The 69,737-nt window shown below is 50.2% G+C and overlaps 3 protein-coding genes across 6 annotated transcripts; 1 reads left to right on the top strand and 2 right to left on the bottom strand.

Annotated features, from left to right (window-relative positions):
• Positions 1-2,707: 2,707 nt before the first annotated feature.
• Positions 2,708-8,670, bottom strand: Mrgpre (MAS related GPR family member E). Its single transcript, XM_021166001.3, has 2 exons — positions 8,410-8,670; positions 2,708-6,051 (listed from the first exon to the last, which is right to left on the bottom strand). The coding sequence occupies exon 2, from the start codon at positions 6,000-6,002 to the stop codon at positions 5,070-5,072; it is 933 nt and encodes a 310-aa protein (XP_021021660.1). The 5' UTR covers positions 6,003-6,051; positions 8,410-8,670; the 3' UTR covers positions 2,708-5,069.
• Positions 8,671-18,202: 9,532 nt separating this feature from the next.
• On the bottom strand, positions 18,203-44,858 carry Nadsyn1 (NAD synthetase 1). Of its 2 annotated transcripts, XM_021166825.3 has the most exons (21): positions 44,669-44,858; positions 43,187-43,247; positions 40,942-41,058; positions 38,284-38,337; positions 37,689-37,778; positions 35,510-35,561; positions 34,879-34,967; positions 34,615-34,732; positions 33,282-33,413; positions 30,974-31,048; positions 30,166-30,290; positions 29,595-29,643; positions 29,082-29,184; positions 28,104-28,272; positions 26,264-26,399; positions 25,448-25,554; positions 22,149-22,280; positions 21,397-21,466; positions 20,811-20,939; positions 20,180-20,356; positions 18,203-18,424 (listed from the first exon to the last, which is right to left on the bottom strand). In XM_021166825.3, exons 1-21 carry the CDS (start codon positions 44,751-44,753, stop codon positions 18,317-18,319), a joined length of 2,178 nt encoding a protein of 725 aa, XP_021022484.1. In that variant the 5' UTR covers positions 44,754-44,858; the 3' UTR covers positions 18,203-18,316. The 2 variants fall into 2 exon arrangements, with proteins under 2 accessions (XP_021022484.1, XP_029335849.1); XM_029479989.2 differs by lacking the exon at positions 43,187-43,247.
• Positions 44,859-49,992: 5,134 nt separating this feature from the next.
• On the top strand, positions 49,993-67,614 carry Dhcr7 (7-dehydrocholesterol reductase). Of its 3 annotated transcripts, XM_021168127.3 has the most exons (9): positions 50,090-50,106; positions 53,590-53,717; positions 55,947-56,038; positions 57,041-57,263; positions 59,672-59,762; positions 60,403-60,616; positions 62,346-62,550; positions 64,695-64,826; positions 66,283-67,614. In XM_021168127.3, the coding sequence occupies exons 3-9, from the start codon at positions 55,953-55,955 to the stop codon at positions 66,745-66,747; spliced, it is 1,416 nt and encodes a 471-aa protein (XP_021023786.1). In that variant the 5' UTR covers positions 50,090-50,106; positions 53,590-53,717; positions 55,947-55,952; the 3' UTR covers positions 66,748-67,614. The 3 variants fall into 3 exon arrangements, with proteins under 3 accessions (XP_085697258.1, XP_021023786.1, XP_021023787.1); XM_085841132.1 differs by lacking the exon at positions 53,590-53,717 and having other exon boundaries at positions 49,993-50,106; XM_021168128.3 differs by lacking the exons at positions 50,090-50,106; positions 53,590-53,717 and adding an exon at positions 50,130-50,153.
• Positions 67,615-69,737: the final 2,123 nt, after the last annotated feature.

Below are 69,737 nucleotides of genomic sequence, written 5' to 3'. Positions count from 1 at the left end.
AGCATATTCAAACTACCACAACCTCCTTGCTGGTTCTCTAATTTATTTCTGGTCTGAGGACCTGCCTGAGATGCCATGAGACAGATAGGCAGATAGACCAAGTACCACATGGCACAGTCTGTTGTAGAGCTGTTAGAAGTGAGGATCTGCAGACATCACAGTCAGACCAGTTGGATCCCATACTCTTGGTCAGCCTGGAGATGCTCTGTGTCCAGCAAGAGCTGGACCATACCTCCAGGATGCTGTATGGGTGTGAACTCTGGAGCTCTTCGGGTACACATGAATCTGGAGTTTCTCTGCACAGACCAGGAAGTGGCTGGTAGCCTAACCTTTCTGGCTGTGTGATCTTGAGAGAGCGGCCTAACCTCTCTGCCTCTGCTTTCCCAACTCAGTGGACTGATCTCACATGAACAGCTCTGTCCTCAGTATATTTGGCTTTCTTTCTTTAAAAAAAAAAAAAAACTTTATTTTATATATGTTTTGCTTGCATGTATGTCTGTTACCACATGTGTACCTGGTGCCCCCATGGCCCAGAAGAAAGTATATTCCCTGGAACTGGAGTTACAGGTGGTTTTAAGCTTCCATGTAGATTCTAGACATCAAACCTGGGTCCTCTGGAAGAACAATCCGAGATCTTAACCACTGAGTATCTCTCTAGACCCTTGTACTTGACTTTCAAATGCAAAGTGTGGGGGCGGGGCTTGGATCAAAGGCAGCCCTGTGAAACCCTATTCCATTCCAGTAGCTGGTACTTCCAGATTTTATTCCATCAGCCTGTGTGGGATGTCATCTCTGGGCCACTTCTCCTGCCTCTAGCTAATATTCATAACACACAAGGATTCTGATGCCTCCGTGCTATTTTGGGACCCTAGAAACAGCAGTTTCCGCTCCAACCTTAATAGACCACAATGAGTCAGGGGGCAGAAGATGTATAGGCAAGAGATAGAACTTTGACAGGCCAGGTAGGGAATGTCAGAGCTTTGGGTGCAAGGCTGTCCCTGGCTGGTTGGCTCCTGCCTTAGAAGCTCAGGGCAGAGGTGACACAGGAGGATAAGAATCCTATAAAGAGGGAGAGGTGTGGGCTCTGCATCCAGGCCTGTAGTTGGAACCATGAACCAGTTCATAATAGTCTCTAGGAGTTAGCTTGCACTGGAAGGGGTGTCTTTCAGTGTCAGAGAGATGCCAGATACCAGTGCAGCCTGAAAACAGAACAGGACCTGGAATTCAGGGATGCTAAGTTCCTAAGGAGGGGTGGCTGAGGCCAAGGTCTTCCTGTTCTCCTTTCCCTGGGCTGAGGGCCAGCCTGGCATACTGAGAGGGATCTGCTTCTTCTCACCACCAGGCGCACAATCCCCTGGACTGTAGCTCCTGTTTGGTCCTCTCCATCTCTGGAACCCCATGAAGGTTATGTGACATCACACCTGCCACCATGTGATCCTTAGCTTTGTGTAGAGTAGACTCCACACCTGAGAATGTCATCAATGGACCCCAAATTTTAACACAGTCTCATTAAACGAACTAGGTCTGATGTGTCTTAGTGACCACCTGTTAAGTGGTATGGAAGCATAAAAGATAATGAGACCTCACCAACTCAGGTGCTCATGTGGCCCTACAGGCACCAAATGGCTGGACCGTGGGTCAGAGCAGTAAGGAACTGTGAAATACACAGCCCTGGAAACAGCAGGAGATGGAGATCAGAGGAAGGCTGGGCTTTAAAGCACTTTCTGACCTTTTAAAACAAAGATATAGGTGAGACATGAGCAAGCAAGGCCCTTGCAGGTCTTGGGAGAAACATTTTTATTAGCCTGCCACAGGGTGGGGTGGGCAGTCGGGTGTTATTTCAGGCTATGTCTCTGCTCAGTCTATGTTCTTGTCAACATAGGCTGGGCTCCTTTGTGTCCCTGTGGGCCGTGGGAGGGACCAGGCTTACAGTGGCTCCTAAGAATGTCTGGCTGACCCAGTGGTGACACCACAAAAACAATGTCCTATTTCCTGAGAAATCTGTACTCCAGAGCAGCTCCTGTGTTCCCAGATTCTGAGGTGGGTGGGACATGATGGATGCTAGCCCTACTAGTTCTCCTAGCCCCTGGGCTTCTCAAGGCCTGGCTTTGCCAGGAAGGGTTAGTTGCAGAACCTGGCTTTGAGGTCACACTAGGTGGAAGTGGTGTTTGAGATGGCTGGGGGTCCTTTGTGGGACCTTTGTTGCTCTGAGAGCAGAAGGCAAGATATGGTCAGGATGGGGGCTGGCTGCAAAGACAGGAGGGTCTCTTGGACAACAGGAAGAAGACTGAGCAGGCAGACCTGAGCCTAGAGAATAACCAACAAGTCCAGGTTATTGGAACAATACACACACACACCATAGAGGTGATAGAGGTGGTGGAGTGGGCTGTTTCCATGACGATTTCAGAGAAGGATGCATATCTTGGAGATCTTTGGGAAGAGTTTTCTATGCATGGAGTCCAGTGGAGAAGAAGTTTGAAGTGTCCCAAACCCATTTGGGAAATAAAGTATATTCTGAGGGCCCATGATCTAGCTGTACCTCAGAGCGGCTAAGGGGCCTGAGTAGGTGAGAGACATGGACACCCAGGGTAGGCTACAGCATTCTAGACAGTCTTGGCCCACCAAGGCAGATGGATGGTATATGCACTAGTTTGCTTTCTGTTGCTGTGATAAATGCCATGACAAAAAACAACTTGAGGAGGAAAAGCTTTATTTGGCTTACACTTCCAGGTCACTGTCCATTACTGAGGGCAGTCAGGGCTTACTCTTCCAGGTCACCGTCCATCACTGCGAGCAGTCAGGGCAGAAACTCAAGCAGGAGTAGAGGCAGGAAGCAAGGAGGAAAGCCACCTACTGACTTGCCCCTGGGCTGATGCTTAGCAAGCTTTTTATATAGCTCAAGTCCACTTGCCTACGGGTGGTTCTGCTCACAGTGGAGTGAGCTCTCCCACATGTATTAGCAGTCAAGACAGTGCACACAGGCCAACCTGACCCAAACAGTTCCCTAGCTGAGACTCTCTCAGATAACTCTGGACTATGCTGTGTCAACAGCTGAAGCTAGCTAGGAGAGGAGTAGAAGGTCTGTGCCATGTTCCAAGTTGTCTCGAGCAGACACGGGCTTCTCTGAGTCTCAAAGACTCTGGGCTAGTGCCCAGATGAAGAGACACCTGTAAGGCTGGCATGGACTTTCCCCCATGAAGAAGTGGGTGTTCAGAGGCCAAAATTGGACTTGTGGACAGGCTACTTCCCTTCATGCTTTCAGTTCCCCAAGCTGAGGAACTGAAGTTGGGAATCCTGTCCTGGAGGCAGACAGATAGCCACATTGGCTTCTAAGCTCCAGTGTGAAGGAGGGAAGGCCTTTGTGGGGGATACAAAGAACTCCTTTGGAAGAGGAAGACCAGCACCCCCAAGTTCTTAGCTTCCTGGGGTCCCTGCATGTAGACTTGCCAGAGAATTTGAGATGAAGGCACCATACCACAGGATGCATCCCAACACAACCTGTGTGGGGTGGGGGCAGTGAGTTGCCAATTCTGGGATGCCAGGCAGGGTTCTACTGTCCGTGTCCAGACTTAGAAACAAGTTTAGACATGACAGAGACCAAATGTCCCTCCATCTATGGGCCTGGTCCAAGTCAGTATTACACCCACACAGATGTCAAAGGAGACCAGCATGTCACGAATGTGGGTCTGGAGGGTTGATGGTGTAATAAAATCCTCTTGGGACTTGCTGGACACAACAACACTGTGTATGTGTAGTCAATTGACTATTCAGTGAGGAAGTAGAAAGGTAAGGGCTGAGTTAGGGCTATGATACATGGATGATGGAAAGTCCTTTCAGGACTGGTGGGCTCTCAAGCCCTGGTTCTCGGCCACCTGTGACTGGATTGGAGTGTGGTCCCATTCATCTCTGTGCTCCTGGCTAGGCAGGAGCTCAGGCACCTGTGGTGGCCTGCAACCAGGCTACTTCCTCAGAGAACCCCTGCTAGGTGGGTAGGTCCTGTCCCGAAGAGAGGATAAGGTAGGAACTGTCCAAGTGCTGAAGCCCTGGGCTCTCTCCTGCTAAGTAGAGGTGCTTTGGATATGGACAGCGAGAGGAGGGGGCTTGCTGCCTATGCAGAGGACCTCACTTTGAAATTCAGACTCAGGAGCCACCAGTTTTTCTGAAGCATTGGGTGAGGTTTATATCCTCCAGTGGTCTCTCTCCTCAACACAGTTCCCTCTGGGCTTGGTTTCCTGAGATGATGGGTCCTCTAAAGCTTAAGCTGACCTTGAATTCTATTTTCTGTGTGTGTGCGTGCGTGCGTGTGCGCACGCATTTGGAGTCACACACATGTATGTATGTATGTATGTATGTATGTATGTATGTATGTATGTATGTAGTATGTATATATGTATGTGTACCACATGCATGCAGTGTCTGCAGAAGCCAAAAGAGGGAGTCAGATTCCCTGGAACTAAAGTTACAGATAAATCCCAGTCAGGGGCTACAATCCTGCCCTAGTCTCTCAAGTAGCTGGGATGACAGGCCTGTGCCAGCATTGCCTTCTGGCAGTGATGTGGGGTCAGGAGGATGCCCTCTGCCACTTAGGACTTCCAAGTTCAGCCACTGAGGACTTCCAAGCCACTTATTTCCCCATACCTAACTGAATGTCCAGTTTCAGTGTCATTTATCCCTCACTAAAGGAAGGAGCATGGGACACCAAGAAAAGTCACTGCACACTCTAGCTAGGAGGATGCTAGTGGTAGAGGGACAGTTGCCCACCACCAGGACTAGCCTGTCTCACACCTGCTCTGTCCCCTCACTGTAGCAATGGGGGAAGAGAGGGTGGCCATGGAAGCAGCAGCTATGAGGTGGTCCAGGAGCTCTGCCTAACACATACAACCCCAGGCCCTCCTCAGAAGCATCACTCTCTGCCCCTTCCCAGAATCCTCCCAAGGGACACAGCACTGGGTCATCAGCAAAGATGTCCCTCCAGAGTCTTACTGATGGAGCTCTGATCCCAGCTTTACCTACATCAGGCAGCTCCCTGGGCCCCCATGGGCTGAGGCTGCAGTTGTGACCCACTGTGCTTAGACAGTCATGTCCACAAGTCCCCCTTGGGAAGCCTCTCTCACAGCTCCCAGCTCAGCCTCATCTCCAAGTGCCCGCTGGAGCACCAGCCGGAGGGGTTCCCGAAACCTCTGGCCAGGTGTGCTGCCCAAGAAAAAGTAGATGGCAGGCTTGGCTGCGCTGTGCACACTGGCCATGAAGAAGCTGAAATGATAGAAGTAGAGGGGTGTGTGCCAGGACAGGTTCTTGGACAGCCAGAAGATGCCAAAGGGCAGGCCGCAGAAGAGGAAGAGCAGGACGGCCAGCAGGACCAGGGTGGGGAAGCCCCGAGGCTGGTGCCTCTCTGGACCACGCTCCACCCGCAGCAGCAGGAGCAGGCTGGTCACACACATGGTGCAGCACAGGGCAGCCAGGAGAACTGCCACCACCAGCCACAGCATGTCACACAGGTGATAGCTGGGTGCTCCGAAGAACTGGGTGCAGGCGCCGCTCAGCAGCAGGTCCAGTAGCAGGCAGAGCACCCAGATGAGCGCACACACGCAGGTGGTCAGGTAGCGTGGGCGGCGGCACAGGTACCAGGCAGGGAAGAGAGTGGCCAGGCACTGCTCCGTGCTGATGGCCGCCAGGAGGCTCAGGCCCACAATGTAGCAGAAGAACCGCAGCATGGTCAGGCTGATATGTACAAATTCAGGGAAGTTCAGCTGGTCCTGCAGCAGCTCAGGGATGATGGCCACCATGTGGCAGCAGAGGAAGATGAGGTCGGCGCAGGCCACATCCAAGAGATAGATGGAGAAGGGGTTCCTGTAGACATTTTGGTTGAGCAGCCAGAGGGCCACTCCATTGCCCAGCAGCCCGCCCAGGCTGAGGAGCTCTGTGAGGGACAGGATGGTCAGGTTGAACGCCATTTCTCCCTGGGTGCTGGGAGAATCTGTGTGCATGCTCAGGGACGTCATGGCTGATGTCTGCGGAAGTCTGTGTTACGTTTTCTCTCTCCGGACACCCCTGAAAAAATAATGACAACAGCTCAGGGGCCTGACCCTGCTCCTGCCCACTTCTGAGGTAGCCAGGTAGCTAGGGAATAGTAGGTGACAGAAATGGTGACAGCCCCTGGAGGAAGTACACACCTTTCATTCTGTCTCATCACCTTACCTAACCTGCCTCTCCAAGGTAGAAAGGTTTCTGTCAGTTGTTCAAAGAGCCCCGTTCCAGGAGCTCATACTGTGTGCTCTGTGCTTTCCCTAGAGGGTCTGGATGATCTGGAACATGGGGAGAGAAAGAGGAACCCAGACCTGTGGCTCCCTTTGTACAGGGTACATAGGAGCTGGAGGGATAACTCTAAAGGCCCCCTTGTGTTTGCCATCAGCATAAAACTCTCTCAACTCTTCTAGGCCTTTCTGGAACATTCCATGAGGGTGTATTGCCAGTAGGCTCTGGACCCTCTAGCTGGCCACCATATGTCATAGGCAATGTAGGCCCAGCAATCTCTCTCTCCTTTGCTGTGGGTCCACAGCCAGACAGAACTCCAACCCTTTAGGGACTAGGGAGGCCTCTCATTTGTCCCTTTCCTTCCTTGAGGGGAAAGAGGCAGTTGTTTGAAGGTGATGCTGAGCAGAGTCCTCACCTCCTGCCTTCTTTGCCTGAGGAAGTGGCTCACTGATGCTAGAGGGTGGGGCTGAAGAGTCAGTACAAACCTGACTTAACATAGCTGGGCAGCACCATTGAGGCAGCTAAACTCCATACATACCTCACTAGAGACCCAGACCTCAGAAGGGCATCCACATCCTACCAGCATAGTTCCCTGTCCCACGCATTAGCTGGGGTCCCCTGTCTTATCCCAGCACCTGTGGCCATCTGTCCCCATCACTGTCTTCCGCTTTTCTTTGTGCTTTGGAGAGATAGGACAGGACCTTTTTCTCCCTCAGAGACTGGCTAGAGCCTTCTTCCTGACTTGGTGTGGCTGGTCCTCTGGTCTCCTTTGGGTAGTGGGAATGTCAAGTCCTAGGTGAAGATTAAGGACTCCACTTCTGGCTTTGTGTTCTATCTTAGCTGGCCAGGCCCTGAGGGGCAGTGGGTGAGAGTATAGAGAGCAGTAGAGTGATTGGAGTCTAGCTGGTGGAGCTGGCTTCTCTGAAGTACTACTATCCCATGTTATCCAGCCAGGTGCCCCCTGAGCCCACACTCCACAGGGAAAACGCTGACCATGGCTCCTGGCATTCCAGCTCTTACTGGTGGGGTGAGCCAGTGTTCCCACACCCTGGAAGCCTTGGAGGGGTTGCCATGGTCAGGGGGCAACACTCAGAAGTGAGACCCCTGACACAACCACTCAATTTCATACACCCATGCGCTGAGCTGCTTCCAGGACCCCAGGGAGACTGGCTCTAAAGGAGTGGGTGGTCTTCTCAGCCTTGGGGTGCTGCAACCTCCCTCCCTCTCCTTTTCCGGCCTGGCTTCCTCACTTCCCTCTCTATCCGAGAGGCCTGTATGTATACCAAGGGCCTCAGTGCCAGTTAGAAACGAGGACTAGGGAGAACACAGTTCTGTACACCCCAGTACAGAAAAGTCTGGAAAGGAGGGAAGAGGAGAGAGCACAAGGAAAGTGAGGTGGGCAGAGAGAGGAAAAGGAGAGGGAGGGGAGGGAGGAGGCGAGCAGAGCATGGGTTTTAGCAGAGCTATAGCCATACTGGGGAATGATAACAAGAGCAGCAATATAGGGGTGACAGGCAGGACAAGGCTTAGCCAGGCCTGGCCAGTGTCCCTTTCCCATTAGAGCCCTGTGTGTGGGCTGTGTAAGGGTCACCTGCCCAGATGGAGGTTGGGGTCTCAGGGCTGAGTAGCAGGAAGGCACTCTGTGGGTGGAAGCAGAAGAAAGAGGACAATGGAGGAGAAATGTTGATCTTTCCTTGGAAACACAGGAGGTTGGAGTAGGACATAGGCGTGGCTCTGCCTTCTATAGATTGGCATCAGGCACACCCTGCCCTGGCTCTGCTCTTGTTGGGGACAGTGAGGACTGAGGACCAGTGTTCCGGCAGCTGTCTCCTGGTTCTTCTGCACTCTCCAGGGAGTAAGACCCATCCTTTTCTCCCTCAGGGGACACGATAGTCTTGGGGGGGGGGGAGGGGAACTGCTGGGACAGGAGCCTCACCACAGGTGGGGGGAAAGTGCTGCTTAACTCAGCTTCCCTTCTGGAGTGGCCCAGAGCTGCCTGCAAGCCAGATGGCACAGCCCAAGTCAGAGGATGGAGGGCAGGTCAGCTGCTCCTCCCCCATTCACCCAGCCGCCGCCGCCGCCGCCCCCGCATCTCCCAGAAGACATCCCGCTCCTGGGCTGCCCAGCTCTGACCAGCATCCCGTGACTGCTCACCGTTCTGCTTCTCCCTGCTCCACCCCGGGTCTTGGAGGAACTGGCCAGGAAATTCCTGGCCAGGCGGAGGCTCCAGCTGCTGCCGGAGCTGCCGGGCTGCAGGCAGGCGCTCAGACTCCGCGTCAGCCGGCTGGCTCCTCAGTGTCACATGGTGTCGGAGGGGATAGGGCTGGTCAGGAAATAGCCTCTCTAGGGACTTTGTTTGCAAGCTGGGTTCAGCTTCTGCTCAGGTGTGGATAGCAGGAGGTAGCCAGCTCCTTCCTGCAGTCTTCCTGGCAAGCCTGGTACTCAGAGAAAACCAGGATAGCTCAGGGAAGTTCAGGCACGCCCTGCAATGACCTCACAGGCTCTCCTGTCTAGGCTCAGATACCCAGGGGCCCTTTAGAGACCACATTTGTCTACTGATGACACAGAGGGGCCATCATGTGCCAGGCCTCAGAGACCCTCTGTCTCTAATGAGCAGCGTGTAGAACATAGAGGCTGCTGGCCCTAGCAATTTCAGGCAGCAGTGCAGTGGGAGGCAGGTTGTGGCTGAGGCAGAGGACCATAGCTGGTGTGTGTGCAGTCTCCTGCAGAGAGGGGGACGAGAGGCAGCTTCATACCGGGGGAACCCTAAGAATTCAGGGCTCTCCGATTATCTTAAAACCATGGGTCACTGGTCATAGCTGGTGTTCAGTGAGAAAGAGCATGCACGTGTTTTAGCTCAGGATCTCCAGAAGTGCAGGCCCTAGTAACTCTCTTTCTCACCTCTCACTGTAGTGTTGGAGGAAAACTTTAGATGTATGGGAGAGTCCCAAGAAGAACCCCAAATTCACCAAGGGTAAACGGTTCCCATGGCAATGATGCCTGTGTTCCTATCACTTGTGGAGCCAAGCTGGAAAAAGTTCCTGACAGTGACAGTGTCCCTTAAGAAGTCTGGGCTGCAAACCTGAAGCTCTGGCATCTCCCCTCATGACCACAGGGTGACAGCCACATTCAGGAAATCATGGTGTCTGATGACTGTTGGCAGCTGAGTCCGGAGGGCGCCACCTGTTGGGATGTCTTCAGGCTCCGTTCCCAGCCTTATCTGGGGCTGGGATTCTGTACAATCTCTGCAAGCTGCTGCTAGCTTGGCTGGCCACTCCCTGAACAGCTGTGCCAGCAGGGGGTGCTAGAGAGGTGCAGGGCAGAAGAGAAGGGTCCTATCCAGTCTTGTGTGTGGACATCTTCTGTTCTGTTCATTTGAAAGTCTCTTTTAGCCCAGCTTGGCCTTGAACTCTTTATGTGGCCAAGGAATCTCTGATCCTTCTTACTCCTTCTCCCAAGTGCTGAAATTACAAACCAAGGTTAAAGTTGCGTGCCCCCACACCTTGCTCATGTGGTTCTGGGGGTAGAACCAGGGCTTTGGTTATGCTAGGCAAACACTCTGCCACCTGAGCTCCATCGTAGTCCCACCTCACATTTTGAACCCTCTTTTTCTTTTGCTTTGGCTTGTGATACCATCCAAACTGCTCAGCAATTCTCCCAGCCTGGTGGTAGCAGTTGGTTTCAGTTTGTGGTCTTTGTAAAACTTGAAAAAAAAACCACTCCTTATCTGATGTTTGAGAGATACCAGCTACCAGCTGGCTGGCTGCCCTCCTCAAAAGCCTGAGGTGTGACTATGTGGCCTCAAGGCTTGGAATGAATGCTAACAATGGCAGCTCCTTTGAGTCCCAGGCTGGGGGTGGGGGGGTGGGGTAAGTGGGTAGAAGATTCTAGAAGCTGCTGCCTCCTGCAGTGAGAAGGTAACTACCTGCAGGTCCTACTTCTGCATGGTCTTAGGGTTCCCTTTCCAGTTTGTGTTTTCAGAGACACGAAGCTCTTGCCTCTTGACTATCCTCCCTGCTAGTGTTGGAATTGTCCCAGGAGTTCCACACACACATGCCATTTGTCTGGGTCTGGCAGTGCTGTTGTCTTTGACCAGGGTGACAGGGTTCTTGGCAACTGTGACAGAAATGCTACTGTCCTTGGTATGTGTGGCCTCAGGGCGAGTCAGAAGAGCAGTCATGGTGAACTGTGGGTGAAGGGAAAGGCATTGAGTGTGGGAGTGTCCAAAACAACAGTGAGTCCTACAGAGAGCACAGAGTGACGTCCTCTGGGGCCTGGAACCCACAGTGGCTTATGCTAGCTCTCAGTTGTAAGGGAGGAGTACCAGCAGGAATCACTGCCCCATCACAGAAACCAGAGACTGCACCTGGGTGGGGCATGCCCCCCAGGTGGCTCCAGAAGGAGTATCCAGCTAGACAGAAAGGTAACTCAAGAACCCCAGAAAATGGACCAGAAATTTTTTAAAAATTTAATAAAATAAAAATAGTATAATTAGAAGATTGATGGACTTAAAGAACTTTGTATAGATTAACTTAGAAAACAAAAATACATATTACTAAGATGGGATGCCTCTCCCATGTCTCTTTGAAATAGACTTGTTATCCAGCCCTGGCACTTGCTATGTCCTTAAAGTGGGCATTGAACGTATAGTGATGCCCCTGCCTCTGCCACCCAGGCCTGCTTTCCTGAAATGCTTCACCATGTCTCCCTCCAAGAGATGTTCTCTTGTAGCAGTGCTGGGGCTGGACCTGGGCCTTGTACATGCTAGGCAAGTGTGATACCACTCAACTATGTGCCCTTCTACTGTGTGTAATGGCCACGAGGCAGCGTCCATGGAGGCCAGGAACCCAGAGGCTGTGGCAAACACCCAACACAAGCTGTGTGCAGACACGTGACAAGGTTGAGGACATGGTCTGACTGCTTCAAAGCTGCAAATGACAATGTGAAGAACTCTTAACCAAAGAAATTGTGATTTCTTTTCTTTTCTTTTCTTTTCTTTTCTTTTTTTCTTTCTTTCTTTCTTTTTATTTATCAAGACAGGGTTTCTCTGTGTAGCCCTCCATCCTGGAACTCACTGTAGACCATGCTGGCCTTGAACTCAGAGATCCGCCTGCCTCTGCCTCCTGAATGCTGAGATTAAAGGTGTGTACCACCACCACCCAGCTAGAAATTGGGATTCTAACTGAACACAAATAATTCTCCATCCACAATGGTGAAGCTAGTAAGTTCACTGGTCCATAAGGCAGTTAGGAAATGAATCGTCTGGACTAGGGAGATGTCTCCGTCTGTAGATGCTTGCTGTGCAGGCCTGAGCCCCATTTGTTGACTGTAACCCCAGCACTGGGGAAGGAGAAGTGCTCAGAGGCAGAGGCAGGTTCTAGGATTTGATAGCTGGCCAGTCCAGTCAATCATTGAGCTCAAAGTTCAGTGAGAGACTATCTCAAAAAATAAGATGGAAAGCAACTGTGGGAGACATTTAATGTTGGCTTTCATTCTTCATACACTTGCACCACACACCCTGTACATATGTGCACAGACATGTGTACACTCAGGAACTTGAGCACATGTACACAGAAGGAGAAAGAGGAGAGTGATTTTAATTTTGCAACTCTTTCTTTTTTCTTCCTTCCTTTTTCTCTTTCTCTCTCTCTCTCTCTCTCTCTCTCTCTCTCTCTCTCTCTCTCTCTCTTTTCTTTCTTTCTTTCTTTCTTCCTTCCTTCCTTCCTTTCTTTTTTTTTTTTTTTTTATTTTGGGTTTTCAAGACAGGGTTTCTCTATGTAGTCCTGGCTGTCCTGGAGCTCACTCTGTAGACCAGGCTGGCTGGCCTCAAACTCAGAAATTTGCCTGCCTTTGCCTCCCAAGTGCTGGGATTAAAGGCGTGCACCATCACCACTTGGTTCTCTCTCTCTCTCTCTCTCTCTCTCTCTCTCTCTCTCTCTCTCTCTCTCTCTTTCATGTATATAGTACACTGTAGCTGTCCTCAAGACCCACCAAAAGAGGGTATCAGATACCACTACAGATGGTTGTGAGCCACCATGTGGTTGCTGGGAATTGAACTCAGAACCCCCTGAAGAGCAGTCAGTGCCCTTAACTACTGAGCCATCTCTCCAGCCCCAACTTTGCAACTCTTTAGAAAATAGTTTCCATCCATTTTTAAAGGCAGTGTTCTGATGTCTAAGCTGGTCGCATACATTATGAACACAGAAAACTTCGGACCCACATCCTCTAATGACCTCCAATTACTTCTGCTTACTGGCCTCTCTGAGGCTGGCTCTGCAGGTACTGAGAGAGGTTGGACACTGAGACCAGGGTCAGATTGGTAGGGAGTAAGGCTGTAAAAGATACAACCCTGAAAACCAGAGCTGGGGGTTGGCTGTACTTTTCCAACCTGTGAGCTAAGGAGGCAGCTGAGGAACATTCGAGGCCTCCGCAAGTCTCAGGAACAGCACAGTTATTCACACAGGCACGGAGCTGGGTGGAGTAGGCAGTGAAGAGTGTCATCCAGCCAACACAGGCTGGGCTCTCCAGTGCTGTCTGCAGGCCTTGGGCTGGACCAAGCTTACAAAGCTTCCTGGGAATGCTGGCTGTTCCAGCTGTGATGTTATGGTGACATCTTGTTCCTGAGAAGTCTGTGTTGCTGGAACAGCCCCCACGATCCCAGGACATAAGTGGGCAGACCAGGGTGGATACATCTCCTGGGATCTGACTGCACAGGTCTGGCTTTGCCTGAAGAAAACTGAGAAAGGGCAGTTAGCCTCAGGGAAACACAGGGGAAGGGCTACCACCAAGGCTGGCTGGTGGGGAGAAGGGGATCCTTGGGTGGGGGTCTAGTAGTTCTGGAGCCAGAAGATGAGGTCCAGCTGGACTAGTGAGAGAGGAGATGTGGCTGGTGTGGGGAAGATTAGGGCATCAAGGCCAGACTTCTCTGGAATTAAAAACCAGTAACTATTAGCTTCCACCTAGGACTCAGTGTTCTGAGCCCCAAGTTAGAGGCTATTATAAGATTCGAGCTTAGCCTGAACAACAGGGATTTGGAGCTGTAAGAGCACTAGCTGCTAGTTTAAGAGGATCTGACTTCCTCTTCTGGCCTGTGAGGGCACCAAGAATATGTAACACACACACACACACACACACCTCCAGTGACATACTTCCAGCAAGGCTCTACCTCCTAAAGGTCCCACAACTTCCCCCAAACAGCAGTGCCAACAGGGGACCAAGTGTTCGAATTCAGGAATCTACAGAGGAAGACATTTCTCATTCCAACTACTACTACCATGAACATTTTTTGTCAGGTCAGGGACAGTGTTTTACCAAGGTAACCTTGTTCTGTGAGGTGGCAGGTGGCACTGAGATGTCATCTATTTCCATGATCCAAGGGTTGTGAGCTTCTTGTGGGGATGCTGAGAATTGAACTCAGCTCCTCTGTAAGAGCATCGCTTGGTCACCATCACTGAGCCATCTCCAGTTCATGAATGTGAGTTTATACACAGACTACAAGCGTCTCTTTCATCAATGGGTTTCTTGACTCCACTGCTGAGTCGATGAACAGAGATGGATTTGGGCTCCCCGGAGACTGTGCAAACACTCCATGTTGGTCCAGCCCAAGGTGCACTGTGGGAAGGCAGAGGCACCAGCTAGTCATTAACTAACCTGGCATAGTAAAGAGGTCAGTGCACCTCTGGGCCCCAAAGCAATGGCTGACTAGGCCAATTAGTAAAGAGTTCTCATTATCTATTCATGGATGGTTCACAGCTTCACAGAAGGTTCTGGGTAGACTCGGGTTCAATTTCCCAGCCGTGTGAATGACTGGGCAATTCTCCCTTGAGTGGCCAACTTCGTTTGATCCTTTTGGTCCCTCAGTTCTGCATCCTAGGATTGTCTTTTAGGCAACCATTCTCATTCAAATCCTTGTTTCAGCTTGCTCTCAGCAGGTGCCTGGCCTGAGATGGCATTCCCTCCATGGTGGTTTCTGAGGTTGGTAGTGTAGACCCCAGAGGCTCAGTGGGGCAGCTTTCCTGGTCTTGAGGACCCTTGTTCCCTGTGGATTCAGGGATGTAGCATTTGTGATATTCTGTGTGTGGGTGTGGATATGTTGTGACAGATACCAGCAAGTTCCTGATACAAACAAGTGCCTTGTGAAGTACTTGGCTGTGTTCCTCGTAATGTGGGGGAAATCCCAAGCGACCCATGACCCCAGGGATGGCTGCTTCCAGAGTTCAGAAGGTAGCACAAAACCTCAGTGTGAAGCTGGAGCTGTGGCTGGCTTCCCAAAGTGAAAAGGTCCCAAGTGTTTGTGCAGAGTGTGGCAATGAGATGCGTCATCCTTAGGGCACTGTCACACAGGAGGAGGGTTTTGTTCTTGTTGTTTGTTTATGTGTATAGATTTCTCACTTGCATGTATGTCTATGCACCCTGTGTCTGCCTGCATACAATTCCCTTGGAGGCTAGAACAGGACATCAGATTCCCCGGGACTAAAGCTACAGATGGTTCCACCCACGGTGTATGTGCTGTGAATTGTACTCTGACCTTTGGAAGAGCAGCCAGCTCTTTTACAAGTGGCTAAATACAATCTTAACCATTGAACCATCTAACTCTGTATCCCTGATCTTCCATCTCTTCCACTACTGTCCCTTCAGAAGCACATGCATGAGACTTAAGATGAGGATTCAGGCCAATGGCCAGTGCACACAGCCAGTGTCTGATAAGACTATGAACCTACCAAGAAATCAGAGGAAAGCACAGCCTACTACACAAGTCTCCATAGAAGTCCATTATAAATGGGAATCGCCGGGAGACAGAGGGAGGAAAATATCAGAAACGATCGGTGGGCCACAGAAGAAGTTGCAGGACCGCAAGCAGAATGGACACAGATAAACTGACCCAACCTACATGTGATCCCATGTACAATTTCCCAAGACCTGCCACAAGAGGGCACTGCCCCTACACAGTCGGGCAAGACTCAGTTCAGGGACTAGTGGTTGCAGGCCAGTGACAATGGCGCCTGGGTCTGGGCACCATGCCAAGGTGAAGCAGAGCACAGGCCAGGAATAGACTAAGACTCCCTTCACCTCTGTACTGGAGGTGGACATAGATGGGTTTGCAGTCTTACCCTCAGCTTCCTGTCTCACTCCATAAACCTCCCCTAAGGACCTCCAGGTCTCACCTGCTCTCTTCTGCTTCTGCCAGAGGGATAGTGTTTGTCTAGGCTGAGCATTTCAGCCTCTATCCTAGCAGGAAATCTAGGCCAGGTTCCTGGATGCCTCCACCATCCTGGTTAGTGGGGTCTGCCTGAGAAATACAGGAAAGGCCCGAGACCAGAAAAGGGCTCAGTTCCTCCCTAGCTCTCTCTTCTTCCATCCTCCATGTCCCCACAGCTGAGGACCTGTTTTCTCTGAAGCAAGCTCCCCCCAACTTCAGCCCATTTGCAAGGAGAGACTGTGACAGACTCCCCAGGGTCCTGCCACCTGAGTAACGGGGGAGCACAGCTTCCCCCGTTGGACGCGGGACACTGGTTATTGGTTTGTTTGTTTAGACACTGGCTATTGGTGATTAAAAAGTCCCAGCAGGAAAGTGGGAAGGTGAATCGGTAATTAAGTGTTCGCTGTTCTTACAGAGGACCTGAGTTCAATTCCTAGTACCCACATCAGGCTGCTTACAATTGCATGCTTGCTTCCCTGGTTCCAACATCCTCTTCTGATCTTGGCAGCCACCTGTGCACAGAGTGCAGTGCATACATCTCTCTCTCTCTCTCTCTCTCTCTCTCTCTCTCTCTCTCACACACACACACACACACACACACACACACACACACACACACACACACAAATCTTAATTTAAAAAGTCACACTAAGGACCTCTGGGGTAAGTGCTTCCATTCTTCCATTGTAAGCAATGGCCTCTGTATCCTACCCTCCTGGTTCTGTGGTGCTTTCTTCTCAAACTGTGGAACCGGGAGAAAGAAGCACATTAGAACCCCAACTCCACCAGCCTTCAAAATTCCAACGGCTGTTATGGCAATAGCCCTTTCTGACAGCTAGTGTGTGCCCATCAGGGACTGACAGGCAGAGAACTCCTGACTCACCAGGGGCTTCAGTTTGGCTTGGTTCCCCACTGCATGCACCCTACTTGAATTGCTGTCTGTCCATCTCTGCCGGTTCTTTTGCCTAGATCCAATCCTGCTGTCTTAGTCAGGGTTTCTATTCCTGCACAAACATCATGACCAAGAAGCAAGTTGGGGAGGAAAGGGTTTATTCGGCTTACACTTCCATGCTGCTGTTCATCACCAAAGGAAGTCAGGACTGGAACTCAAACAGGTCAGGGAGCAGGAGCTGATGCAGAGGCCATGGAGGGATGTTCTTTACTGGCTTGCCTCCCCTGGCTTGCTCAGCCTACTCTCTTATAGAATCCAAGACTACCAGCCCAGGGATGGTCCCACCCACAAGGGGCCTTTCCCCCTTGATCACTAATTGAGAAAATGCCTTACAGTTGGATCTCATGGAGGCATTTCCTCAACTGAAGCTCCTTTCTCTGTGATAACTCCAGCTGTGTCAAGTTGACACAAAAATAGCCAGTACACCTGCCTTTTCACTGTAGTAGTGGTTGCCACAGCATCCCTGGCTTCCATTTTTTTATCAATAGAGACTCCTGCACCTTCTGTTTTTTTGTTTTTTTTTTTTTTTTTTTCAGTTTTGACATCTTTGACCTCTTGGGAACTCCCTGTCAACTCTTTGTGGTTACTCGATAACCTACACACACACACACACACACACACACACACGCTATATGATGTTATGTATATTCTGATAGTTAATATTAGTAATTAAGATTGGAGTGAAAGAAACTTTTTGCCTCAGCCGGGTTATCAAGGAAAGCCAGGTTGTCTGGCACATTATTGCCACCAAAACAGCTATCTATACCTTGTGAACATATTGTTATTCAATGAACTCTAACACTGTGGAAAAGACACAAATGTGTTCATCTTTGTTTCTGATATAGCGAGTAGCCCCTACTCTACACTTGGATAGCCAGCCTAGCAAGAAGGAGCTAAGCCCGTGAGCCAGGCAGAGGATGTGGCTGCATGTGGACAGAGGGACAGATGAGGGGTAGAGGAGAGCCCTGGAAGGCCCTCTGGGCAGAGAAAGGGACTAGATGCCATCCCACATGAGCACTGCATTCAGACCTGGAAGGTTCCCACAGGATAAGGTAAGGGTAAGGATAGCTGGTTCCCTGACACCACACGAGCAAACTCAGCAGAACCATCCAGGTTCCCACTGGAACCCAGGGCAGGGAGGCAGGTGTGGGTGGAGGGGAGTGGCTTCTCAGGTTTTTCAGGTTTAAGATGCCCCTCTTTGGTCAGAAAGCATGTTACGTCACAGTTCTGTTACCCAGGCCCATCCCCACATGGGGCATCCTAGCCCATGATGGCCATACTCACACTGGAAAGCACTGTGACTGAGCAGCGTGACAGCACACTTGATGCTCAGTGGTTAACAATGCTTGTTACTTTCAGAGGACTGGGGTTCAGTTCCCAGTACCCATACCAGGTGGCTCACACCTGCCTGCACCTGCAGCTCCTGTGATTGATGTCCTCTTTTGGCCTTTGTGGGCATCCATACACACGCATATACATGTATGTACACATCAATAAGCTTATTTTGTGTTTAGAATTTTATGAGTTTTATTTTTACGTGCATGGCTATTTTGCCTACCTGCATGCCTGTGAAGCCACACTGGCTGCTCTCACAGAGGACCTGCATGCCTGTGAAGCCACACTGGCTGCTCTCACAGAGGACCCAAGTCTGATCCCCAGTACCCACAATCATCTTTAGCTCTAGTCCCAGAGGACCTAATGCCCTCTTCTGGCTTCTGTGGGTACCAGGCATGCATGTAGTACACAGACATATATGTAAAGCAAGAGACTATATATATAAAATAATAAAATACACCTTAAAAAGAACATTTTTGTTTATATTTTTTATGTCATTAGAATAAATCTCTCTTCCTTGAAAGGTAACTAAGATCTGGTCGGGCTGTGCCGGCCACCGCTGATCTGGATTCACATCAGAGGTCCTTGGGGAGGAGCTGTTTCCATATAGGTGATGGCTCTTTGAGGTGCTCCAGGACCTGTTCTTCCTGGGTCTGTGATTCTTTCCTCTCAAGCTGTAGAACCTGGAGAGAGAAGCCCATCAGAACCGTCTCTATCACCATTCAAAGAACCAGCGGCTGGAACTACCCACCAGGCCTGTGAAGGTTATGAAACGTCCAGGTATAGTGTACAGACGGTGCTGGGGAATGGATTGGCACAGGGGAGTGATTGGTGGCCACTGTGGATGGTGAGATTCCAGGTGCCTCTATTTCTGCCCACCGTGAGGCCACACAGCATCAAAATCCCTCGCTGATCTGTAGAAACTGCCGCCAAGTGGGTCTTTCTGGGAGGTAGAGTGGCCAAGCCTTTATTGCTACTAAAGAAGCCAGAGCTTGGTGCTAGAGAGATAACTTAGATGAGAGCACTTGCTGCTCTTCCAGGGGACCTGAGTTCAATTCCCAGTACTGATATCAAGCTTTCTATAAGCCCAGCTCCAGGAAATCCAGCCTCCATGGGCACTTTACTCACAGGCACATATCCATATGCATAGATACACACAATAGTTACAAAGAACAGCAGTAAATTAAACAGAGCTGATGGAGCTCCCACCCCCTGCCCTTGGCAGCTAAACTGTTCCGTTCCTGTGACTCAGTGACAACAGGATGCAGGGACAAAGCATGCTACATAGGCTACATCATCTACACAGGGTGCAGACCTGCCCATCCAGTGGGGACATAGGACCTAACATCCCGACTCATGTCTCTCAGCTTCCCAGTGGCCATTCTTCCTCCCACTGACTTCTACTGAGCCTTCTGAGTTACTAGGGGTGGCGTGGGGGGTGGTTCCCAAAGTCAGCTGGATACAAAGTCAGTTCTTTACAGGGAGAAGCCCAGAGGGTTTCCAGTACCATGCCAGCCTTCTTTGGCTGGGGTATTACTGATCAAAGGGACCGGATGAGTCTCTAAGGGGCACAGGACCATCTGGCAACATCCCTACCTTTTTCCTGATGTCAGAAGCACTGACCCCAGCCCAGTCGTGATGACTCTCATGATAACTAGACCATGATGACTTCCACCCATCAACAAGGAGGTAGGAAGTCCACCTTGCACCCTCAAAGTGCATGCCAGCCACATGGGGATCCTTGCCACAGCCAAGTCCCTGCCAGTTCCTTGTGGTCCCTTGGGTTCTGCAGCTCAGCACACTACTGTCCAAGGTTAGCCCTCTCTAATTGTGTCTCTGTGCTGAGCAGCTATCTCTTTTCAGCCGAGCAGAGCCTGGCTGGGAAGGAGCTGTGTCTAACTTGTCATCTGTGGGTGTTTCCACTGTGGTCTTAAGAAAAAAAAGGGAGGGAAGGAGCTAAGTCTGCTTTAACAAAGTTGTGTCACTTTTCACCCCAGTACTCCAGAGACAGAGGCGGGAGGGTCTCTACAAGTTTGAGCCCTGCAGGCTCTACATAGCAAGTTCTACAGGGCTACATAGAGAGAACCTGTCTCAAAAATATATATATATATATATCTGTGGCTGTGTATTCCTTTAATCCCAGCACTCAGGAGGCAAACATAGGCAGAACTCTATGAGTTCAAGACCCTTCTGGTCTACAAAACGAGTTCCAGTACAGCCAAGACTGTTACACAGAGAAACCCTGTCACAAAAACCAAACCAAATCAAACCAAAACTATTTATGTATATCTATGTGTATATACATACATACATATGTACATATAAAATAAAAAGAATCCATGGCATGCCATTTTGCATTTAAAAAAGTTTTTCTCCTCAAAGGAAGTCCCTGTATGTCCTCCCAGGCATGACACACAAAGCTCTCTGGCCGTGCCTACCTGGTTGTCAATGCAGAGGAACTGCCAGGGCCATCTCGTGTTGTACAGAAAGGGTCTCAGGTCAAACCTGTTGTCGTCAGGACTGTAGTTTTCAGCATGATATGCTGGTGTGAGGGTTGTCATCTTGTGTCTGTTCATGGAGTACTTTGAGAAAAATAGCTTCACCTTCTCAGCTACCTGGTGGGCAAGGGACACACGGGTTTCAGGTTAGAAAGGCAGGAAAGACACAGGGCTGAGAGTCAGGCTTTTGGGGAAAATAAGCAGCCAGCAGGTGTCAGGCCTGCCCACAGCTTCTCCTGACAGCAGTGTGGAGATGTATCAGCTGGGCTGGCGCTAGCTGAGCTGCAGGACTCTAGAGTCCTGGTTCTGATAGCCCAGAGCTGTGCTCCAGGAGGCCTCCAGGTGGGTTTATGTGCCCAGAAAGTCCTCTGGCCCGCAGAGCCCTACTGTATTCTGAGGCCTCTGTAATGCGCCAGCATACCTGCATGGCTGGCTCATACCTAGTTAACTTAGAGCAGCCAGGAATCCCCAAGCAGCTAAGGATGAAAGCCAAAAAATGTTATTGTGTGTAAAATGAGCTCATCTTGGGGTCATGCCCAGGTGGCTCAGCCTGATGTCACACATGCTTCACCTGTGTCGGTGTATAGTTGTCTCTCCACATGTTGAGCAGTTTGCAGAACATGCTGTAGGGGCCTGCCTTGGCGACCTTCCGGAGCCTGCCGAAGATGGAGAGTTCTGCGTACGTCATCCCCATGTCTTCCTATGAGGACAGAAATATGTTCAGAACGCAGTGGGGTGGTGCTGGGAGGGTCCTCACAGCCTCTGCATTTGGGGACCAAAGGTCCAGGGAGGTGAGGCTCCATGGGGCCGGAAATCGGTGCACAGCCAGGGATCTCAGAACCCACTGGGTGACAGGAAATATAGGTTTGGAAGATGAACAAAACCCTGCCAGGCATGGGAGGTGGCTGACTCTACTCCAAGGTTGCTGAGGTAGAGAACCTACTGTGGCGAACCTGCTTGTTTGCCCTCCTCACATTCCTTCTGATCCACATTATCTCCCCTTTCCTCAGCCCTAACCACAATGAGCAAGCTAAGTCAGAATGTCTGAGGTCAGTGATTCTGTCAGCCTGACTTAGCCAGGGGCCTGGGGCAGCAAGGTCTGGCTCCTTTTGGCAGAAGGATCCAGTGAGAAGGGGAGACACATCCACCATCATTACCTCATCCATCTGAGACACCTGCCCATCAGCTAAGGGCTCCAGCTCTGCAGTGGCCGGTGCTGACAGGATGCTGCAGGGAGACACACAGAGCCAGTCACCAGGGCTGCTAATGTGCTCAGGAGCTTTGGCAGGACATCCCTAGACAAACTGCAGTTGGGTTGGCCATGCCTGGCAGGGCCATGTCTGGGCTCATTCATGACCCAAAGGACAATGAATTAAGGGCAGAAGGATCTGACAAGCGCAGGACAGGGACCTTTCACTGCAGGGCTGTTAGGGTCAGAAGACTTAGCAGGGCAGGTATGGTGGGCTAGTCTGACACACTGCAGGACTCTTGGGAGGATCCCCAGTCTGTGGCTACGAGCTGCCAGGAACAAACTCTCTGTGACAAGCAAAGGGATCTCCACATATTGCTGAGGTCCCCTGTGGGCAAAACTGACTCTATGAGGGGAGCAAGGACACAGACATTTCCTGGTACTAGGAGCAATGCTGCAGTGGCCCGACAGGCTGATAGGCTGTGATGTCCTCAACAGATACCCAGAAATCAGCCTGTCAGGTGCCAGCACAGCCTCCCTGCCTTGAGACAGCTGCAGAAGAGCCAGTCTTGGAAGAACTGTCACTTAAGACACTTAGAACTGTGAGTGCAGGAACAGAAGCTGAAGGGCAGGGCACAGGGAGCTAAGAAGGGTGGCTGAGTAGGGCAAGTGTGACCCTGGTGGCCCAGGAGCCACAGGAACACTGGCAGGAACACTCACGTCTGCAGAACAGGAAGCTGGAAGCGCTCTGTGCAGAACTGGACAAAGGCTCTCAGGTCCGTCTTGCTGATGCCGCCTATGGGGTTGATGTCCGCACTGGAGCAGTCATACTTGGTCAGGTAGCCGAGGAGACTGTCAGGGAGAAAGGACAGTGTCCTCATGGTTCCTGGGGTATTGAGGGTTATAGGGTATACCAGTGCTGGCCAAGGGCTCCCTTCTTCCAGGGACCCTAGAAGTCAGAAGCCCAGCCCAGCCCTGGCCCTGGAGGAAGCCATCAAAGTTACACTGAGCACACTGGGTAGACACCTGTTTGGGCTCAGAATGCTTGGGCACTGCAATCAGCCACTTGGAACAGCTTGTCTAGAAGGCCAGGGTCAGCTAGGTGGAGCCAAAGGACAGAGGCCTTGGAAGGGAAGACAGGACCTGGCACAAGTACACACTCAGTCTGCTATCCACAGCTTTAGATCCAGGACCTCACATGGCACAAAGGTCCCTAAAGGTAAACTGACTCCAGACAGAGACAGACATGGATAACAGGGTGGGGTTGAGAGGCAACCACAGGCCTCCTCAGGGGGAGTAAGAATTAGAGAGCCAAGGCCACAGGGAGCCATCAAGGTGCTGATGGTTGGGAGAGTCCAGGGAGGGTGGGGTTGGTGGTGAGCATGGGGAGAGCTTCCAGGGGTCTGGAGGAGGTCCAGCAGTCTCAGCACTTCGAGGGCTTGGAGCAGCTACCCTGCAGTGACCGTGAGAACAACTCAGGGCTTACACACCTCCCAACCCACCCACTGCCACAGCTCTGTCCCAGGACACTGGGTTACTTGGTAAGATGACCTATCTCCCGGCTACATAGGAGTTTTTGCTGACCCAATGGCTCCAGGCTAAACTGGCAAATAGTGATGAATCTACTAGCCTCAGGTAAGCGTCTTCAGATAGGACAGAGGGATAGCACAACTGAGGTGGGACTCAGACTGCCACCAGCAGAGACACATCAGGGCCCATAACACATGCTAACTATACTTTCCATTGCTTCAGGGGCCCTGGTGGGATCTGGCTTCATCCCTTTACCTCCTGCTCAGGTGACACTAGTCATCAGCCATGGCTGCCTACAGTATACACCTGGCCATTGTTCTGGCCTCGCCCTAGCCTTCTGTTAGCAAGAACACACTCACCTATGAATCACCCACAGGCTTGGAACAACAGTCCTCTTTCAGAAGGCAGCCACCAAGTAGCTTGGCTAATGTTAGAAATCCAGGCTCGTAGGCTTTCCTGTCCCTCCCTGAGGGACGCTCCTGGGCCCAAGTTAATGTGTACAAATTACATGGACTGTACTGCAGCCCTGCATTTCTCCAGGAAAGTGAGATTTCTGGCAGGAATCAGAAGGTACCTGACAGACTGGGTTTACCTGTACCCCAAATACTGAGTGACCCAAAGCCCAGGAGGTGGCCCTTTACACCACCTGCCAGCAACATGTGGAACAAGATATATCCCTTGTAACATCACTGGGAGTAGGCCTGGCAAGCCGTGCCAGGCTGCTCTGTCCTGACCTGAACCCACTGCCAGTCTGTTTGCAGTAGAGGCCACAGCTGCAGGATAACTCTAAACCAAGTCCTAAGTCCTCTAGTAAGTCATCAAAAACACTCATGGAACTTATTGGGCCCAAGATGCCACAGGCACTATCTATCATCCTTGCGGCTGTGCCTCATCATCTCTCTTCCTCTTCAAGCTCCTGACTCACTGCTTCTCCTGGCACCATCTCTTGGAAAAAGAAAAAAAACCTTGGCAAAACAAAACAAACAAACAAACAAAAAACCCAAAGCTGGTTGCCACTGCAAAGGGGTGGCAACCCCATCATGCTCCTGTTTCCTCCTCTCAACCTACCCTCACTGGGGATTCTTACCTGCTCCTTAACAGCTCTGGGGAATGGCCCTGTAGGTAAAGCATTCTCTACACAATCATGAGGATCCAAGTTCAGATCCTCAGCACCCACATAAAGCTGGGCACAGTGGTAGCCATCTCTCCTATGAGTGATCCCAGCACTCCTATGGAGATAGAATTTCCAGAACCTTGGAGGGCAGCCAGCCTGGAGTACACAGTAGTGAACCACGACAGCCTGCCTCACACAAGATAGATGAGGACTGATACCGGAAGTTGTCCTCTGACCTCCACATGCATGCACACACACACACACACACACACACACACACTCACACAAAACTTGCTAGGTGTGGTGACACAATCCTATAATCCCAGTTCTCAGAAGGCAGGGGGATTGCTTCCAGTTTGAAGGCAGTCTGGGTTACATAGTAAGTTTGAAGCCACCAGTGCTTCATGGTAAAAAGCTGTCTCAAAGTCAAACCAAACCAAACTGTGAATGTCGGGGCTTGGGGTGGTGGTGGTGTATGTATAGTGGGTGGATGGATAGATGATTGAGGGCAAATGTAGATATATGTATGTATGTATGGATGGATGGATGGATGGATGAATGAATGTGTGTATGGATGTATGTATGAATGGATGGATGAGTAGGTGGATGGATATATGGATGTGAGGGTGAATGGACAGGTAGACAGATGTATGTATGGGTGGGTGGGATGTATGTATGTATGGGTGGAGTGTTTGTATGTATGTATGGGTGGATGGATGGATAAGCGGGTGGGGTGTATGTATGTATGCATGTATATATTGGTGGGTGGGCAGATGGATGGGGGATTGGCTGGTGAATGGGTGGTCAGACAGATGGGTGACTCAGTTCATAACTAGACAGGTGAAAAAGACTAATCAATGAATACATGATGTCTTAAAATTCCTCAGCTAATGAGGAGCACGTGGGAAAGCGTGGGAGCACGTTAGGAGGTGTGGCGGCTCACCCAAGGAAAGTGGGAAAACCGAGCCTGGGAAGGGGAGCTACCAGTCTCCACTGCTGGGTCAGAGGTTGGGTGGATTGTACTTGAAAACAAGAGAACCACTGGATGTTGTTAAAGCAAAGAACAAAGGGATCTGTCTTCAGTTCACATAGAAAAATAGCCATCTTGTTTGGAAACCTTTGCAATGACATGGCCTTTGATGCACAGGGCAGGAAAGAGAGAGAAGGCGGGGGTCCTAGCATGGCTGACAGGAGCTGGAGGTGACCAGGGACAAAGCAACCTGAGCTGCATGAGTGTGTGCGGAGCTGGGGAAAGACAGAAGGATCTTGGTCTGCACTCTCTGGATATCCTGATATTACAAGGAGACTGTCTTGAAAGGACCAAACTTCCTTTCGAGAGACTTGGGGTGCCCGAGTCCATCCCAGCCACACGCACCTCTCATCCACGTTGGCAGATCCAAGCACAAGAAGGCTTCCTCGAGCACCCCGAGACCAGAGGCTCAGCTGAGCAAACAGGTAGGCAAGGACCATCCTAATCCGAGCCTAGGTGAGGGAAAAAGGAAGTTATACTGTGCTAGGACCCAGGAAACAGCTGCACTACAATGCAATCCCAGCACAGGAGCAACCGAGTTAGAACACAAACAGGCTGAATTGAGCTGTGCCATGCCGTGCCATGCCGTGCCGTGCCGTGCCATGCTGGGAGAAGCCTCCCAGGTTCCTCCTACACCAGTCCACAGCAGGGGGATAGCACCAAGTATGACAGGAGGCCAGCACTGAGTAATGGCGGCCAGGAAGATATTCAGCAATGCCCTCCACACCATTTACCATTGGAGAGGCAGCCATGCACTCAAGGGACAAAGATGGCAATGCTGACACCCCAACAGACAAACCCTGGAACCTATTCTCTCCCTGCTGACATGTGGCATGTAGGCTAATCAAGGCAGCCCAGGGATGGGGCAGGGCCAGCCATGCCAGGCCTCGACGAAATTGCACAGGTCCCCACATACACCCGTGTGTGGTTATGCTCTGGCACACAGCCTCTCCAAGGCTCAGATGGGCACACACTCCCACAAGCACTTTCCCACACTCGCACACTCAAGAGACCTGCAAACCAAAGCATGGCTGTGTGGCCAGTGTCTCTAGTAGACTTGCAGGTTAATCCAGCACTGCCCATCTCATCCCCAGGCTCCTGTCTTCTGTTACCTTCCCCTTCACGTCTTTGTGAAGACCACAGCCAGGCTCAAACACACACCTGCACATTCTGCAAGGCCAGGTTCTCCCTGCTGCTCCCTCCGTGGGCTGAGAACTGAGGCAACTTCCCGGTCACCAGGCTGAAGATGCCCAAGACAACCTTCACAGCAGTGTCAATGCTCAGACTGATGTGGTAGCTGGAAGAGCAGGGGGAGGGGGCAGTACAGGCATGCTAAGACATTCTTTTTAAGTATCTTTTTGTTTTGTTTTGTTTTCCGAGACAGGGTTTCTCTGTATAGCCCTGGCTGTCCTGGGACTCACTTTGTAGACCAGGCTGGCCTGGAACTCAGAAATCTGGGAGTCTGCCTCCCAAGTGCTGGGACTAAAGGCGTGCGCCACCACCGCCCTGGGCTAAGACATTCTTAACTGCCATTTAAAAACATTTCTTGGGCCTGGGTGTAGGGGTGCATGCCTTTAATCCCAGCACTGGGGAGAAAGAGGCAGGTGGATTTCTGAGAGCTCCAGGTCAGCCAGAGCTCCAGAGCAAGACCTGTCTCCAAAGGGGAGAAATACACACACACACACATACACACACACACACACACACACACACACACATCCATCCCTTGGGGGCTGGAGAGATGGCTCATTAATTAAGAGCACTGACTACTTCTCCAAAGGACCTGAATTTGATTCCCAGCACCCACATGGGGGCTCATAATCGCCTGTAACTCCAGTTTCAGGGATTCAACACACTGTCACACATGCACACACCTATACTACATATATAATTAAAAAATAAATTAAAAACATTTTCCTATCACATGTATTGGAGGGGACACACATTCCCTGGCATGTGTGTGGAGTTCAGAGAACAACCTTTGGGAGTCAGTTCTCTCGTTACAGGATGTGTGTCCCAGGGATTGAATTCAGGCATCAGGCTCGGCGGCGAGCACCTTTACCCACTAGTTCTCTTTCTGGTCCTCTATTACCACACCTCAGCATGGGACTGAACCATGGTCAGCACAGTCACTACACTGTAAAACTGTTACTGCTCGCCACCCCAGAAAGAAATCCTGCTCAGCGGTCATCACTCTCCATTCCCACCTGCCCTGGCTTGACAATCGCCAGTCCACTGTCCGGACTAACAGATCTGCTAGGGAGATGCCGGACTGGGTAACTCACAGATACGGGAGTTGTGCATGCCATGGCCTTTGACACCTGCTGTGTTTCACCCAGTATGACAGTTCCAAGGGTCACTTATGCTGCAAAGGCACTCCACACCCTTTTACTTCAGAGTACTACTCTATAGTGTGCACAGACTGCATTTTGTTTAGCCATTCATCAGCCAATAGGCATTTGGGTCATTTCCTCTTCTCATTACCGTGACAAGCTGACAACCAGGGGCATCCTGTAGAGGGAACTGTTTGGACTTGTAACTCCTTTGGGCATAAGCCCAAGAACAGAACTGCTGGTGGGAGGCTTTTGGCTGTGTGACAGGCAGTTTCTTGTTCTTCCAAAGAGCCAGAATAAAAGAACATTCTGGGTGAGGCAGTCACACCTCTTGGAATGGTCTCCTTTGATCTTCCCTACACAGCCTGCAAGCTATGTCTAAAGCCTGATGGACCCGCTCTAAGGTATTCTGCAGATAGGAATATATTACTTGCATCTGCACCTCGTGGCAAGGCTGGGTGATGCATGTTTATGCATGCACGTGTGCGCACACGTGTGAACTGTATAGTGTACGTGTGAACTGTACGTGTGGCTTGGCTGTGCTGTTTCCTGACTCAGTCCCCAGCAAGCACTGCACTCAGCTGCCAGACGCACATGAAGACACCGCAGCCACAGCTCTGACCTTTGCCATGGTGCCAGTCTGAGCTCAGCAGAGGATAGAGTCCTACCTTCCAATCAGTTGAGCCAGTTTTGTGGCCCTGCTGTGGGTCTCCTGGGAGGAGTTCTCACTGGCCATGTAACAAGTAGTGAGCAGCCGTCCGCAGAGCTCCCGGGGATCCCGAGGGGTGTAGCTGCTTTCGTCCACCAGGTTCTGGACGTCTGTCAGCACTTGCTGATCTGGGGCCACCATAGCAGGATGAGAATCTCTATCTGCACAAAGTCTTGGCTTCCCTCCCAAGTGCCCATGCAGCCAGGTACCATCTTCCAAGTGCCAGCCTCTGTCTATCTCCCTGGGGCCTGTATAGGTCCTAGGTACCCTGGTCTGATCCTAAGCTCCTACACGTTAACTCCAGTCCATCTCTAGAGCTCACCCAGATACCCCTGGTTTGAGGTTAAGGTCACCAATCCATCTCCCACAGTTTATCTCCCAAGTTCCCTTACATCTAGCTCCCACTGATCATTCTAGAGAGCACAAATCTAGCCTGGTCTATTGCCCATAGTCCTAAAAAAAAAAAAAAAAAAAAGGGCAAGTCCCTCTCGCTAGTGCCTGCACACTGGCCCCTGTTCCCACGAGTTAGCTGTGTTAACTCACTGCTCTGTGTTGGGCTAACTGTGGTCTGTGCTGGGCTAACCTGTGTTTTGTGCTAGGCTAACCTTCTGCTCTTGTGTTGCTCAGGCTATTCTCAGTACCACTGCACCTATGGAGGAATAAGGTTCTAGGTTGCCAGGCCCCAAAACCCATGTCTGCCACCCCTCAGGGCTGCACTGTTGGCAGACAGTGGCAGGCAGACAAGGCCACATCTCTAACTGCCCAGGAATGGCTGTTACTGGCCTGGGTTTGGGGACTTGAGTAGGACAGGTGACATCTGTCCCCAGCAATGAAGCCCCCCTCACCCATCGTGCCCATGACCTGGGTTTCTCTTCTGCTCCCTGCCTGGTTCTGAACCTGACACCCTCCTCAGATTAATGGACGCCATGTCACCTACTTCCGCTCTTCACAGCATCGCAGACCAGGCAGCACATGGAGTAGACGATGCAGGCGCTGGCTGCACTGTCCACACCGCCACTCAGGGGTAGGAAAAATCCGGCCTGGAAGGGGCAACCAAGTACTGTGTGAACCAAGCTGCAAACAGGCTATGCCCCACTCGGTCTGCAGCCTAGCATAGCCCTGTGAGTCCCAGAGCCCTAAAGGAACGCAGGGCTCAGCACCATCCCCGAGGTGGACAAATGACACGTGACTGACTGAGGTTTCCTAAAGGACAGGAGACACTGTCCTGGGTCCCAGGCTATCTCTCCAGTCCTACAGTGAGCACACATCAGGAGATATGGGAGTTTCTACATCTTCAGACAGCTCCACAGACCACCAGTTTCAAAGCAGGTTTCACCCATCTGGCCTCTGGCCAGTTCACTCACATATACTCCCCCAAAGAAAAATATCATTAACCTACCCTGGATTCACACACCCAACTAGGAGAGCACATGAAGAAAAAACAGCCTACCTGTTTGCTCCGTCGAAGGAAGTCCCAGAGCCAGCAGGCAGGTCCGAGGCTGCAGAGGGGAGATGACAGTGTTGAGTCTGGAGCCTCAAGCCTGGCTCACTGCACCTATGCAGTAGCCTTGCATGGAGCCCCCAGAAGGCAGAGCAGAGATACAACTGGGCTATCTGCTATAAGCACACTTCATGTCAATTTAGGCATTTTTAGCTCTGAAACAAGTCTGGTGGAAATCCCCAGAGATACCTCATATAAAATGGGGACACTGAGATCTGGGGCAGTGCCTCAGAGGTTAAGATCACAGTACAAGGAGACTACCAAGAAGGACCAGGCAGCCTGGCCTGTTCAGTTATAGCATCTTTTTTTCCCCCTTAGACAAGTCTCACTATGTAGTTCTGGCTGTCCTTGAATTCACTATGTAGCAGCCACTGAATCTTTAACTTCGATGAAGCATAACACCTACCCTGGGCAGACTTTGGGAATCCTTGCAGGCCCTACACCTGACAAACATTGATGGCCACCAAGACGGTGGTGTCCACAAAGCAACAGGACCTAGGCCCAGGGGATGGGCACCCACCTTATCTCCTCCTCAGGCGTGTGGTATGTCCATTCCATAGGCTCTGACACTGGTTCCAACAAGTCTTCACTGACCGAAAGGGCAAAGTCCACCGTCACCCGGGGATATGGGTTCACCCTGGTTGCCTGTTGAGGGAGATGTCAGGACATAGCAACAGCTGCAGTTTGGAGCCTTCACGGGTGAGGCTCAGGACTCCAGCAGCCATCGGAGACACAGACAAGCCCATGGGGAAGTGGGAAGGACTGATCAAAGTTGAAAGGTGCTGACCAGTGCTTGCAAAGGCAGAGAGATTACAGAGCTTTCCTTGAACTGTGGGAAGGGAAGGGAGAACAGCCACTCAAGAGAGCAGTCCTCTTCAATAGCCTGAATGTGAGGGCCACTTGTGTGGGCCAGAGGATTTACTCCTGGGCAGACACACTCAGGAAAAAGAAACGTATGCTCACTCACAACTCTGGAGGAGTGGGTAGGCACCCAGTGCTATAGTACACTGGGTAGAATACCACTGTACCATGAAAAAGAGCAGAGCCCCATTATGCTTCCACATGGTGGACTCCAGGGATGCTAAACTTAATGAGAAGAGCCAGGCATACAACAGTTGATGTGGTGCAGTGCTATCTCTGAAAGTGTTCCCATGGTTACAGGCAGAAAGCAGACCAGTGGTGGCTAGGGATCAGGGGAAGGGAACAAGCTGGCATATCTCTGCTTGGCTCCACATGCTGGCCTCATGGCCTTGGCCAAGCCCACAGCATACTGGGGCACCTGCAAGGCCTGCCTGAGCACTCAGGCTGGCATCTCCTAGGGCACTTACCTCCAGGTTCCGAGATGAGATCTCTGCCCTGTAGCTCCTGACGTCCTCCAGGTCCAGGGTAGCAGTGAGAACCTCCTGGGTGGGGAAGCAGAGAGAAAGCACAGGATTGCTGTCTCATGTACAAGGGTTAAACCTTTCCCAGCAGGGGCTATGCACCCAGCATTGATCTCCTGAACCTTTTCCTCTTTAAAAAGGAAGTATTTTATTTTTATTCATGTGTGTGCCTGTGTGCATGTGCATGTGAATGCAGTTCCTGCAGAGGCCAGAAGAGGGCAGTGGAGTCCTGGTGCTAGAGTTACAGGTGATGGTGAGAGCTGTCTGACACAGATGCTGCTGTGACCTGAACTCTCTCCAGCTGCATCTGTCAGTAGACACCAGCACCTGGACTACATTTCCCAGCAACCCACCAGTTATAGCAGGAGACACAACTCTGTCAGAAACTTGGGGTAGGGGTGTTTTTTACTTGAAAGACACACAGAAAGCAACGGCTCCTTCTCCAACTCTGAATATAGCCATTTATAGATGGGATGGCTGGAACCACTGCAGCCATCCTATGAGCAGAGGAAGATGGGGGAGGAGACAGCATGGAGAGCAACATGGCAGCCAACACCCACATCTTCCAGGTGTTGGGCATGCAGTTCACCAGCCCCTCTGAGGATCGTGTGGTCCCCTGAGGTGGATTAGTGGGGTTTACACATGGCTGCCTTCCAACCCATCTGCTGAAGAACTGTGGTGGTACTTCCACTCTGTCCCTTGCCCGGCCGGCCTCATATGCTTAGAAAACCCCTTCCCACAGGAGGTAAGAGGCCCCCTCTGAGCTTCCCAACACCCGGGGCCCAAGTGGGATGTGATGGTTAATGCTGCTTGTCAGCTCAATACAATTTAGAATCACCAGGGAGCCAAATCGTTGGTCCTGCCTCAGAGGGAGTCTCTAGATTGGGTTTCCTGAGGTAGAAAGATGATCTCCGAGTATGGGTAGCACCAGCCATGGGCTGGAGTCCCAAACTGAATCAAAAGGAGAGAGGAAGCCGAGCACCTGTGCCCATCTCTGTGCTGGCTGACTGTGGATACGATGCGACCAGCCGCCTCACTCTCCTGCCTCCAGGCCTTCCCACCATGACTGACTGCACCCTCAAACTGTGAGACAAGGTAAACCCTCCCTCCCTAAAGAGCATCTGTCTGGCTTCTGTAACACTAATTACAAAAGTTACTATTGCAGGAGGAAGGCCTCCCTTTAAAGCAGGCTGTCCAGACCATGGAGAAACTGATAGGTCTTAGACCAAATTCCCCTAAGAATAATGTCCCCAGTTAAGCCTAATGATCACCATTCCTTATGACAGGACCAGGCCTAGTGTTTGCTAATCCTAGATTGGGGGCTTCATCCTGTCAGCTTCTAAAACAGGTCAAACAAGCCCCCACACACACCCCACATGGAACCAGGTGTCCCTGTGTCCCAGACACAGGGTATCTGCCCCAGTGTGTTCACAGCCTGGGGTCCTCCTCCCTAGCTCATTGTTGTAGGTATTTGATCACACAGTGAAACCCAAGATTGTGTTATTTACTGGGAAAAAAAAAACCAAAAAACTTGTTTCTAGTTTTGGTATGGCTCAGGACTTAGTATACACCTTTAATCTCAAATAATGAAGGTTAAGTTAATTTATAGAAGGAAGCACCCAAGTCTAGAAGTGATGTCTAACTGACAAATCAGAGAAAGATATGAGAGAGAGAGAGAGAGAGAGAGAGAGAGAGAGAGAGAGAGAGAGAGAGAGAGAAACAAGCTAGACATGCTAGACATGAGTGAAAACAGAATGAGCCAGAGAATGAGAAGTCAGATCAGAAGAGATGGCCAGTTAGTCTGAGGTCAAGTAGAACAATTCAGGAGAAGCCCAGAGAAGCCAAAGTGAATCAGTCAGCTTGGAGAGGAGTTTAAGTCAGAACAGCTGAGTTGAATCAGCCAGCCAGAGATCAGAAAGAGCTAGGAAGGGTGAGCTTATTCAGCAGGAAGTCTCAGAGGCTGAAAACATTCTAGGTCCTGATGAGATTATACAGGGGCTAAAATCTTCCAGGACTAGGCTGAGGTTAGCAGATGCAGGCACTAAGCCTCCAAGATGACATTTACATCAGGAGACTAAAAGCAGCGTTTACAGCCCATATTCAGCATAGACATTTTCCATTGCTCTATGTTCAGCCAAAACATGTCCTAGGGGAATCTCTCCTCACACTCAGGTGAGAGGGAGCTATACAGACGGGCAGTCAACTGACTTGGCAGTGTGAAGGTTGCTCCCCATTCCCTTGCTCAGCTCATTACCACATCATCCAATGAGAACTGAGTGCCCTGGGCAAAGATGCTCCCATTCATAGCAATCATGGCACACCCATCGTAGTAGAGACGGTCACCGTCGCAGCCCTTCTGGTTGGCCAGCAGGTAGATGCCACCATTCTAGAAGAAACACGGGTGACAGTATGGCTGTCAATGATGGAAATAACCTATGACTACCACTAGCATTGTACAGGATACCTAGATGCACCAGACTGCCATTCTCCACCTGGTCTCAAGATGCTATTGGCGTCCAGACTCTGACAGAAATGGTAGATGCAAGAAGGGACACAAAGCCCTATAGCTCCAATTCATGAGGCCTTACCAGATGTATTACAATTTCCTTCAAATTAAAACATCAGGAAGTCAATAATTTACAAGTCTCAGGAAGTTCCTGAAACTTACCAGATGCCCAAGGCCGCCCCCTCTCCATGATCACACAAACATTAAGGACTGCTGAGAGGCTCTCAGACCAGCCAAGCTGCCTGGAAGAGATTTTCTGACCTGTCAAACTGCCTGCAAGTTGTGAGGAGAGCTCCAGGACTCCAGCTTTTATGAGCTGTTGATGGACTTTGGTGATGTAGCTGCCTTTGATTCATCCCTGTTCATGTCTGTAACCCTAGAGTAACACCTACAATGCTGGGTAATTCCAATGGACCCATTGGTTTACCATGCTGAACATTGGTGGCATTGTTACTTTGGTCTCCTGTTGGTTCCCTATCTGGGGTGAGTAGACCTGTGTTGCATCTTCCTAAGAATCCTGTCACATGACACCAAGTATCAGGCATCCCATAGAATATTCACTTTTACTTTCCCTCAGCTCTCACTGCAGTGCTGCTGACTCTCTCTGACAGGACCACTACAGTGAGAGCAGTGTGATGGGGTAGTATTAAGCTTTGGGGCCACCAGAAGCACTGGTGACTTTGGGTGACCTCTGTAAGGGCTGGATGTTATCGCCCACTTGTGTCATGTCTATCTGCATCAAGAACTAACAGTTGTGTTCCACTGTGTTCAAGGTCAGTGGCAGGTACATGAAAGTTGATATGTATCTTTATGAGAACCACAGACAGGAGCAAACTTCTGGTTCCCTGTTGCAGCAGTGTCAACAGAATGTCAACAGGCTTTGAATGATGGCAGTTAGGGCTGGGTATCAGGAAGAGGAGTCTGGGAGGGACCAGGCATGGCAACGGAATACAGCTTGCAACCATAGCCTTAAGCATGTACCAGAAGTGGCTGAGCCCTGTCCAGGTGCCATTGCTCCTGGGGGCTCCCTGATAAACCCCTAACTTAGGACCGTGCTCTACCCTCCCTGCCCAATGCCCACCTTGGAGGTGGCCATGGTTACCAGATCCACTCTGGTATGGGCTTTGCGGAGCACGTGGTGGCTGCCCGAGGCATTGGTAATGATCTCCACACCATCCAGGCCCATGTCGACGTGGGGGCTGTGGAGAGAGTCAAGTGGAGTGACTGACGGCTCCTGTAGCCCTTTAGCTATCTATCTGGAGGGACATGACCTTAACTACAAAGCTTGGGTCCTCCCACTGGCTGGCCCAGGATGGGGAACGGATGACACAGAAAGCCGGCTGACCTGCGTGGTGTCCAGAGCTCCTCACAGATCTCACTCCCGACACAGGTGTCCTGGGTGGCCAGTACCACATCTCCAAAGGGCACAGTTTTCTGCAGTTGAGGACGGGGGGGGGGGGGGGGGGGGAGACCGCTTTAGATCCCAGGGCCACATACTGTGCTACACCGTGGTCTGATTTCCTGAAGGCTGACATACTGTTCTAGGCCTAAGGCTTTCGTTCCTCACCATAGGTGTACCCTGCCCCAGCATATACCACTACTCCTATTTCCCCACACAGCTTTACTATGGCTGCAACAGGCCTCTCCTCCACTCCATCTCCTGCCACCAAGGACGTCACCATTCACCAAGGCTGCAAAAAGAGCCAGAATCCCAGGTCCACAATATAGAAGAGGGACAAAGCTCAGAGATATGCCCACCACCAGCTGATTGTCTGTGGTTTCCTAGAACTGTCCCTGAATCGGAGTCTACCCTCTCAGGGCTGACTCCTGCAGCCTGGCTTGTAATCTTCGACACTCACCATGGAAGTTCCACTCTGTGCTTCCCACCTACCCAGCTATGATCTGTCTCTACCCAAGAGCTCCTCCTGCGTCCCACCCTCAGCCTGCACTGGCAGGAAGCCCTGGGGAGGATGCACCTGCTTTGTCAGGTCCTGTAACATCCGAGGGAGGACGTATTCCTCAGTTTGTCTGAAAGGAAAGAATCAAAACATGGAAAAGCTGAGACGAGTGGGTCCAAGTTCCACCCCATGCTGAGGCACTGCCGCTGGGGAGGTGAAACACATGAAGTGCTTGACTGCACTTATTCCACGCAGCAGCCAACAAGGTGCTCAGGGGTTGGGAAAACGCACTCCACTGAGTCTGAGATGTGGGAAAGCCAAAGGTGCCCAGGCACCCAGTTGTCCATAGGGTGCTGCACAGAGGGGTCAGAACGAAGTGTCGCAGGTCCCTGGGCCTGTGACAAGGCTGGGCCCGAGGTGGTTCTCAGACACTGCTGGAAGTTGCCGAAGAGCCAAGAACAAAAAAGGCCCGAAAGCTGAGGATGGGGTGGGGGTCTGCCTTAGCTCAGCAGTGACTGATTGTCCTTAGCTTAGTGGCAGTTATGGCTGGGAGGGCAGAGAGGCCTTCTATGGGAGACTTAGGCAGTGGCTCTGTAGGCAAAGGCCTTCTCTACACGTCCCACGGCAGTGGTAGATGAAAAAGACAGTCCTTGGTTCCAAACTGTTCATTTGTTGTTCATCATGGAAAATGGATGCATACCGACTTCTCAGGGTGGACCGGAGGTTAAATACCTTTTGTAGGAAGAAATGTCTAGGTAGGGAAGCTTATTGGTTAAATCCTTGGGGGCTCTAGATACCTCATTAGCATGGAGAACTCTTTACTGGGCCAGAACTCAGAGATCTGCATGCTCTGTTTCCTGAATGCTGAAATTAAAGGCATGTTCCATCTTGCCTGGGCCTAAGCTTTTCATGGCCACTATTCCTCAAGATTTGGACCAAAGCCAGGAGTGGTGACGTATGCCTTTAATCCCAGCACTCGGGAGGCAGAGGCAGGCGGATTTCTGAGTTCGAAGCTAGCCTGGTCTACAAAGTGAGTTCCAGGACAGCCAGGGCTATACAGAGAAACCCTGTCTTGAAAAACCAAATAATAATAATAATAATAAGATTTGGACCAAGAGCCTAACTATGACATTTTGGAATGGTAATGTATATCCTGTGACATTGGAGGTATGTACTTGGCTTTTCTGGTTTTTTATTTTATAAGGGATTACAGTTAAGTGATTGGATGACTCTCAGGAGAAACTTTGAACTTTGGACTTATAACACTGTTGAGACTGTTATAGACTATGGGACTAAATGTATTTTGCATTATGCTATGGCTTGGTATGGTCCCCATAGACTCATGTGTTTGTATAAGCCTACAGGGTTCAGGGAATGGAATGTGGGGGTTTGAATACGTTTGACCTTGGGAATGGCTATTAGGAGGTATGGCCTAGTAGGTTCATATATTTGAGATTACAAAAGCCCAAGCTAGGCCCAAGGGGCTCTCTCTTCCTGATGCCTGTGGATCCGAATGTAGAACTATCAACTAGTTCTCCAGCACCATGTCTACCTGTGTGGCGCCATGCTCCCAGCTAAGATGAAGCTGCACTAACTTTCTGAATCTGTAAACAAGCTCCAATTAAATGCTTACTTTTAAACAAATTATCATGGTGATGGTGTCTCTTCAGAGTAACTCTTCAGAGCAGGACTTCCCAAATGGGGGCATCTTGCCCCCTAGGAAACATTTGGTAAAGTGTGGAGTTCCATGTTCCCCAGGCTAACCTGGAGCTTGCTATGCAGTCAAGGTTGACATCAAGCACCAGGAAGAAAGGTGTGCACAACCATGCCTACCTAGCTCAGGATAATTTTGGTTAATAAACTCTACTCAGAGGTTGAGGTACCTCTGACCACCATATACTGCATAGGACAGTTCCCCCAACCCAAATGAAAAATGACCTGTTCCCAAAGGTCAAATGGACCATGCTGAGAGTTTTGCTATAAAGAACAATTTGAGACACAATGTCCGTCCACTTAAGAGTGACCAGTGACCAGTGACCACTGACTGGTGGCTGAGGTTTTATGGTTTCTTCTGGTTCAGATTTGAACTGACAGCATGGAATTTGACCATGTCTGAATGGCAGGAACAGTCCTCCCAGCCTCGCCACCCCCTTAGTGTCCTGTGGCTCACCTCCCAGCCGAGGCTGCATGTGCAGAGGACATTTAGTGAACAGTGTGTGGCTGGGACTACACTGCAGTTAAAGAACCTGCCACTCACCGGCTCCTGGCCCAGGGGGTGAACCAGCGCAGTTCCCGGTAGTTGCCTTCGTTGGCCAAGGCCATCTTGGGTCTGATGAGCAGGATCTTCCTACAGCAGGTGAAAAAACTGTTCACACCACACTCCTGGGACAAGCAGGCCTCTGCCACAAAATCTGTCCATAGGATAAGATAAGGCTACTGAGCTGGCTCAAGACCAGGGCCCTGAGCAAACCTACCTACCTCCCTTCCTCCCCCCTCCCTCCCTTCCTTCTTTCTCTAGGCTTAAGGTTTCTGTTTGGGGTGGGGGAAGAAATACTCCATGGCTCTATCCACCCAACATGTGCACTTTGCTGTAGCCTGGTGTGTGGAGGGTGGTTTGGAGGGGCATGGCAAGGAGACTTCCCCCACCTTATCTATTGTCAAGGTGGCAAGGATAAAAAACCCAAACAAACCCAACCTTGAGTCTCCTCCTCTAGCCTGAGTGAGCGTGGCTGAGCCCCAGAGAAGGAGAGTCATAGGAATTGCTGGGCCAGTATGCTGTGCTCAATAAGGGGCACCTCTCAAGGTATCCCCAACAAGAGCCAGGCACAGGTATGCCAGCTGCCCTCACCTACCTGTTGAGAAAGATGACTCTGCAGTTGTAGCGAACATTCCGGTGCATTATAGGCCTGCAGAAAGGAAGGAGGATGGATGCCTGTCTATCTTGTCACATGAGCACAGCAAGCAGAGGCAGTGGCACTAACTACAGAGTCAAGTGTTCTTATGTTGTGTATACACAGGTGTACACCCACGCATACACACGTGGATGGCAGAGGTCAACATCAGGCATCCTCCTATTCAGCTCCATCTTATGTTTGTCAAGATTAACCTTTACTTTTAATTTTGTGCCTGTATGGTCATGTGTGCATGGACATATGTGCACAAATACTTGTATGCACATTTATGTGCACGCATCTGTGTGCATGTGTATACGTAAGTGCACACACACTTGGGCATATGCATGAAGCAAGAGGTGTCAGATGCCCTGGAGCTGAAGTTGTCAGGTGGTGGTGATGTGGGCACTGGGAACTGAATGCAGAGAGTTTTCTCTAACCACTAAACCATCTCTCAAGCCGCTCCACTTTATTTTTTGAGGCAGGGTCTCTCACTGAGCCTGGGACTCACAGACCCAGACTCAGCGATTCCTCTACCCCACCTCTCAGCACTGGGGTTTCAAAAGCATCCCAATGTACGTGGGGCTTTTACATAGGTTCTGGAGATCTAACTGGGATCCTCAGACTTGCACAGCAAGCCCTTCATTAAGGCTCAGAGTTCGCACGTGTGTGTGTGTGTGTGTGTGTGTGTGTGTGTGTGTGTGTGTGTGTGTTTGTGTATGTGTGATGGAGAGCGTCAGGCACCTTCCACCTTGCTTGCCACAGGGTTTCCTGCTGTCTGGTTCAGATGCTTTGCATTGGTATGAGGCTTCCTCAGATCTTGTAGAAACTATTAAATCACTGCTTGCTCTGTTACCTCCTCATCTAGCCAGAGGCCCCCCTGCCCTTCATCTGTCAACATCCCCAGGCCTAGTCATGCCTCATGCATGGCCACTGTGAGCAACTCACGTCACGAGGCTTCCAGTCCTCTCTCAAGCCAAGTGACGCACATTGGGATGGGACTGGTGTGGTTTGGATTAGACAACAGTGTGCAGGGCATTGGATGCACAGATGCCATACAGAGAGCAGGGCTTCACCCCAGCACTCTGGAAGTGGAGGCAGGCGGATTAGATGCTTGGTGTCATACTCAGCTACATCAAGGCTAACCTGGGTTATATAAGACCGTCTCAGAGACACCAAACCAGGTTGGTGGTGAAATGGCTCAGAAGTTCTATCTTGAGGACTCAACATGGTGGAAGGAGAGAACTGACTCCCAACGGATTATTCTGATTTTCACAAGCATGCTGTGGCATGCAAATATACACAACACACAAAATAAAGACATTTAACAAAGTATTAGGAAAAAAACAAAAACAAAACAAAAATCCTGAATCAAACAAAACCAACCAACAACAAAAACAACAATCAAAAAAAATAACAAAGATCTCTTACTCTCTTCTCTAGCCCTCTTCCTCTCTCTCTCCCTTCCCTCCCTCTCTCCACATGGACATGGCAGGTCTCTCTCTCTTTCTACCTTCTCTCTTCCTCCCTGCCTTTCTACAATAAAGCTCTAAAACCATAAAAACAAAACAAAACAAAAAACAAAGGTCTTCTAACTAAAAGAAATCCTTCCAACAAAAACAGACACCACCAGATAATGAACAGAGGGGGACATTTTCAAGTTTAACCAGGAAGCAAAATTAAATAGCAGGCAATACACAAAGAAATGTTTTTCTTCATGTGGGAACAGGTTTTGACCTTTCATATATAAAGAACTCACCAACCAAATAAAAAATGAATACAGAGGCAATTTCATAACAGAACACAATAGCCACTGATAGGAAAACGTAATGAGAAAAATCAGGGGCTGGAGAAGAGATGCAGAGGCCCATCAACAGGGGATCCCTACACAAAGCACGGTCAGACACTCACGAGAAGGTTCTAGGCCAGTGTGCTGGGTGGCGCCATGCTTGAGGAACCCATGACACTTGAGGCTTCATGGCTTGCATGTTCCCATGCAGGGCTGTGAGGAACCTGCTGCCAAGCCAGCCCACCTGAGTTTCATCCTGAGGACACATGGTAGAAGGAGAGCTGACTCTAACAGGTTATTCTCTGATTTCCACATGCACGCTGTGGTTTGCAAGTATGCACAACAACACACAAAATAAGGAAATTTAACAAAACTCCTGAACCATACCAAACAATAACCAGCCCTGGCTAAGGCTAGAGTCATTGACAGATGAAGGGCAGAGTGCACACATCCTACCTCTGATCTTGTTTGGAAGGGCGTATTAGGGCAAGGAAGCCTTTGGGCAGGTGCGGAGGCAGCAGATGCATGCAGCTGTCCTAAGACTCACCATGAAGAAAACCATGCGGCAGGGCGTACATATAGCTTGCTTTTGTCAGTGAGCTCATGGGTACCCTGAAGCTCCTGGAAGAACTCAAAAACTGCTTCTAAGAGCTACTACCTTGGGGAGGGTAAGTTGGCCACAGGGCCAAACAAAACTCACATTCAACAAAAGGGCTTTGGTGTCTCACTAGGACTCCACACCCAGAATGAAGTGTTGGATGCAGGACCCCCTTGTACTCGCCTTTCTTCTGAGCTTCCCCTTCCTTCTGTACCCTCACGCTGGCACTTACATCCCCACATCACAGATGATGTCCTGAGTGACCGGAGAGTCCAGAAGAGCAGCCAGAATTTGGAGCGAATGCAGGAGAGTGTCTGATTCGTGATAATGATCCCAGCATCCATAGCCGCTGAAGAGAGAAGGAACAGGCCAGTGAGGGGCGAGGAGGGGCCCAAGGATACCATGACAAGTTGGGTCAGGTTTTTCTGAAGCCTCCCAGTTGAGGGAGCTATTAAGAATAATTCCAGGGTGGGCTGGTGAGATGGCTCAGTGGGTAAGAGCACCCGACTGCTCTTCCGAAGGTCCAGAGTTCAAATCCCAGCAACCACATGGTGGCTCACAACCACCCGAAGTGAGATCTGACGCCCTCTTCTGGTGTGTCTGAAGACAGCTACAGTGTACTTACATATAATAAATAAATCTTTAAAAAAAAAAAAAAGAAGAATTCCAGGGCTGGAGAGATGGCTTAGCAGTTAAGAACACTGACTGCTCTTCTGAAGGTCCTTAGGTCAAATACCAGCAACCACATGGTGGCTCACAACCACCTGTAATGACTCCCTCTTCTGGTGCGTCTGAAGACAGCTACAGTGTATTTATATATAATAATAAATAAATCTTTAAAAAAAAAAAAGAATAATTCCAATGAGGGACACAGACACTCTTGGATGGTGTGGGAGACCAAGCGTTTGTTTGAGTTGGGATTCTATGGGAAGACATTAGACTGGTGAAGCAGGTGAATCCAGGAGGATAAAGAAGGTGCCTGCGGTCTAATATGAAAGTGGGGGAGAGAAGGGCATGTCTGCTTCCCTTATGCCCACACAACGGATCAGTGGCTCTCAACCTTCTCAATGCTGTCACCCTTAATACAGTTCCTCATGACATGGCGACCCCCAACCACAAAATTATTCTGTTGCTACTTCTTAACTGCAATTTTGCTATTGCTATGAATCCTAATGTAAATACCTGATACAGACCCCCAAAGGGGTCGTGGCCCACATATTGAGAACCACTGCATTAGAGCACAGTAGGGAGGGAGACAAAGAAAGGAGAGGACATTCTGGAACCCAGGGCTGGCCAGGAGCCTCAAAGACAGACAGGAAACTAGCAGAGTTTAGCAGACAGCTGGTAGCTATCCCCAAACCAGAGAGGAGCTGCAGCTGGTAAGAGGCATACAAGGTGGTGGCCCACCAAGACAGCAGACGGTATCAAGGCATCGGTTTCTACCCTCACAAAAAGGGCACCAGGGAGAGACCATTAAAGATGCTGAGATTACAGAAGGAAACCTCTCCATGGCCAAATAGGAAAACAAAAACATGGGCTTAGCAAGATGGCTCAGTGGGTCAAGGCACTTGCCACCAATCTGACCCCGCCACACACACACCATACACACGCACACAAAGAGAGAATGTACACGTCCACAAATAAATACAATATTAAAAAAATTTAAAGGGATTGGAGAGATAGCTCAGTTGCTCTTGCAGAGGTCCTGGGTCCAACTGTAGCACCCACATGGTGGCTCACAACCATCTGTCTCATAGCTGTCCATAATACCAGTTCTCAGAGGATCCAACATGTTCTTCTTCTGGGCCTTTGTGGGCACCAGTCATGAAAAGAGATGTGCAAGCAAAATACCCATACATAAATCTAAAATATTTTTTAATTAAAAAAATAAACTGAAAAGCTGGAAAGGTGTCTCAGAACACAGACCACCCACCATGTTAAATACCACAGGACGCCACTGCATACAGCTCTGCAGCTGGAGCTATAAAATCAAGGTGTCTATCGAACTAATGTCTGCTACAGGTTGCTCCCTCCTTCAAATACGGTACCTCTAATAACTCCTCCAAATTCTGGCTCCGATCAGTTTGCAAAGAAGGCACCTGGCAGGTGGCAAGCAGGCTTCCTGGGTACTTTATATAATAAGATACCACTCACAGTGATTTAATGCCCTCCCCCAAGTCTGCCTCTAAACACCATCACCCTGGGATAGAGGAATGTTGGCAGGACATTGAAACCTTAGCATCAGGGAAGGTGAGGCAGGCTGGCTTTACGTTCAACCTCACTCCCCTATTGGACCATGAGGAAGCCTGAAGCTATCCAGCTTCCCCCACCTGCCCTGAACAAGGCCCACTCTCAAGCTGCTGCCATCCTAAATGCATCCTCTTGCTCTCAGTTCTGCCCCATTTCTTCCCATCTTTTGTTCCACTACCTGCCCTCCAAAGGGTGGGGATTGGGGCTGCCGGTGTGCTTAGCCATACCATATTTCTAGTTCTGGTCCAAGCCTGTATCTTGCACCTTTGCCTTTGGCAATTTGAATACCTATATGGAGAGAGAGGGAGGGAGAAGGATTCAGCAGCTAGGATACATTAAAAGGTAGAAAAAGCAGGCTGCTGCAGTAGATACAGCCAAAGCCAGGCTCCAACCCACTACAGCCCTTTCTGTTAACAGCAGAGGACAACAGGCACCTATACCCACGTGTAGGTACTCAGAAACAGGGAGGGTAGGGTGACCTTAGTACTGAGGAGGGTAAGCCACACCTTAATGGATAATCGTTAAGCAGACACCCAAATTGGCTATAAGGAAAAGCTGTAGACAGGATGTGAAGGCTTCCATCCCTAGGTTGGTGTCAGCATCCAGCACCCAGGTTGAGAGCTGCTGCCAACATGCAGGCAAGGCAGCCCATCTTCACCCCAAAGACATAGACTCTGACCACAAAAGCAGGTCAAAAAATACTTTAAAAATTAAAAACGCCTGGGCTAGCCAGATGTCTCCGTAGGTAAAGTCACTCGTTGGTAAGCCTGACAGTCTGAGTTCACTTAGACCAGTGGTTCTCAACCATCCTAATACCGTGACCCTTCAATAGAGGTCCTCATGTTGTGGTGACCGTCTGCCCCCCAACTAATTTTGCTGTTATAAACCATAATGTAAATATCTGAGAGGTTTGATATCTGATATTTGACCCTTGCCAAAGAGTCATTTGGCCCTCACAGGGGTTGTGGCTCACAGGCTGAGAACTGCTCACTCAGACCCACAAGGCGGAAGAGGACAGCTGACTCCTGCACGTTGTCCCCTGACCTCCACATGCACATCATGGCGTGCATATGTACATGCAATAAATAATACATTTGGGTTTTTGTTGTTGTTTTGCTTGTTTCTTGTTTTTACTATTTAGCCTTCCTGCAGAGGCTTCCAGCACAGATAACCTGAGGTGAGCAGTCTGCAGCTGGGCACAGAGTATTCCCAGTTCTATCTTCTGGGGGCAATGATGAGCTGACCTGAATGTCAACAATACAGGTATATGGAACGCCAACACCCTTCTCTGACCTGAGACCTCTTCTGGCTTCAGTATGCCTTCTCCCAATGCCCATCCATGAGGAATGTCCTCAGGAGCCCTAGAACACGGATCTCTAGTCTTTGCAAACGCCTAGATCTCACTGAAACAGTTCCAAGAATGCGCAGCCCTGCCCCAGGTAACCTTAGAGAGACCCACCAGATCCTAGAGGATGGCTGAGGGCAGTGTCTGCCTGGCTGGCAGGACACTCCTATCTCCACTCTTGCCTTGCTTCCTCATATGTCCCCCAAATTAGGAAGTCGCCCTGAAAGCTCACCAGGCATTCCCCTTCTATCTGTTCCCACGCCCAGCGCTGTGAGTCTCTCCTGGGCAAAGCTGGCCTGGACTGCCATGTCCTACTCATTGTGGACTTTGACTTCTTCCTGTCTCCTGCCACCCCAAAACTCACTCTTTAAAATCCTCTGGAAATTGCCCTCAAAGTCCAGGGCCCACTGATTGAGTGCACAGGTGGCCACGGTCACTTTCCGGCCCATGCTGGTTGCAGGTTCCAGGCTGGGACGGTGTAATAACGGAGACCACAGGGAAGATACTAGCTGGACTGTCCGGTCCACGCCTGCGTAGCGCGGTTTCCTAGAGGCCCCTCCCCTCGGCTCGCCATAGCCCCGCCCCTCTGCCGTCATAGCCCAGCTTCTGCACCGCCTCCAGAACTGCGCCGGCGCAGGCCATGTCTTACCCGGAAGCCCCGTCCTTTCGTCCTCCACAGCCACACCCCTTCTCACTTTCGCACTGCGCGCCCTTCGGTGAGACCCCGCCCCCGCGCAGATCCTACGCAAAGCGCACCCTTTAAAGTAGGGCCCTAAGGAGCGCCTGCGCAGTAAGATTGTCTCAGCGTCCGGCTGTTGCCCAAGGTCAGAGCGCAGGGCCACGTCCACGCTGGTTCGACCTGGATCATTTCCTTTGCCGTCTGAGCGACTTTTGATAGGTCATGAAAGGCTTGTTTTCTGCCACCAAAAGTAGTGTCAGGTTTGCTTTCTGTCGCTGTGATGAACACGTGGCCAAAAGCAGCTGGGGAGGAAAAGGGCTCACTTCACCTTATAGCTCATAGTCTGTTATGAAGGGAAGTTGAGGCAGGAACTGAAGCAGAGACCAAAGAGGACCTCTGCCCACTGGCTTGCTTCAAGGCTTGCTCAGCCTGCTTTTTTTTTTTTTTTTTTTTTTTTTTTTTTTTTCACCACTGAGGACCACCAGCCAGGGGCAGCACCACCCATAGTGGGCCATCAATCATCAGTTATGAAAATGCTCCACAGACAAGCACAGGCCAGTCTGATGGAAGGGATCCCTCAAAGTTTCCACTTCGCGGGTGTGTTCAGTTAGTTTGTGTCAGTTTTGTCAGTAGGAGCTCACAGAGGGAATGGGTGTATCCTGCTTCTTTGGCTCACAGCAGCCTGGATTCCGTGTGCATCAACCTGAGCTCTTTCTCATTCCTGTCCCTTTTGCGTTTGGGTAACGCCAATCAAGGTAGATACAACTTCGCTAGGTCTGGTTCCTCCTCAGCCATTTTTCCTCAGACCCAGGGATTCAGCCCTCACTTCCTCCCTCAGAGGAAAGCTAATCTAGACCTTTCAGGCTGCGTCAAGAATGAAGTTCTTAGAATGTGTCTTGATAGATGGGCTACAGCGTCTGCTGGACACCTGTGAAAAGAAGGGCCAGTGTGTGAGTGACACAGCTCTGAGGGGAAAGTTTTCCCCAGTGTAAGTATTGCAGCTCTGTGGGAGTTTTCCTGGCAGTAGGAAGCCAAGGAATACTACAATTGACAGTGCATAGCAAATTTCACACAAGAAATTTATTAGGAAAGACACAAGAGCCTCTGCTCAGCCTAAAGGCAGCAGAAACCTGAGTGGGAGGCAGGCTTTATGTAGAGTTTCTTGGGGAAGGTGTATTTTTCAGGGAGATTTCCAGGGTGAGGGATTGGTGGGATTTCAAGTCTTAAATTTGGGGAAAGATCAAAGATTGGTGGGACTTTAAGCTCAGGGATTAGTGGGTTTTTTGAGCTTAGGGACTGGAGGGTTTTCAAAACCTACAAGTGAACTTGGGACTTTTTACTGTGGCTGCACACATCAACCTTTGGCAGCTCAGAAGCAACTCTCAGGGGCCTGGGAAACATTCTTATGAAATACCAGTCTCTGTGGGAGGACAGCCTTCCACTCTGAAAACCAACAGACAGCAAATGCTACTGGCCTGGTCTCAGGCAAAGTGAATCTGTAGGGGAAAAGTTCTGAGCCCTCTTCAGGATTTGAAGACCTATCAAACCCCACCAATCCCTAGGGTGGCGGGGATCAATCTTTGACAGGAAATCCTACCAATCACTGAGCACAGAATCCCACCAATCCTTGGACTTAGCTTGAAGTCCCCACCCTAGAAATCTCTTTCCCGGAAAACTCCTCTCCCAAGAGGAGTTATAGGCCTGTCTCCTGCTCAATTCCCTGCTGCCTTTTGCCCTAGCAGAGACATTGAATCTGTAGTATTTTTCCCAAATAATCTCGTGTGAGATTATGGTGCGGTATGACTTTGCGGTATTCCTTGACAGGATACCTTCCCCCCTCAGAACTGGAACACCTCCACTGGGGAAGAGTTCAGAGCTATAATGCCCCTTCCGGGGAAATTCTCCCCCTCAGAGCTGCAACACTTCCTTTGAGGAAGGGTTCCAAGCTTACACTTAACAGAGCCTTTGTTCTTTTCACTTCTCTAACCCTCCCCCCTCATGCCCCCAGCCCCCTTGATCCCTCTGCCCGACTTGCTAGGAGACTTTAACTCTGGCTGATTCTGGAGGTCCACTAGCTCTGCCACAGAGGGCCCCTCTGATGGGAGGTCTGAGGATAGTGGCTGCCACATTACAGTTCAGGGACTTCAAGGCAGTTTTTCGTTGTTTGTTTTTATCAAAACCACCTTGCTCTTGCACTAGGAAGGCAGCTCAGTTGGTTGAGTGCTTGTCTTGCAAGCAGGCAGACATGAGTTTGATGCCTAGAACAAGTTTTTTAAAAAGCTGGCCTGGTGACAACTGCTCATAATCTCAGCAGTGGGGAGACAGAGACCACAGATCCCTGGATTCTTCTAGCCTGCAAACCTAGCCTACTTGGCACAAGGTCCACGCTGGCAAGAGTTCATCACAAAATAAAACTCCACAGGTGCTGAGGAATGACACCTAAGGTCTCATTCTAGCCTACATGCACAGGTATCCCACCCCCTTACACACACACACACACACACACCACCTCTTGACTGGCTTATCTGGGCCATCAATAGGGAACCTTTTGCCTTTAGGAGCCTGAAAACTCCAACCTCAGCTCAAGCTAACAGCCTTCCTGAACATATGCCTTTATAAGACCGTGCTTCATTAATGCACACACAGACCACAAGCCACTTTGCCTCTGCCCTTTTCCCCATGCCACTCATTGCCATGTGCCCTACTCCATACATATCTCTAAATCCTACCCTCCAAGGGTGGATTGAAGATTCGGTTACTCATCTCCACCCCACCCCCCACCCCCAGCTATCTTGCAAAACTCCTTTCAGTGATTGGTACATTGTGTGGCAGACAATGAAGACCTAGTTTGGAACTGTTCTCAAAGAAGGCTAAGACATATTACTCAAAAAAAAAAAAAAGTCTAGCCAATTGATGAGCTTCGGGTTCAATGAGAGACCCTATCTCAAAGGACAAGATAGAGAGAGAGGAAGACACTTGATAGAGACCTCTGGTCTCCACATATAAGGACGCACAGGCATAAAGTCACACATACTCATACACATCCACGTCCATCCCTCACACACACACATCCACAAACACCCCAACCAATCCCCACATACACACACACTTACATGATCTAATTTGAAAGGACTTCACTGCTCACATAAGGGACCCGAGAACACAGGGTCAGTAAGGAAAAATAAAACCCATTTGTCCATCCTAATAAAAGTAAGTTGCTGGTTTGGATTGGCAAGATGGTGCAGTAGGTAAAGTACTTGCAGTGTAAACCTGGCTACCTGGGTTCGATCCCTGAAACTTACATAAAGATAGAAAAGAGAAAACCAACTACACAAAGTTGTTCTCTGACATCCACACATGGCTCATAGCAGCTGTTCTCAACCTGTGGGCTGCAACCCCTTGGAGGTTGCATTTTACATACCTTGCCTCTCAGATATTTACATTATGGCTCATAGCAATAGCAAAGTTACAGTTATGAAATAGCAACAAGGTAATTTTATGGTTGGGGGGTCACTGCAACATGAAGAACTGTATTGAAGGCTCGCAGCATGAGGAAGGCTGAGAACCACAGCACTCTAGTAATAAATGTTTTTTCCTGGTTTTTCGAGACAGAGTTTCTCTGTGTAGCTTTGTCTGTTCTGTAACTTGCTCTGTAGATCAGGCTGGCCTCAAATTCACAGAGGTCTGCCTGCCTTTGCCTCCTGAGTGCTGGGATTGAAGGCATGTGCCACCACTGCCCAGCAGATTTTTTTTTTTAATTTGTCAAAAGTTAAAGAGCTGAATTTTTGATAGAAGACTATCGGCTGATAGGTAATAGTTTAATGAGTTTGAAAGAATGCTTAAATCAAGTCAGCTCTTCCTGCCAAGAAGTATGCTATGTCCTGAGTGTCCTCAATGAATGCTAGGTTATCAGGGTTGAAGGTTGTTTGGAAACATTGCATTTACCAGTCTCAAAATAACACTCTGCTCATTTTACTTATTAATCAGGAGAAAGATGGGGGCAAAAGAGATGGCTCAGGGGTTCAGAGCACCGACTTATCTCGATGAAGAGCCAGGTTTGATTCCTAGTACCCATGTGCCAGTTCATAGCTCCAGTTCCAGGGGTGACCATGTATGTATGTATGTATGTATGTATGTATGTATGTACATACATATGCATGCATGCATGCCAAGAGCGTTAGATGCCTTGGAAGTGGAAATACTGATGGTTGAAGAACCATGTGGGTGCTGGGGCTTGAACCCTGCTATCTGAAGAGCAGCCACTACTCTTTACTGCTGAGCCATCTTTCCAGTCCCGACCGTATATTCTGTTCAACCTATTATTCTATCCAAATGTGTACCCTGACTAGATCCCGGGGTCTGGGGGGGGGGTGGGGGAAGAGCAATAAAGGACATTGTTGGACAGTTGAGGCACCAGCATATGGACAGTAGTTAACAGTGTTGAAGTCACTTCTGTTACCAGTTTGATTCATTGTGGCTGCAGAAGAGACTCTCGCCAGGAGAGGGCGACTGTAACTAACGAATATCAGGTGGCAGTGAGGAACAAGATGAAAAGAGTGAAACTTCATAGCTGCTTTGTTAAGGCTCCCCAATACCCTTAGGGGCACGGAGGTATGACTGAGTCCTGCCCACGGAGGTTTGGCTGTCCTGCTGGGGCCTCAACTGCATTCACAGTCTGCTAGCTGCTTCTTCCTTGCTGATCTGGTCTGGTCTTGTCTCGCGGTCTCCGCAGTATATGTTGTTCCGTGCACAAGATGCTCTCCTTCAGGTAGGAGCTAAGCAGCAGGGCAAACTGAAGAAGCACGGTAGGGGCAGGTTCAGAGCCTGCGCCGCAGAATCCACACTTGCATCCTTCCTCCCACCAAGCGGAGTCAGACCGCCGACCCCAGGGGCGGGGGCGGGGCGGGGCCCGTTCTGCTGTCAATCTCAAGACTGCCGCCGCCGACTGGCGGGCCTGGTAGGCTCCGAGTCAGCTCACTGCCTTCACCAATCACAGGGCGCGGCTCGCGAAATCCACTTCCGATTGGTCGTCTGTGACCTCACATCATCTGGGGCGGAGCTTCAGGCAGGCACTTAGAATACTGCTGGAGAGCGTGGATCAGCCGTCTGGATCCCGCACTCAGGTGAGAATTCGTGTGCGCGGACCAGGCCAGAATGCAGGAGAAGGACGGTGCGCACAGACGGGGGGGTGGGGGGGGGGAGCGTCGAGAGTGCAGAAGAGTGGACCGTATGTACAAAAAGGAAGGAGGCAATTTGTGCAATTGCGGGAGCGGCCGGAGATGTGTATGTAGATGAGGGTATGCGTGTTTGCACAGGTTTTAGGTAGATTGCCGAATAGATGTGCAGATTTAGAGGCGTGTGCACAGGAGAGGGATCTATGTGCTCTGGTTTGGGGAGATGTGTGCTGAGGGAGGGGGCCTAAAGGCCGAATAGGAGGGGAGATGCTTTGCCCAGGTGGTCAGGTGCACCTGTGACCAGGTATGGAGGTGGAGGCAGCCATCTCCTGTGAGATGAGGATCCAGTTCCCTGGGGGACCTTCGAATGCTCGAATATAGAGGGGCAAGTATAAACTCACCCCTTGACCCATTCTCCTATCCCAGAGCATATACAACCTCCAGAATCTCTTCATTGGATTTGAATGATTCTATTTATTCTCTCAGGAGATAGATGGATTGCCCACTGGCATAAGGATCACGGGACGATCTAGGCATACCTGGCCTCCCCAGGTTGTGGAGAGTCCCCTGTGCCCCTAAAAATCAAGATGGTTTTCAAAGGAAGAATTCAAACAACCGAACATCTTTAATTTTTGAAATTGCTCTTTAAAACAAAAACAAAGTAGTTGATGGGTATAGAGAGGGCCTGCATGCTGCACACCAGAAAGAGGTGCACCTAGTAGTGTATGGTAAAGCCCTGCTGCCAAAGAATTTGGTAAAACCAAACCAAAACAAAAACAACAACAAAAACCATTTGGCTTATAAAGGAGGGACAGTAGATTATATAAATGAGAATTTGTGAAACAATCTGGAAGGGTAATGAGGCCTGGGATGGACTTGAGGGAGGAGAAAACACTTTTGGTTTCACATCAGACATCACATTTTGGAACTTCTGAAAAGCAGAGATCTTATAGCTTCGATTAGAACCAGAGATTATTGCAAATCTCAGGTCATTTCCTTCCTCATTGGGCTCATTTCTGGGGGCTTCAGGAATTGCTGGTCCTCCACAGGGACCTCAAGCTTTCAAGATAAGTCAGACCACAGTTTTGTGTTCAGAGCAGGGGAGGATCCCCTATGCAGAGCTCACCAGCCTTGGGTCACTCCAGAAGCCAGCCTCCCTGACCTGGGGAAAGTGGTGGGGCCTAGTGAACCCCCACGTGCCATTTAATTGCAGAAGCTCTTCTGCTAGAAAAATTGAGGAAACCCCAACATGCCAACGTTTGTAATGCTATCTAGTCTCCTACAGGAGGGAGGGGCTTGTCCCTGCTCACACCCGCAGAGCCGGATCTTTCTAGCACTGAGTGCCAGAACATCTGATTTCTTTGGTGATTGTCAGTGGGTGTGACAGATGTGTACGTGTCTATACAGAGCACTGCAGGAGGATCTTGTGTCTGCCTGCTGCCGAAGCCCCAAGTGTTTCCCAGGATAAATTTCCATTGGTACACGTAGGGGGACATGCTTCTCGCCATACACCCATTTCCAGGATTTCCTACCTTTCCATCTTAAAATCCAACCCGAGACTCACAGATCTCCAGACTGATTACCCTGCTGTTTCTGGAATATTCCAGCGACATAGATGCTTCTCTGTATGGAAGATCCCTGGAATCTGATAATGCAAAGTTAACCATGTCATTGTTACTGCACAGCCTCCCCGTGTGCCAAAGTGGAGCACCAGGCCCAGCCTTGTCTGGTAGGCCGCATGAGCAGTCACCGAATTGTCCTGCCTTGTTCTTTTCCCATCGTCTCATCTGTGAACATTATTCATTCTGCCGGTGGGCTGGGCACCTGGCACTTGGCAAATGCTGAATGGATTGTAGCTCTAGCATCAGGCAGCAGCTCCTTGTAGACATCTTTTTGTTGCCCCTTCAGGGTGTGGAATGACCGAGCTGTGACCACTAAGGTCTGGTGATGTCTCATATCCTTTCCAAGGAGAGATCTAAAAGGCTTGCCTTTCCCTAGCACTGCCCGAATGAGTTTCTCACTGCCTGGAGGCCACCCATAAGCCAGGACAAGCAAGCCCACGTGGGTCTGTGGGAGGAGAGTCCACTCCCATGACACACCTCCCCAGACCTTGAGAAATGCTGAAAGGCTTGTTTAGGTTTGCCATGCCCCGGCTTGGTGCTTCCTGCTGATGTCATAGCTGTCTCCTCGCCTCCACACATGCTCCTTTCCATAGGAAGGATGGATAAATAAATAAATAAATTATTAAAAACTGACACAAACATGTAACCACTAGTACATAGGAAATGAAGCCAGACGGGTTAGAAATTAAAGGTTATTCTTGGCTACACAGTAAGTTCAAGGCCACATACCCATGTAGAAGAATGGCCTGTCACCTTCCTCTGTGCTGGGTGTCACCCCTCAAGGCGACAGGTGTTCTGCTTTTTGGATCAACCACCCTGACTGCAGCAGCTTCCATTACAGCATGTTGGCATCTCAGGCCTTAGTGCCCCCACACAACCCCTCCCCTTGGATCTACAGCCATCAGGTTCATGGTGAACATTTTTTGCTTTTCTCTTCCTGAATTGTCACTGAAATCATCCCACTGCCTTAGGTGTGGTGGACAGTTTTCCAGTTGCAGCATGGCCATGCTGCCCATGATGGCTTTGTCTGGTCAGCTGAACAAAGCCTTCAGCTTTCTTGACCTGAGTCAGGTTATTTCCTTTTCTTTCCTTTTCTTAAGACAGGGTCTCAGGTTTTTGCTCTGCTGACCTGGAACTCACTGTGTAGACCATTTGGGCCTCAAACTCACAAAGATCTATCTGTCTCTGCCTCTCAGGCGCTCATTAAAGATGAGAGTACCACTATGCCTGGCCCGTTGGTTTCATTTAGCGTATGGGGCACCAGTGAACCTTCCACATCTGTCCTTTTAAAGATGACCATCACAAATCCTTGGGGACATAGGCTTAGGTGCCCTGGGGCACCCAATAGGTCCCTGATTCTCTTGCATTCTCATGAAAACTGGTTCCCAATCCAGGTCGTTCTCTGAGTTACTCTGTGTTCCTGTGTTCGTGGCATTTCAGTGGCTTCTAGTATGTTCTGTGGGAATGTGCCAGCTCCAGGGTGAGTGCCAGGATGGTTTTACATGTGTAGGTTTGGCTGTCAGCATCCCAGGGAAATCTGTTACTATCTGTCAGGCCTACCTGTGCTGCCTCTAGCATTCCTAAGCCTCTGGAACCTTGCATTCACTTGCCCCAGCTCGACCTCTCAGGCTCCTGCTGACATTGGCTCTGTCACCCCTAGATGGACTCGGTGTACCCCAAGCCCTGAGTCTGGCCCTTGCTTGATGTCAACAGTGATCCTGACACATACAGTGTGGCTCCTTATCTGCCGTTCGCCTTGACATTTCAGCCTCCTGGGTGACCTTGGTGTTTTTTGTGGCCTCTGTGTCAGGGTGTTGCTCAGTATATGGACAAGGATTTATCAGACCTTGGGGGACTTCTGAGCCTGGACGTTTTGAGAACCATTTTTGAGAAAGACAACATCATTCTGTTGTGAAACCTGTAGCCCAGAGGTCAAAGGTGAGTGTGTTGCTCACAGTGCCCTTGAGCATGGGCAGTGGAAGTGAGGTACTGTTTTAAAAGCTGACGAATAGGCTGGAGAGGTGGCTGGGTGGCAGAAAGCACTGGCTGTTCTCCCAGAGGACCTGGGTTTGCCCAGCACCTATATGGTGGCTCAAAACTCTCAGTTCCAGAGGATCTGACGTTTTCTTCTGCCCTCCATGAGTGGTGCACAGACATACAAGTAGACAAAATCCACATGCACATAAGATTAAAAAAAAAATAATGAAGGAAACAGTGCACCAGTCACATGTCAGCTGTTCAGTGAGGCTCGGGAGTGGAAGGGGATCCCATCTCCCCAGCCACCACACATTTAAATATCTTTTTACAAAATCCGGTGCCTGTGACAGAGGTATGACCAGATACCTGACCTCCACATACATTTAAAATAGTTACTTTTGTATTTTTTTCAGAGTCTCTTGTAGACCAAGCTGGCCTTGAACTTTATCTATAGTTTAGGATGGCCTTGAACTCCTGATCCTCCTGCCTCCAAGTGCTGGGAACACAGGAGTGCACTCTCACTTGGCACTATCAGTTGGCTTGATTCTGCCAATTCTACCACAACTAAGCCACAGGACCAGCCCCACTCAGTCATTCAATGTGTTATTTTCATCACATCTGAGTCCTGTGTTTGGAAAAGGAATATACCATAGGGGCTAGAGGTCAGATGGCAAGCTATGAGTTGCTTCTCTCCCTCCACCACATGGGTAACAGGGTTTGAACTCAGGCTGTTTGCCTCAGCAACAGGTACCTTTCCCTACTGAGCCATCCTACCAGTCTTTGTCTTTTTATTGTTTCATGGTAGACAGTGCTGTGAGTTCTGGGCCAATCTAGGCTGTAGAGTAAGTCCCTGACTCAAAAAAAAAAAATCAGACAGCCTGTACTGTGGACAGTGCTTTAGTATCTCCAGTGTTTAGGTCTGAGGTTCTTGTCTCATGGGCTTGCATAGTTTCCTAGCACGGTAGACTATCAGAAAGGGATGCTGGTGCCAAGCTTTATATCCTCGGGGCTCATCTGTGAGTCAGGGCAAGAAGAATACCAGTCCCCTCTTTGGAGACTCCTGGAAGGCATGTGGACTCGTGGCCCTGGGTTTACTGTGATTAGTGTAGGCACTAGAGATCGGGGAGATTAGGGAAGCTTTGATAGTTGCGTGGGACTGTAAATGGGAGCGTACACCAAGCGCATTGTGTGTGCTGCTGAGCAGGAAGCAGTGTGATAGTTTTCAGTGGGTGGGGTGAGGTTGAGGGAGTCAGGGGTGGGGCTGTCAAAAGCAGGTTGCTCTATTCAGGCAGCACAGGCTCTGAGGCCAGGCTTGCTGGAGAACAGAGACTTCATACAGGCAGATCTCTCCAGCGTTCCCTTTCCATTCTTTGACCTTGGTGTGCGCATGCGGGCATATGTGCACAATATGTGGGTGGGTGAACATGTGCCATGGGGTGTGAGAGTGGAGGTCAGAAGTCAACTTTGGCGAGTTAATTTTCCTCTGCCACGTAGTCCTGGGGATGAGACTCAGGTGGTCAAATTTGGTGGCAGGCATCCTAACCTGCTGAACCATTCTGCTAGCACTGCTATGGCACCATTTCACTGATGGTGTGTGTGTGTGTGTGTGTGTGTGTGTGTGTACGCACGTGCACGTGGGTATGTGTGCACGTGCGCGTGGAGGCCACCGATGGTCAACAGTGAGTGTCCTCCCTCCTTGCTATTGGAGGGAGAGGGACAGCACACGCATGTTAAGTGTACAAACAAAACTCGCCTGTGCAGTGAGCAGGGTTATAGAGGGAAGCCACTTGCCATTAGCTGGTCATAGTCAACTGAGGAGGGGACCCGGGACCTTTTACATTAGTGCTGTACAGGGACATCTGTGAACATGCTCCAAGAAGTAGTGTGTACTATCAGGAAGGCTGAAAGCCATATTCAAAGATGGTGAAGATTCTGGGGTCTGGAGGAGCAGGGAGGAGCCAGTCTCTGCATCTGCCACAGCTGGGGAAGATACTAATGAGTGAGGTGGGGAGGTTGGGTGGGAGGCAGCAGGCTCAGCAAACACCTAAGTGCCTTCTTTTCTTCTCCCAGAATCTGTTGTGGGTAATCAGGTACTGAGAAAGCTACAGAGGTTGCCTGCTCTAGTCAGCACTTGAGTCCTGGTGGGGTCTGACTTTCTGGGAAGATCTGAGCCTTTCTTCCTTCCCTCAGGGCCTGATGGCTTCGAAATCCCAGCACAACACTCCCAAAGTCAAGAGTCCCAACGGCAAGGCTGGATCTCAAGGACAATGGGGCCGTGCCTGGTAAGGGGCTTGCCTGTTCTACTAACAAGAGGATGAGGCTGACTCTCAAGGGTTTCAGCTTCAGGGACGTACTGGATCTAGAAAAAAATGATTATTTTATAAAGACAAATGAAAGGCAAGCTGTTTCCCATTCCACAAAATGAATAATTGGAAAGAAGAGTTTAGAAGCCATTTTGGGTGCTCTGTTCCTTGCCCGAAGTGCTTGGGAATGGAAATAATCTCACTTCTGACATGTGTGTGCTTGCGAGTACACACACATTGAGATATGTATGTGTATGTATTCTGATATATCTTAGGGAGATGGTTATAGGAACCCCATGCTCAGTAACCTATTTTCAGCATGCCTATGTTTTTAATGCAACTTATCACATGAGGGCAGAGTTGGAACTTACCCTGCCAGGAATCCAGGTCTTTCAGATGGCCCTAAGAGTCATCTTGAGCCCTGCCACCAACCCAGGAAAGCTGGGTTGGTGTCTTGGTGCTCTCTCTGCCATTGAGGAATGTGAATACATTGTGTGTTAAGTGTCCTTAATACAAGAAGTGTATTAAGTAGAAGGGGCCTGGGGAGCCACTGGCCCTGAGGGTCAGGAAGAACCCCCTGTACTCATGTACTGGTCTGTGGGCTTTTTGTTGGTGATCACAGGACACCTTCTGGTACTGCCATAGAAACAGCATGAGTGATCTGTCCTGGCTAGAGGGATTTCTCAACTGATACCCTTTTCCACCAGGTTCTAACGGGTGTAAAGGAGAGGCCAAGGGCAACTTGGAGGCCCCATGTGGCCCAAGGCGGTTGGAGGGCAGGTCAGAGAGCCTCGTGGGGCTCAAGGGACAGAAGAGAGTCTCAGAGGAATGGGGTTTGAGGGACAAAAGGGAATCTCAGAGTCCTCCATGGAGCCCAAGGGATGGGACATTTCTGTCCAAGGAACAGAAGAGGGTCTCTAAGTCCCTGTGGGGCTTGAGAACAAGAGCCCTCATGGTAGCCACCCTCTGTCCTTCTCTCAGGGAAGTGGACTGGTTCTCCCTGGCCAGCATCATTTTCCTGCTGCTCTTCGCTCCGTTCATTGTGTACTACTTCATCATGGCATGTGACCAGTACAGCTGCTCCCTGACTGCCCCCGTGTTGGACATAGCTACAGGCCATGCTAGTCTGGCAGACATTTGGTCCAAGACACCACCTGTGACAGCTAAAGCTGCCCAACTGTATGCCTTGTGGGTCAGCTTCCAGGTCAGTCCACCGCCTTGGGGCTGGGTTGCAGTGGGGTCCTGTCTGGGATGCAGACTTCTGACCCAGAGTGATGCTCAAGTCAGGATGCAGCAGTTACCTAGAAGCAGATACACAGAGCAGGAAGCACCTGTGTGTCACATTGTATCCTTTATGGTCCCCCCCTCCCACCCCCACCTGACTGAGCAGTGAAGGCTGCCAGTGGGAGGGCATAGGGTGCCTTGAGGGAGTTCCTTCACACAGCTGGAATCTTTCATGGTAGCTTCTAGGAGGTGTTGTCCTAGACTTCACTGCTTCCACAGGTTTCCAGATAGTCCTGGTCACGAGTGTCTTTGTAATGCAACCTCTCTAACAGGAAATCTAGGAGGTCACTAGGCAGGAGCAGCCTTCACAGGTCGGATGTTGGACAGGGATGTAAGTCTACAGTTAGGACACGGTTAGGGAACCACAGGGGAATCAAGTCACATTTTTCTCCCAGGCAGAATCTTGCTTTGAGACTTGTCTCTCCCAGGGCCCAAACTTTTGGACTCCAGAGTCTTCCTCCTTTTCATTACCTCTGTCCTCTGGGTGAGAAGGATAGCATGAGTTGAGGTTGCTAAAGCATGGAAAAGCCCAGCTGTCCAGTAGAGGGCTGGATAAACAATACATGGTCTGTCCATTAGTAGAACGCTACTGGACCATAGAAAGGATGGGCCTCTGACCAAGGCCTCCCTCTGGGCCAGTGTTGGAAATAGTTGCCAAGTGGAAGATGCTAAGACCAATTTATGTGAAATGTCTAGATCACATTGACACGCTGGAAAGATTGGTGGTTCCCAGGGACTGCGGGAGAAGATGAGAAACAGTTGACAGTGGGAACAGGGTTCCCCTGTTTAAACAACAAAACGTATTTGGGGTCAGAGGTTGAGACAGGGTTTCTTTGTGTAGCCTTGGGCTGTCCTGGAACTTGATCTGTATACCAGACTGGCCTTGAACTCAAGAGATCTGCCTCTTTCTGCTTCCCAAGTGCTGGCATTAAAGGGATGTACCACTACCACTTAAAAAGTTTTTTTTTTAAAGATTATTTTATGTGTGTGGATATTTTTCCTACACACACACACATATTTAGATTTACTTATTTATTTATTTTTTTATTTATATGAGTACACTACAGCTGTCTTCAGACGCATACTAGAAGAGGGCATCGAATCCCATTACAGATGGTTGTGAGCCACCATGTGGTTGCTGGAGATTGAACTCACGACCTCTGGAAGAGCAGCCAGTGCTCTTAACTGCTGAGCCATCTCTCCAGACCCCCTACACATCTATATGTGCGCTGTGTGTTTACAGTTCCAAATGGAGGCCAGAAGAGGAAATAGGATCTCCTGGAACTGGAGTTACAGACAGGTGTGAGCTGCTATGTGGGTGCTGATGCTGGGGATCTAACCCATGACCTCTGGACAGGTAGCAGTTGCTTTTAACAGCCAGTTTTCTCTCTCCCATCCTAGGATTCCCTTTGGTAGTGTTGTCTTAGTTAGGGTTTTACGGCTGTGAACAGACACCTTAACCAAGGCAACTCTTGTAAGGACAACATTTAATTGAGGCTGACTTACAGGTTCAGAGGTTCAGTCCATTATCATCAAGGCAGGAACATAGCAGCATCCAGGCAGGCATGGTGTAAGAGGAGCTGAGAGTTCTACATCTTCATCTGAAGGCTGCTAGCAGAATACTGGCTTTCAGGCAGCTAGGATGAGGGTCTTAAAGGCCACACCCACAGTGACACAACCTACTCCAACAAGCCCATACCTACTTCAACAAGGCCACACCTTCTGATAGTGCCGATCCCTCTGCCAAGCTTATACAAACAATCAAGTGTCCTAGAATCAGTTTGTGGTGATGGCTCCCTGGTCTTGTGAGCCTATTACATGACTCTGAGCCACGATGTTGAAAGAATGGGCTTCATAGGATGTGGATCACAGTCAATGCTTTTATTGTTATTTTATGGTTTTTGTTTTGTTTTGTTTTGTTTTTTAAAAAACAGGCTTTTTAGAAATTATTGATTTTTATTCTATATGCACTGGTGTTTTGCCTGCATGTGTGTTTGTGCTAACGTGTCAACTCCTGGAGCTGGAGTTACAGACAGTGGTGAGCTGCTTTGTGGCTGCTGGGAATTGAACCTGAGTCCTCTAGAAGAGGAGCCAGTGCTCTTAACCACTGAGCCATCTCTCCTGCCCTCATCTCAATGTTTTTAAATGGCCTTGGAAAGGGGTTGGGAGGGCCCATGTGTCCCAGGAAGCCTGCCCAGCTCCTGGAGTGCTAAGCTAGAATAGCAATAGCTGTGCTTCTTGTGTCTGACCAATAAAACCAGGCCAGGTGAGATCACACAGCTCTCACCGAGCAGGCTGCCGGTCTTCCCACCTAAAACTCCATTTCAGGTGCTGCTTTACTCCTGCCTTCCTGACTTCTGCCACAGATTTCTGCCAGGTTATGTGGGAGGCGTCCAAGAAGGTGCCATTACTCCAGCAGGTAACCCTTGCCTCTGAGTTGGTGGGTGACTTGCCCTGCCTAGTCTGCTTCTGACTCCTGGGGTGGCTTTTCCATGCTGCATCCCAAATAAGAACCAATTTAGTTTGCACGCTGTCCTCCGGGCCTCAAGGTTCTGGAGGAGATCTATTGCTCTTGTAGACGTGGCACATTCAGCACTCAGGAATGCAGTCCCTGACTCTTGCTGTCTTTCAGTCCTACTGCTTCCCGGCAGTGGGAGGACCCCGACTTTACCTTGCTAATGGCATGGAGTTGGAATCCCACCTGTGCCTCCAGCAGAGATCTCAGAGAGGCACTGTAAGCAAACACGACGGGAGCTGGGAGAACATAGGGTTGACTTCCTCTGACCTTGCTCACACCTTATAGTCCTGTCCTCAAGTTGGGATGGATAACATGGGTGAGAAGCAACACTGAGCAGCCACAGCCTCACAGTGTGAAGGGTGCTGCTAGCCTCTAAGCCTGGGTATGAAACAGAAAATGGCTCCTGTCCTTCAGAATGGTACCTGGAAGCTGTAGCCAGGGTCTACAGCAACAGAGACCAGGGAGCAGATAGGTGTGAGACAGGGACATGGCCAGGCCAGGTGATGCAACCAGAGTTCTCTGTCTGATTATCTCTCTGCAGGGGTTGTAAACAAGTATGAGGTGAATGGGCTGCAAGCCTGGCTCATTACCCACATCCTCTGGTTTGTGAACGCTTACCTCTTATCCTGGTTCTCCCCCACCATCATCTTTGACAACTGGATCCCCTTGCTATGGTGTGCCAACATCCTGGGCTATGCCGTGTCCACGTTTGCAATGATCAAGGGCTACCTGTTCCCCACCAGTGCCGAAGACTGGTAAGTTCCTTAGCATCTGGGCAAGCCTGGAATGGATGGTACATACTTCCCCTCAGGGCCTGGCAGAGAGAGAGTTGAGAAGTGAGACCTGGGACCAGCCTTTTGGATGCCTGGATTTTCTTGCTTGGAGAACTGCTAGCGGTAGCCAAGGCTGCCATGGGAGCAGTTGAACTAGAAGGGCAACTTCTGGCTGCGGAGGAGGCAGATCTTTGCCTCTTTCTTCGGATTATTTCTTATGAGAGCGCCTTAGAGAAACTCTTGTTATCTCAGCAGCTTTACCGTAGCTGCTTCCTAGGAGAGCCCATGCTTGTTCACAGCATTTTCATAGTTGGAGATCAACTATCCAGTCCATTCCATCTACCCATCTACTCTTCCATCCACCCATCTACCCATTACTTATCTGTTTACTCACCCATCTGCCCATCAACTACTCCTCTTCCTATTCATACACTCATTGTCCTCATATCTGTCTACTCATCCACCTCTCCACCCACGCAGCCATTCACCATCTACCATCTAATCATCCATTCGCTCTCTACATACCCACCCATACACCTATCTTATTTATCAGTCTATTTATCAGCCCATCCATTCCTCCATCCATCCACCCATCATCCATCCATCTATCTACTTATCCATCTGCCTACCTGCCTATCTACCTATATACCCATCCATCTACCTATCCACTCATCCATCTACCCACCATACACTCATCCACTTATCTATCTGTCTGTCTACCTATATACCCATCTAGCTACCCACTCACCCATCCATCCATCCATCCATCCACTCATCCAGGAACAGATAATCGGCAAGTTCTTCTGGAGTTCTTAATTTTGTCTGGGGATACAGATGAAAACAGAACATCTCTCCCTTAACTGTTGGCTTTGGCTTTGGGCAGTGAGCCTCAGATGAGAATGTTGTATGGCTTGGGTTACCCTATGTGCAGTTTACCGCCTTACTGTCTTTTATGGCTCCCAGAGCCGTTGCTGCTTTTGTAGATGTAATGTTTGGTTCTTTCTCCTTAGCCTGACTGTGGGAACTAGGCATGAGAACCTGCTGTCCCAGCTAGCAATAATCCCTGTGCGTGCACAGTAGGCTATAGCTAGGAAGAGTCTTCACCTCAATTATCTCAGCTGATTCTCTCCCCTAGTCTTGGATGAAGGGTTTACTGTGGAGCAGGTGGCCAAGACCATGAACTTGGTCACTGAACTGTGGAACAGGGAGAAACGTGGAGCTTAGGCTGTGAGCACAGGACATTTGCCTCGTAATCCAAGTGCCCCTGTGTTCTATGTCTCTGCTGAGCATGAGCACAGTGTCCTCTGAATGCAAATACCGGTTTGAGTGCAAGGCTGCCATGCTCTCCCACATCCTCTGGTTTGGACACTTTAAGGTCACAGTGGCATCCAGGCTGCCTCTTGCAATTGCCAGAACCTGAACCTTGGTGTCCACAAAGCTGGATGAGCTATGTATGGCGAGATATACTACTTAATTACATGTGTCTTTGGAGAGCAGGGGATATGGCTCAGTGGTTAAGAAGAACACTGGCTACTCTTGCAGAGGACCTGGGTTCGGTACCCAGCACTCACAAGGCAGCTCACAACTGTTCAGCTCCCTCTTCTGGCCTCTGAGCGCCCTGTACCCACATGATGTACAGACAAGCATGCAGATAAAACACATAAAATAAACCTAAAACAAAATTTTAATGTGTCTTCTGTCTGCTTTTAAGCAAATTCACAGGCAATTTCTTCTACAACTATATGATGGGAATTGAGTTTAACCCCCGCATCGGGAAGTGGTTTGACTTCAAGCTGTTCTTCAATGGACGACCGGGGATTGTAGCCTGGACCCTCATCAACCTGTCCTTCGCTGCCAAGCAACAGGAGCTTTATGGCCATGTGACCAACTCCATGATTTTAGTCAATGTCTTACAGGTAACTTGGTGTGCTTGCAGCCAGGGAGGGCAGGGTGCCACACCTGCTGGACTCTGAGAGAGTTCCCAGCATGCTGTCCTGTACAGAGCTGGCTCTTCCAGGTCACAGTAAAGGACATGCTGAAAATCTACCACTACATAGATGCCATTGTGCCAGCCCCCAAAGAGACACCATGCAGTCCAGCCTAGTCCAAGGACGGCGACTCCCTTAGGTGCTGCCCTCAGATAGGATCTGAGAGTATATGGGCTTTTGTTCACCAGCTAGAGAAGAGAGATGTCAGGCATGCTGTGGGCTCAAGGAGTGACCTGTGGAGTCTTCATAGTGGGAGTGGGAGAGGTTGAGACCCTGAGGAAGGTCCTCTGTCCTGAAGCAGCCACTAGGAAGCTCATGGCCAGGTGGGACCAACATGGGGACACTTTTGGAGTTTTCCATCCTTCAGTTAAAGGCAGTTGTCACTCAGGAGGCTGTGGCAGGATTGTTATGAGTTCAAGACTAGCTGGGAGCTACATACTGAGTGTGAGAGTAGCCTGGATTACAGGGTGAGACTCTATTTTAAGAACAACAGTAAGACCAGGGAGAGGGCTCTGTGACTAAAGGGGCTTACCCTGAGAGCATGAAGGCCAAAATTCAGGGCTGGAGAGATGACTCAGAGGTTAAGAACACTGACTGCTCTTCTAGAGGTCCTGAGTTCCATTCCCAGCAACCACATGGTGGCTCACAACCATCTGAGGTAGGAACTGATGCCCTCTTCTGGTGCATCTGAAGACAGCTACAGTGTACTCATATACATAAAATACATACATACATACATACATACATACATACATACATACATCTTTTTTTAAAAAAGGCCGAAGTTCGGATATCCCAGAACCTGTGTAACTCCAGCCTCAAAAGGCAGAGGCAGGGGGATCCCCAGAACAGGCTGACCAGTGAGACTAAACATATTGGTAAGCTCTGGGTTTGGCAGAGAGACCTTGCCTCAGTGAATAAAATGGAAGACTTCAATCTGTGGCCTCCACGTGCACAGACATTTGTTCATGCACCCACATATATGTCCCTACGCATATACTACATACACACATGTGTAAAAGGAAAAAAAGGGGAGAAAATTTAAAAACCAATGGAAAAAAAATGCCCAGGGGTACCAGAGTGTGGCCTGGGTCTATAGTGTGTCCAGCAGGGCTGCAGGGACCAGGAAAGAGTAACTGCAGATGAGGAGGAGGCCACGGGCATAGCTCAGGCTAACTGACTGTGTGTTGGGTGGGGCCAGACTGCAGATGAATGACTGGATGGAGTAAGTCCCTGCCTCTCACCAACTCTAGTCATGCAGACCTAGGGACCTGAGGAGCGGGTGGTATGGCCAGGACCGTGGCCTTTGGGAGGGATCTTCTCTGTGGTCCTCCATAAAGCTCCTTCAGTGCTGGGGAAGAGAGATGGATGGAGAAGAGACCCACAGAGCACTGGGGTCTGGGCTCCTTAGGCCAGCTTCCTGGCACACCCAAGGCTCAGGTAGATACCGATATGGACATGTGTCTATGTGCTATAGGCAAATCCCAGTATGCCTGAGCAATGTACTACTTCCCCTTTATAAAGGACTACCTCAGGCAGGGTGAGCATTGCCACTTTTGCAACTCTTGACTAGCACACTTAGCACCCTACTGATGAATCTAGAGTCTCTGGAAGGCTCTCTGTGTGCCCTAGTCACAACTTATGGCCCTTGAGGTGGGAAGTGATGAGCAAGGACTTTGCTTGTGTCCATCTCTGTGAATGGATCTCAGTTTCCTTGGATACCTTGTGCATGTCATGGTTCTGATGGGCAGCTGACAGGGGCCAGCGCTGGGACATTCACCATATAGATGTCCATATCGGTATCTACCTTGGTACTCAGTGCCAGCTTCCCAGGGACAGTCCCTGAGCTCCTCCATCTTGAGCCCCCACTGTTCTGAGCTCCACATCTCATGTCACCCGTGGGAACTATGGCTGGGATCCCGTCCTGCTGATAACAGTGGCCCCTCCACTTCTCTAATGTTCCCAGCCCCACAGTAACTTAATCAAGTTACTTAGCAACACCCCAACTGCCTGACCCCCATCACTCCCTTGCATGGGACTGTGATGGTAACAGTGTTGTCTCTGTGTTACAGGCCATCTACGTGTTAGACTTCTTCTGGAATGAAACCTGGTACCTGAAGACCATCGACATCTGCCATGACCACTTTGGGTGGTACCTGGGCTGGGGAGATTGTGTGTGGCTGCCCTACCTCTACACACTGCAGGTGAGGAGGAGCCAGGGGGTAGGGCACAGTGTTACCAGCTTCGTGGGCATTGGCTGTGTAGTCTTCAGGTGCTTCAGGTTGACCTTGAGCAGATACACATGCTGAGCTTGCCAGGGGCTTAGTCCTTGGGGTTCACTGGGCCAGTGTCTTCTCCCAAGCAGGGAAAGCTCCTTGCATCACAGATGTCTTTGACCCAGTATGGGATTTGGCTCCGACTCCATCCATCGTACACTGAACGTACCAAAAGTGGAAAGTTCATTTAACACACCTGGCCTACCAACTGTAGCTCACCCTTGCCTTCCCTAATGCACACATGGCCATGGCTGGGAAAGTCATCCCACCAAAGGCTTGGAGGACTGCTGAGACCTGTACTGAAACTGAATAGCAGACTATGTGGAATGGTTTTCACACCGTCTTAGGCTGATTCATGTAGCCACCTGTAGTTGGTCTGGGAGACCCTGGCATGGCCCCAGTGTGAGTGTGTCCCTAATCATCCTTGTGGTCATGAACACCCCCCCCCCCCAAATCACCAAAGGCAGGATAGAGCCAGCAGGGTGGCCAGCAGTGACTTGAGCTGGCCTATATGTCTTTATTCCCACCCACTTGCATGTGTTGGCACTGTGGTAGTAGTGGGCCTGCCTGAAGCTCGACCCCTGCTGCTTCCTGGAGCAGCTGGAGGGAGCTCAGAAGGATGTTAGCCTCTCCAGGAGTGGGGGAATCAGTAAGGTGGGCCTCTGTTGGCTGGCCACACAGCTGATAGGGACGTGGGTTATGGAAGTGGTCTGGCTCCCTATGCAAGGGTGCTGCTGGGAAAGCGGTAGTTCCCAGCAGAGCGGAGCGGGGAGAATAAGGACTTGGGTGGGTGTCAGCCCCAGACTCACACTGTGGATCCTCACCAACCGTAAGCAGCTGACGTGGTTGGGTTTCTACACAGACTGGGCACAGGCTCCTGGGGCATCTCATTGTATCTGTAGTGCCAGTGTGTGAACTGATGACAGAGACCACACTTACACAGGTCTTTGTATCTAGCAGGCCTCATTTTGGCCTCAGGATACAGTGGCCTCTATGTTAAGGAGTCCACAGATTAAACCAAGCATGCGTTGGAAGTAATGTTTTAAAAACTTGCTGCTGGGCCGGGGGGCACACACATGTAATCCCAGCTCTTGGGAGGTTGAGGTAGGAGGGTTAAGAGTTCAGTCCCCCTCAGCTGCATGGTAAGTTTGAGGTCAACTTGGGCTACATGAGGCTATCTCAAAACAAAAACAAAAATCCCTGAGTGCTGGGGTGACAGATGTGTGCCTTCCTGCCCCCCTTGTATCTTACTTAACAGAAAAGGAAGCTGGCGTGACAAGTCTGGGGCAGGGGCAGGGTCTACACTTCCTAGCCCACTCTGATGCTCACCCTCCTCTGTGGTAGGGCCACCTTTTACCTTTCTTCTCTCCCCTTTTCCCCCCAGGGCCTGTACTTGGTGTACCACCCTGTGCAGCTCTCCACCCCCAATGCCTTGGGCATCCTGCTGCTCGGCCTCGTGGGTTACTATATCTTCCGAATGACCAACCATCAGAAGGACCTGTTCCGCAGGACAGATGGGCGCTGCCTCATCTGGGGCAAGAAGCCCAAGGCCATCGAGTGCTCCTACACATCAGCCGACGGGCTGAAGCACCACAGCAAGCTGTTGGTCTCAGGCTTCTGGGGTGTGGCCCGCCACTTCAACTATACTGGTGACCTGATGGGCAGCCTTGCCTACTGCTTGGCTTGTGGCGGTGGCCACCTCCTCCCCTACTTTTACATCATCTATATGACTATCCTGCTCATCCACCGCTGCCTCCGTGATGAACACCGCTGTGCCAACAAGTATGGCCGTGATTGGGAGCGCTACACAGCCGCTGTGCCCTACCGCCTGCTGCCCGGAATCTTCTGAGGGCAGCCTTGGGAAGCATAGAGAGGTGTCATTGAGTGTGTGGAGTTGGATGCATGGGGGCTGGCATCTGGCTTTCCCCTGCAAACTGCCTCCTCAGTTTGCTCATCTGGAGAATGGAGAGCCTGGTGTCCCACAGTGGCTGCTGACAGCTGGAGAGCTGAATTCACACGGATACCCCAGCAGAATGGCTTGTTCTCTCTATTCAGCATCCTGATGGCAGAGGCCCTTTCATGTCTCTCTGTTTGGAGCCCACCATCTATTCTGTCTAGATAGCTTAGGCTTATCAGATGTCTCCCATGATTGGGCCATCCTGGTAAACTGGAGACCATGCAGGATCTAAAGAGTTTGGCAATGCCATCACCACCACCACCACCCCCCTGTCCTGGTGGGCTAGGCCCCATTTTTGTCTGTAGCATGTGCAGTGTTAATTGATCAGCCAAGGGTTCAGAGGCCTTTGAAGAAGGGAGGCTTTTTTGTTTAGGTTCTTGATTTTTTTTTTTACCCCAGGAATGGCAGGCAGTGGACTGGGCTATTCAGGGGGCACTGCCCACTGCACAGTGCCTGGCTTACTTGATAAACAGGGTTCCCAGGACTCCCCGAGTGCCCACCTAGCAGCTCATCCACCTGCCCTCTTCCGGAAGGTGCTTCTTGTTTACCCCTGAGACTTGGCTCAGACAACCCAGACCGTATCACCAGTCAGTGGCCTTAGCCACACCTTCCCCAACTGGAGACCCAGTGTTGGGGAAGAAACACATTCTCATTAGGGACACTGCCCCCCCCCCCAAACTCAGGGTATTCTGTAAAACTAGATAGGCTTGTCTTAGCCTTGCAGGCAGTTCTTTGTATTAAATCTGCTTTGTTAAATGAGTCATGCTGTGCTGTCTCTTGAATGGGCCTGACCAGTACCAGGGGTGGGAATTGGTGTGGGAGTGAATGAGGGCTGTCGTACGTTGTTGGATGGAACCCCAGGAAGTATTAGAGCCAATGCCTATTAGGGCACTATCAAAGCTTCATGTCCTAATGAGCATTGGGGACACCCTCCTCCATAATTCCCTTATCAGTCCAGAACTCTGCTGGGCCGTTTGCTTGTCAGAGGTGAGGCGTTCATTCCATTTGCCAGTGACAGGAAGCCACACAGTGAATGGAGAAGCCACATAGCTGGGCCTGGACTTCTCTTGTTTCTGGAAAAGTAGAGGTGAGTGAGAGGTGAGTGGTGCCCACAGCCAGGGCACAACTGGTCTGCTTCCAGAGCTGGTTGAACGTTTAACAAAGGGTTTCTGGCATCTGTGCTAGTCAGCACCTTTATTTTTCCCTCGGGCAAAGTCCTTTTAAGGAACCTGGGTGTGGTGGTTGTAACCTTAGACACCAGGTTCCACTGTTCACAGGTGAACTCTGGCTGTGCCTTCTGAAGGCTGTATATAGCCCTAAATAGGTGACCCTCTCTTGGCCTCAGCATCTAGTTTTTGTGTGCTAAAGGTCAGTCTTCCGGTCTTCCTACAGAGCTGGAGAAAGACATTCAAGCCATGGCAGGAGGTTCCCATGTTACTAGTGCTTGCCAATTGGCTATGGTTGTAGTTTGTTTTAGCCTGGGAGCCTAGTTAGGGTTTGGTGTATGGTGCCCTCATACCTGGGACTCTGTGACTGCTGGGCTGCTGCTCCCTGCTCTCTGCCAGTAACCCGCTGCAGTTCTCCGTGCAGCTTCAACCCAGGCTTTTTATGGCCCTTCCAAAGTGGGGCCAGCTGAACTGTGCTCTGGGTAGAGCCACCCTCATACCTCATCAGGTATCAGACAGATCTAGACTGCATGCTGGAGACATGAGCACCTTCAGAGTGGCCGGAAGGATCATTTGTCCTGTGTCCCTACCTACCCTGTTGGTTCTAGCGAGAGGGCCAAGATACCCTTAGAAGACAACCTCACAGCGTAACACACTTGTGACCTTGAGAGGGCCCTTGGCTACCCCATGCCTTCTGTGACAACATTGGATGATTCAGCCAAATGAGTCAAGGGGGTGAGGGGATGGAAGCAACTTGCCCTGAAGGAAGTGCCTGTCAAGTAGCTGAGACCAAGTTTAAAAGTGGGTGTCTTCATTCCAGCCCCACTGCAAGGGATAGGCCAGTGCTACAGAGTGTATGTAGTGTTCACACACAGGATCGTTGTTCTGGGATCGTCCCACAGCGTGGAAGCCATCATTGTTAATATGCTGTTTTCCCCTTTTAGTTTGGTTTTGTTTTGTTCTGTTTTTTTTAGGTAAAGTTCCCCATGTAGTCAGGGTTGGCCCAGAATCTGTGGCAATCTCACTTCAACCCCTGAGCCCAGGGGTTACAGATGTATACCCCCATGCTTGCCTGGGTTCTGGATTGAAAAAAAATTTTAAAGTTGTTTTAGAATTTTTTTTTTATGTGTATGAGTGTTTTGCCAGTATATATGTAAGTGCATCTATACTGGTAACCAAAGGCCAGAGAGAGAAATGAATCCCCTGACATCCAAGTTACAGATGGTTGTGAGCTGCCATGTGGGTTCTGGGAACTGAACCCCGACCCTCTGGAAGAGGGGCCAGCGCTCTTAACTGCTGAGTTGTTTCTTCAGCCCCTGGTTTAAATTTTTTTTTTTTTAAAGAATTGCATTTGAGGGCTGGGGAGATGGATCAGTTGGTAATGTGCTTGCCATGCAAGCCTGAGGACCTGTGTCCTGATCCAACAAAAGCCAGAGCCTAGCATCTGTAATCTCAGAGTGCTGTCAAAATGGGAGCCAGAGGCATGTGAACCAACAGCAGCAGCAACAGCAGCGGCGGCGGCAGTAGCAGCAGCAGCGCGCGCACACACAGAGGGAAAAAAAAAAGGATGATTTGACTTAATCCATACATAGGTAGGTGCCTGTTGTTCCTGCCCGTAGAGGCTCTGGGATAGCAGCTGCTTGGTCCCCCCTCAGCCTCCTCCACAAACCACAGGTGTTAGCAGAAAGCTGTCTTGCACCTTGCTTTGCTTTGAAT

The sequence above is a fragment of the Mus caroli genome, unplaced genomic scaffold (genome assembly GCF_978045245.1).
Source record: "Mus caroli unplaced genomic scaffold, Mus_caroli_1 scaffold_8, whole genome shotgun sequence".
NCBI lineage: Eukaryota > Metazoa > Chordata > Mammalia > Rodentia > Muridae > Mus > Mus caroli.
The sequence above is the reverse complement of the archived record's forward strand: the minus strand, read 5'-3'. Positions and strand labels throughout refer to the sequence as shown.

Bases quoted from the DNA above. Each gene is read 5' to 3' on its own strand.
- Dhcr7 (XM_085841132.1), top strand. From the start codon at position 55,953: ATGGCTTCGAAATCCCAGCACAACACTCCCAAAGTCAAGAGTCCCAAC. The intron at 57,264-59,671 runs GTCAGTCCACCG...ACTCCATTTCAG, and splicing joins CCTTGTGGGTCAGCTTCCAG to GTGCTGCTTTACTCCTGCCT. The intron at 59,763-60,402 runs GTAACCCTTGCC...ATCTCTCTGCAG, and splicing joins AGGTGCCATTACTCCAGCAG to GGGTTGTAAACAAGTATGAG.
- Mrgpre (XM_021166001.3), bottom strand. From the start codon at position 6,002: ATGACGTCCCTGAGCATGCACACAGATTCTCCCAGCACCCAGGGAGAA.
- Nadsyn1 (XM_021166825.3), bottom strand. From the start codon at position 44,753: ATGGGCCGGAAAGTGACCGTGGCCACCTGTGCACTCAATCAGTGGGCC. The intron at 20,940-21,396 runs GTAATGATGGTG...CTGTCCTCATAG, and splicing joins AGGTGTCTCAGATGGATGAG to GAAGACATGGGGATGACGTA. The intron at 18,425-20,179 runs GTAGGCACGGCC...TTCTCTCTCCAG, and splicing joins TCCTCTGCATTGACAACCAG to GTTCTACAGCTTGAGAGGAA.